The sequence below is a fragment of the Bubalus kerabau genome, chromosome 13 (assembly GCF_029407905.1).
Source record: "Bubalus kerabau isolate K-KA32 ecotype Philippines breed swamp buffalo chromosome 13, PCC_UOA_SB_1v2, whole genome shotgun sequence".
NCBI lineage: Eukaryota > Metazoa > Chordata > Mammalia > Artiodactyla > Bovidae > Bubalus > Bubalus kerabau.
The window spans coordinates 35,955,668-36,027,756 of NC_073636.1; the positions used below are offsets into that span (position 1 = coordinate 35,955,668).

General features: G+C 44.7%; 1 long non-coding RNA gene across 1 annotated transcript; it reads left to right on the forward strand.

The window, feature by feature from the left end:
* The first annotated feature begins 36,065 nt into the window (after positions 1-36,065).
* LOC129626241 (uncharacterized) lies at positions 36,066-44,365 on the forward strand. Its single transcript, XR_008701856.1, has 3 exons — positions 36,066-36,483; positions 36,629-36,793; positions 44,085-44,365. It is a non-coding gene; the product is annotated as an uncharacterized LOC129626241 (long non-coding RNA).
* The last annotated feature ends 27,724 nt before the right edge of the window (positions 44,366-72,089 follow it).

A 72,089-nucleotide genomic window follows, 5' to 3' on the forward strand; every position in this document is an offset into this window, starting at 1 on the left:
CTCTATGTACATATCCCCCCCCACACACACACACACCCTGTCCTTGAGCCTCCTTTGTCACATACTTATGCCAAGTTTTCATTCTACAACCGATTTATTTTTGTAAGCCGTATTTATTTTTTTCAAAGACTGGCTAAGAATAAAGTAAATGATTGATAATCTCTTTTGAAAAACAAACTCAAATCCAAAACTTCTCTGCCCAAACCTGAACTCTCAGAAAGCATCAGGATCTCACTGAATATTTGTACACGTTCTGAAAATTATATAAAGCTGTCTCCTCTGAAATGGTGAAGAAACCACCGGGCACCATGGTAGCTTGTGCCCCTGGGAAGAAAAACACAAGCTAAGCAACTCAAGCCACCTAACAGATGCCAGGTCATTGGTAGCAGAATCACCAAAGCAGAGTGGTTCATCATCAGACACCAGTATGGGATCCTCATCCGAGTACAAGCAGGAGCTGGCCTCCTGGTCAGCACCCATCAAAGTCTGGGGACTGATCATGGCACCCTCTCAGCTTAAAACCACTGCCCTTAGGATGAAGATCACCCACCCACCCGCCCAGTATATCTGCAAAACCCCTAATGATTGATACCCCACCTACCTCTGCAGTGTCTCAGTCCCCCTCTTTTCCCTGCCCTTTACCTTCTATGACTTTCTCACACCACACATCTCTTAGCTCTGAGCTTTGCACATGACATTCCTTTTTCTTCATGCTGTTCCCTGTCTTCAAAGCATTCTTTGAAAGTCACTCAAAGTGTTCCCTGGTTGCTCACACTGTCAAGAATCTGCCTGCAATACAGGAGACCCAGGTTCAATCCCTGGTCAGGAAGATCCCCTGGAGAAGGGAATGGCAACCTACTCCAGTATTCTTGCCTGGAGAATTCCATGGACAGAAGAGCCTGGCAGGCTACAGTCCATGGGGTCGCAAAGAGTTGGGCACAACTGAGCAACTGACACTTTTCAGTTTTGCACTTTCAAAGTGTACATCCTCCACAAAGAATTCTTAGAATTTCATGCTGAAGCAACTTCTCCACTGAACACTCTCAGTGTTGGCTTTATCTTCTCTTTGTGGCATTTACTATTATCTGCCATCATATATCTGTGTGCTCAAGGTCAGTTTATTTGCTCATAGTTGTGTTCCCAGCATGTATATGCCTGACAAAGAGAATTCATCTAAGAGAACCATGGAAAGGCAAGATGACTTATCTGGGCCTGGGGATAAGGCCCTTATTGTCTAAGTTGTCTCCTTGGATCAAGTCAGACACCTCCAGACTGCTCCTGGAGGATGCTCTCCTTGACTTCCATCGGCAGTCTCCATTAAAGGTTTCATACAGATGGTGCCTCTGCTCTCACATGAGGACAGAACTTCACTGGCAAGATATCCTGTTTTTGCAGGGAAGGAGGTGGAGCTTGTTTCACTGCAAGTTTAGGATGATGAACTGGTTATGTGTACCCCAGACCTTTCTCTGCCCTTTCTCCCAGATATGACCCTGCCTACAGAAAGCAGCCATTCCACACAGCCCCTGGGAGTGTCTCACAGGGACAGGTCCCCACACACATGAGGTCAATGGTGGACCTTACCTATGATTGGTTAGATAAACCTCTCAAGTTTTGGAGTTCAGTACTAGAAGCCCCACGTTTCTGTGGATAAGAGCCACATTCTCCAATATGATATTTATCAGTAATAAAATAATGTTTTGATCTTTCTGCTTCACTCTTTATGCCAGAATTCAACCATTTTTTTGGGCCACATCATACCCATCAGAAACAATTTTAAGGAAACCTCTTCCACATTTATTATAAAACAGGATGGAATCTTAATACAATTCCCATTCTACCACCTTTCTGTATATAAAATTGTAGTTTAAAAGTTCTTCTCACAGTTTGGTGTCAGGAAAATTTGTCTTGAGCTAAGGAGCTAGTATTCTTTTTACTTTCCAATAAAGAGAGTTATGAAACTCTGGAATCTGGGATACCAGCAAGTCCAGAGTCTAATTAGAAGCTCAATCAAAATAATCCAATCGACCACCTCAAAGTATTTGAACCTCCTCTTACTCTGATGTTGCTTTCCAGCTTCTCTTAAGTCATGCAGCTTTATAGCCAGCCACAGCTACCCAAGTCCTATTTGGAAAAGAACAGGTAAGGCCATGTTTTAACAACATGAAATGATGTGAGTTAGCAACTGAAGAAAACAAGGGAGATTGATTGAGTGATAACCAAGAGCCATGCTAATGACTTTATCCCCATTATCTCATTTAATTCTTGTGATAACACAGTGAGTTTAGGACTATTATTATCACTGCACATGAAGGGATGAAGAACGTGAGGTGTGGATGGGTCTGTTTGTCCAACCTGCCTTTGCTCCATGGAGTAGAATGAGGATTGAACTCTTTCGACTCCAGAGTCTGAACTCTGAACAGCTATTCCACACCTTCGTGAGCTGGAAAGATTAGGCTTTAATAAAACAAACTCTACTTATTTATTTTTCCAAGAATAAAAAAAAAAGTTTATTGAGTTTTAAACAAAAGAGATTCAGCTTGCTATTGAATAAAAACTTAGATTTTTATTAATAAAATAATAATTACTTTAGCAATGTCTAAGGCTATGGTTTTTCCTGTGGTCATGTATGCATGTGAGAGTTGGACTGTGAAGAAAGCTGAGCGCCGAAGAATCGATGCTTTTGAACTGTGGTGTTGGAGAAGACTCTTGAGAGTCCCTTGGACTGCAAGGAGATCCAACCAGTCCATTCTGAAGGAGATCAGCCCTGGGTGTTCTTTGGAAGGAATGATGCTAAGGCTGAAACTCCAGTACTTTGGCCACCTCATGCGAAGAGTTGACTCATTGGAAAAGACTCTGATGCTGGGAGGGATTGGGGGCAGGAGGAGAAGGGGACGACAGAGGATGAGATGGCTGGATGGCATCACCGACTCGATGGACGTGAGTCTGAGTGAACTCCGGGAGTTGGTGATGGACAGGGAGGCCTGGCGTGCTGCGATTCATGGGGTCACAAAGAGTCGGACATGACTGAGTGACTGATCTGATCTGAACTGTATAAAAAGCCACTATTATCCTGGTCATTGTTTTGTGCCCACATCACCTTTATGATTAAGGTAGATTAAGTTTAGGGTAGACACTTGGAAGATGAAGGAGCAAAGTGTTACGTTATTTTACTAGACTTTGTCATTTTTTTTAAATGTCAAACAGTCTCTGAGAAAAGGATGCTCCCAAATTAGCAGAATCTAAAATTGAATTTGCTATGAATGAAGCAAAAGATAAAAAACCAGACACATCTCATCAGTTCAGTTCAGTTCAGTCTCTCAGTCATGTCTGACTCTTTGAGGCCCCATGGACTGCAGCACACGCGCAGGCTTCCCCCTCCATCACCAACTCCCAAGGCCTGACCCATCTCATGCACTTCATCAAAGCAGAACTTTGAGTTCTGGACATGTGAAGGGTCAGCCAGGCTCTATTTTCTGATCCCGGGAAAGGGCAGTATAGCTGATGTGTTACGTCCTTCGTAGATGTGGGAGACAGAGCACAGACGAAACAGAGACCCTGCCCTATATTCAGGTCAGGGCATGGGGGAGGGGCGGGTAAGGTAGACAGACAACATGTAAAGAAACAAGGAAACACACTGTGTATCAGTGTATAAAGCTCTATGAGAGAAAAATAAACTAGAATAAGGGTGATTGGTCATAGCAGGCTAGTTGTGAAAAATGGTCATAGCAGGCTAGGAGTGGGGGTTAGGGGGCTCTTTCTATGGGTTAACTAGGGAAGGTCTGATTAGTGGGGTGACATTTAAGCAAGTGCTGAGGAAGAAAGTGAGCAAGGTGCTCATCCCTGGAAGGAATATTCCAGACAGAGGGAACCGTGAACCGAGGGGCCGGGGGTTGGGTTTGGTGTTTCTTAGAAGCAGCAAGGAGACCAAGCGAGAAAAAGGGGGAGAGGCAAGAGATGGCACACGATGGGGATGAGGGGACCAGACCTTGCAGGGACACAGGAACACTGAAAGGTCATTGGAGGGAGATTGGTTTTTATTTTAGGTGAGACAGGAGGGCAAGGAGCAGATGAGTCTTGGAAGGCTCACTCTAGCTGCTGCAAATGGGAGCAGCGTGTTGGGGGTGGGGCAAGAAGGCACAGGGACACCTGTCAGGATGGCTGACAACCAACCTCCACCTTGGGAAGAGGCTTCCAGCCCTGGGCGGGGTCCTGAATCCTCACAGGGCAGATTTGTTATTTAACATGATGGACAAAATCGAGGGGAGGAATGGAAACTTACGGTGAGAGGAGTAACTCTGTTCCGGGCATGGAAACCAAGGGAGGATGCCAGGCAGGCACAAGATATGTGAGTCTGGAGCTTCGGGTGGACCGTCAGGTTAATGAGTGTTTAAGTCGTGAATGGTGACTGACATCCTGGACTGTATAAAGATGACTGCATACCTTGGCAAGAGTTCATGCTAATCGGGGTGAGAAAAATTTCCAGTAGTAAATCGAAAGTTCTAGAAGCTGCTGACATGTGAGCACCTGAGGGTGAGGACTCAGTCCTTCTTAGCTCTGTTCTTCACTGAGACTGCATCATTCCTGCACACAGAATGGACTATATATCTATTGAAGTAAACCCACTGAAGTAGAATTAACATTCACACCCCGAATCATAGTCAATGCAGGCAAGCAAATCACCAAGATTTTTTTTCAAGCTTACCTAAAATTAGTCTAGCCCAGGCCAGTTCATTTTTCTCCACAAATATTTCCAGATTTCAAAAATGATATTGTAACTTGGAAAAACAAACTTCACTAAAAGAGGGAAGGGAACACATGTATTAGCTTAAGAAAAACTACACTGCAAGGAAGCAAGAAATAAGCTCTTTTTTTTTTTTTGCTTTAAGAAGACTTGTTTATGGGAACACTAGAAGAGATTAAACATATAAATTCTAAAAATGATCTCTACTCTCAGGAGACTGGAATCTAATAAGTGCAGTTAAATCAATTTCAGTACCACAGCACCGTTCATTCCTTAGGGTGGCTCCTTCTGTTTCCCTTCCCAGTATCCACATTTCTTTCATGGTATCTAGAAAAGGAGTCAGACAGTGAGACAGGTACCCCAGGAGGAAAAGGAAAACAGGAGGAAAGGAACCATCCCCTTAGTGCTACATCAGACCTTGCCTATATGATCTTTTCCATTCCTAGAGAGAAAGCTAGTTTTTTTGATTAGGAGCATAAAATCCATTTCTTTCAATTCTATGACATTTCAGACACCACTGGCCTCTGGATATAGTTCCACTGTCCCTGTATGTAGTTTCCAAGATGCTTTTGGCCTGAAATCTTCTGAATCAAGCTTTCGTCATCCACCTCCAGCTTCTGTACTCTCTGTGCCCAGAACACATCCTGGGTAACTGATGTCCAATGCCAGGATCTTACAATAGGCAATCATTTCTAAATTGTGTGAACCTTTTCTCTGAAAGATAAAATTCTTCTTCTTTTAATGTGGACCATTTTTAAAGTCTGTATTGAATTTGTTACAATATTGTGTGTATTTAGTGGTTTTGTTTTGTTTTATTGGCCATGAGGCATTTGGGATCTTAGTTCCCCGAACAGGGATCAAAGTCTTAGCCACTGGACCACGAGGGAAGTCTCAAGAAAAATTCTTCTTAAAGTGATGCAATTGATGGTACTTCAAATTTCAGGAGCTATTTACATACTCAGTCAAATCTTCCTATTTGTGAGAGATGTGGCAAGTAGCTCAACTTACTTCTAACTGCACAAGATTAGCTCAGGGCAGTGACACCCTCTCCAGAGAGGCTTCTGTGGATAAGAAGCCATCGCGGGAGAACTAGAGCCCAGACCATGCAGACCTCATGTTGGTTGATCCCTTTCTGTCTGCAGCCAGGAAGCACATTGCTCCTGCAGCCTGAAGAAACGAGATTCCTGTCAGGAGCCAGAATCACTCACAACTATATCTGGAACCATCAAGAAGTGGCCTCTTTTAGTTTAATTCTTTGGGGACCAGACACTTTTGCATCTTTTCAGTCATGTCTGTCCTCTGGAACAGAAATCACAGTCAAACCTTCATTGAAATAAGAGTTCTCTACCTTGAGCTTTGGAAATGATTCTTCCAGATTTGAAGATAGCTGCAAAGAGAAACAAAGAGAGGTCTCAATGAAGAACCCAGGGACCAGAGGTCATAGCTTGTGTTTCGCCAGGCTCTCTGCCTGACGTTGATAAGTCACCTACAGTTCTGGGTCAGATGAGATAACAGCCTTTCAAAGTGCATTGCCTGTGGTCACAGGAGGGCTGGACATCAGGTGTAGGTCAAGGGGCAGAGTCCAATTGAAACAGGAGACTCAGAGCTCAGTATCCAGTCATAGGGAACCCTTTTGCTTTGTCATGGTTACTTTTACCTTTAAAAAAGTAGCATGTGTCCACTGTGAAACATTTGGAAAATATAGGAATGTGTAAAGATGCAAACAAACACCTGAAAAGTCATGATCTCAAAGCAGCTGATGATCCTATATGGGCCCATATCCACCCAGTTTTCACTCTACACTTGTGACTTCTTCCTGAGATCGTGCTGCATGTGCTGTGTGTCCAGCTTTCTAAGCTCAATACTGCATTCCTTAAATACATGGGTATCACTCGTCCACTGAGTACCTGCCCTGAGCTTGGCACTGGAGAACACGATGAACAACACGGTGACACCTGGGTGAGTTGACCATCCAGCCCTTTCCATATCATTAAGAACTTTCTATCAGACAGAGAAAGACAAAAACTATATAATATCACATATGTGAAGTTAAAAAATATTACTAGTCAATATAAGAAAAAAGAAACAGACTCACAGATGCACAGAACAAATCAGTGGTTACCAGTGGGGAAAGGGAAAGCGGGAACAAGATAGGGGGAGAAAATTAAGAGGTACCAAGCATCAGGTATAAAATAAGCTACAATGATATATTTTACATCACAGGGATTATGGCCAATATTTTACAATAGCTATATATGGAACATCATCTTTAAAATTGTGAATCACTGCTGTACGCCTGAAGCACATAATGTTGTACCTCAACTAAAAAAACCAGAAAACTTCCCATAGACATAATTTCTAACGGCGGCATCTCACTCTTCAGACAGTTTGCTGTTATTTCGCTCTGTGTGGCGCTGCAGGAAATAATACAGCTCAAGAAGCAGCAGAAGAGAAAAACCCAGGAGACATGGAGAGCGAAGTTACAGAGTAGAGAGCAAGAGAGCGTGATGGGAGGGACTTCCCTGGTGGTCCAGTGGTTAAGAATCCACCTTTCAATGTGGGGGACATGAGTTCGATCACTGGTTGAGAAACTAAGAAAGATCTCACATGCTCTGGAGCAACTAGCCCACATACCCACAACTACTGAGTCAGAGTGCCAAAACTAGAGAGAAGCCTTTGCAGTCAAATATATATATGTGTGTGTGTGTGTGTGTGTGTACATATGTGTGTGTATATATATGTATATATATATATATATATGTATATATATGGGCTCAGATAGTAAAGAGTCTGCTTGCAATGTGGGAGACCCAGGTTCAATCCCTAGGTTGGGAAGATCCCCTGGAAAAGGAAATGGCAACTCACTCCAGTATTCTTGCCTGGAAAAATCCAATGGATGAAGGGATATATATATATATTTAAAAAGATAAAATGCAGTGGGAGACAGAGAAGGAAATCCAGAAAGCGAGAAACAGAGTGGAAGCAAGGAAGGTGAGCAGATTTAACAACAGCTGCTCTGAGCCAATGGCACCAGTACTCTTGCCTGGAAAATCCCATGGACAGAGGAGCCTGGTGGGCTGCAGTCCATGGGGTCGCAAAGAGTTGGACACGACTGAGACTTCACTTTGACTTTTCACTTTCATGCATTGGAGAAGGAAATGGCAACCAACTCCAGTATTCTTGCCTGGAGAATCCCAGGGACGGAGGAGCCTGGTGAGCTGCCATCTATGGGGTCGCACAGAGTCGGACACGACTGAAGCGACTTAGCAGCAGCAGCAGCTCTGAGCCCAGGAACTCCCTGGGTGATTTGGCACATGGAGAAGAGAACGCCTGGCAGATGACCAGTTGGGGCATCTTGGACAAGTTTCTTAACAATTCTGTGCCCTGGTTTCCTGGTGTGGAAGATGGGGATGATAACACTCACTTTTTAGAGTGCTAATAAGGATTAAGTGAAATCATATATGTAAAACATTGAGCACCTAAGTACTCATATAGGAATATTATTAGCCTTTATTAATCACTCATATTTCAGTATTGTACAATACATTGTACCAAGGGATTGGGGAACAGGGACTATCAATTAAAATTTTTCTGTTCTTACTAGATGATAAATATATATATATATATATGTGTGTGTGTGTGTGTATTTTTAAGTACAGTTATCTTTCTTAACCTATACATCTACATGTATGTGCCAGTAAAAGAAGACATTGGAAAGTGGTAACTACAAAGGGTTTAATGAAAGTCCCTTATCCAAAGATGTGGGCAGAGAACCCAACAAAGGGCAGTAAAGCATCTTTGGGGCATCAACGGGAACCCTCAGCTACTTCTGAACCTAAATCTAGCAGGCACTCTAGGGTCTCCTTATGGAAGCCAGGGAGGAACTCAGCCCTCTTCAGATCCGCTGCCAGGAGCTGCCATGGGCTGAAGCCCCAAGAAAGTCAAAGGGCAGTAAATGCCCCAGACAAAGCCACCTGCAGAGATCACCTTCCAGGACATAGAAAGCACAGAAATGCAGAGAGGCTGTGGACAAGCAACAGAGGAAGCGCTGCACACGGGAGCTTCTGGCACATCGAATTCTGGTTATCCCTGGGCATCTGTGAATGCACCCATCAAAGACCATTTGTAAATGTGCTGACCTTGCCTATGGAGACCACGTCCCCACAGGTCCTGCTACCCAGACATCACTATCTGCCCAGTGCATGCAATTTTGTGAGCACAGCTGTGCACACACACACAGGCTATGAGCCCATGGGATCCAGGACCACAGTGTTAAGAGCTATCAAATCCCAGTAAAACCACACATCCTCAAAATCAATGAAACGTAATATTCAGCACAAACTGTGAGGCTTGTGTGTTTATTAGCATTGTGTGCCTTTGTTTATAATAAAATGGATTGTATTTTTGTTAAGCACGTCTTTTCGGTCTAAGGATGAAAAGGATGTGTTTTGCGATTAACATCATTTAGGGAAAAAAGGCCTAAGAGACTAACACAGAAAGAAGTGGCAGATTTAGTGTCTGTTGTGTGTGTGTGGGTGTGTTTAGTCACTAAGCATTTGTTAGTACTTAATAATAAATGAACACAAACTAGGACCTGGCAATTCACTGTTCTTCCCAGCTCCTCTTTGGTTAGAGAGGGCATGGAGGGGCAGAAGGACAGACAGTCAAGTGAAACCCATTTGGGGCATATAAAGTGGTCATTTCTGTCCCTCCTTGTGCCCAGGGACAAGCTTTCCACCCTTTTCCTAACAGCAGAGAAATCTTCGCTATGCTGCTGCTGCTGCTAAGTTGCTTCAGTCATGTCCAACCCTGTGCGACCCCATAGATGGCAGCCCACCAGGCTCCCCCATCCCTGGGATTCTCCAGGCAAGAATACTGGAGTGGGTTGCCATTTCCTTCTCCAATGCATGAAAGTGAAAAGTGAAAGTGAAGTCGCTCAGTCATGTCTGACTCCTCGCGACCCCATGGACTGCAGCCCATCAGGCTCCTCTGTCCATGGGATTTTCCAGGCGAGAGTACTGGAGTGGGCTATAGGTCACAATAATAGCACAGTAGGCGGTAAAGTTTTTGTTTGGTTTGTGGATTTAGTATGATCGTAACAAGTAGTTGTGTTTGAAAATTACTTTGTTCAAGGATATATTATACAACATGGGGAACATAGCCAATATTTCATAATAACTATAAATGGAGTATAACCTTAAAGAAAGTACTCATTAGAAACAGTTTTTCTTTCAGAGATGAATTCCTCTTCTATAATAATAGATTAGATTTTTTAAGTAAACAAAAATCCATTATTTTAGAATATGGGTTCGCTTTTTAGGATTTGAAAGTACTAGTTTTTGTCTAAAGCAATTGTTGAATGTTTTTAAAATAGAGGAAATGTTTGGCTTTTGCTCTTTTTCCTTATTCAGATCGGAATAAACTGATATGTATAGGTAGGAAAAAAAGAGAAAATTAGTTTGTTTACATATTTAAATATTTTTTGCTGTAGACCAAATGGTCTTAAAATAGGCATTAATTTATATTTAGGTTTTTTAAAGGAAACTCAAACTTTGGGCAGGTTACCTTTGCATTAATAAGCCTGTTGTCAAATTAGAGAGGGTGGTTGGAAGCTGTGCATTTGGGGAGCTTGTTTTAATTTCTGTTTTTATTTCACTTATATATTTATTGCCAACATCCATAGCTCCTGCCATCTGGGAAGACTTGCTCCTTAATTTCCAGTGCGGATGGAAGTAAAAGATGACAGCTTTGCTGGAGAGCACAAATTGTAAAGATAAGGCACTTGGGAAATTTCTCCCTTCTTACTGCCGGCTGCCTTCCAGGGCAGGCAGATCCCGGCAGAGATTTAAAGTGTTCAGTGTTGTGTTCCCAGATAAGACCTCATCGTCAGCTCCAGGCGGAGGCAGGAATGAATGGAATTTAACCACTTTATTTATTACTGGGGATTTCAAATAACTTTGCTCCAGGTTTATTAAGTTTTCAAAGATCGTTAGGTCAGACTGAATGGAAACTCTCTATCTCAGGCTTTCTGATTGGTTACCAATTCCACAAATTCCTGTGTGCCTTCCTTAATTTTTTCCCAGGCTCTTTGTTATAAAGAATGATTCACTGACTACATATCTTTTTAAAGGAAGTGTTGGGCTACAGCATCAGGTTCTAGTCACAATTCATAAAGTCTTTTAAAAGCTACAAAATAACAAAGAGTTGAAGAACTCTACCAGTAGGAGCCACTGGTCTAAGAATGTGCTTTGAGGTGGGCAAACTGGCTTCATTTCGATGCTTCTGCAGATTCTTCTCCTCTTTCCCAGGCCTTTACCCTAATTGAAGTGTCAATGTTTATTTTTAAAGCTTTAGAGTGATTTGGTTGGCTTTTTGGACTGTATATTGCAGTGCTTTGGAATTTGTCGTATCAGGTATTAGAATACTAATGTCATCAAGTCAGATTCAATGCCATTTTGTACCTTGTCAGAGCCAGGGAGAACAAGTTTCTCTCTCTCTCTTTTTAATTGAAGTATAGTTAATTACAATGTTGTGTTAATTTAAAGCACAAGCATAATAAGCCCTATGCTAGTATTAACTGAAAAAAGTACACAGCGTGACAGCTACAAGTTAAGTTTTATTGGGGGCAAAATGAGGACTGCAGCCCAGGAGATAGCACCTCAGGTAGCTCTGAGAATTCTGCAGGCCAGAATACTGGAGTGGGTAGCATTTCCCTTCTCCAGGGGATCTTCCCAACCCAGGAATCGAACCCATGTCTCCCGCACTGCAGGCGGATTCTTTACCAGCTGAGCCACAAGGGAAACAACTTCTCTATTGCTGTCCTGCAAATAGATTCATCGGTACCATCCTTCTAGTTCCATATATATGCGTTAGTATATGATATTTATCTTTCTCTTGTACCCCAATGTTCATTGCAGCACTGTTTACAACAGTTAGAACATGGAAGCAACCTAGATGTCCATCGACAGATGAATGGATAAAGAAGCTGTGGTATATATACACAGGGGAGTATTATTCAATTTGCCATTTTTGTGCAGAAGGACACAGGGAAAGTATGGAGCCCATTCGCCCAAGTGACTAAGGATTTGTAATTGACCAGAGGGTTTTCATTCAAAAGAACCCATCCATTCCAAAGGAATTTGAATTGTGTTTTGTTGTGAAAGAACAAACTTTTATTCTTCCTTCTCCCAGAAAATATTTTAGGCAGGTTTCAATAAAGTGTGTGTTCACAATCAGGTGGTTAAAATAGAAAATCAGAAAGCATGTCAATAGGGAGATTTAAAATAGTTACTGTAACTTAACATTAGATTTAATTCTGGGCTTCCTGGCAGTTTAGGGAGAGAGGAAACACAATGGAGTACATTGTTTTCAGATTCTGATGAAAGGGAGAATTTCATTGTTTCAGAAGATACTTGCTTTTCCTGTGACTAAATTTTTAGAGGGCTGAATCCAATGGTCCCTTATATGCTTCTGGAGCAGGAAACAGCAACCTACTCCAGTATTCTTGCCTAGAAAATCCCATGGACAGAGGAGCCTGGTGGGCCCCAGTTCATGGGGTCACAAAGAGTTGGACACGACTGAGCACATCCAGTGATCTCTTATGTGCTCTACAGAAAACACCCCCCCCCAAAAGTATTTTTTCAACCCTAAACAAAACTTGGGAATGCACAGCTGAAAATACACCCAAAGAAAGGAAAGCACTGCCTGTGGTCAGTGTGTTCTTAACATCGTCTCAAGGCACCAGGCAGCACGTTTTCCAAATTTAGATTTCCCACAAGATAAAACATCCCTACCACCACTTTCTAAATGTATGCGCTGGCTTCCATCTGCTGTGAATAAAAAATAATGGCATTCTCTTTCTGAACTGGTATATCTTAGAAGCTCCAGAAAGATGAAGAATTCTAGAATAAAGCTACACAAATGTAATCATGACAGCGTATGATAAGCCAAGAATCTCTCAGATGTGCTTAATTTAACATGGAAATAAGTTGTCGCGTATTATTCTAGCTTGTCCCTGGAAACTATTTTTTGTTTGGCCTCCTTTGCTCTTAAGAATGCAGTGAAATAATGATAATCAAAATCTGGGATTCGTTGACGTAAAAAAGGGGAAGTGCTAAATTTACCTTCTTGTAAATTTAGCAGGTCCCTGCTGAGTGAAGGACCTCAACAGGACTCCATGTTATGGGAGAACCATCGTTTCTGTTCAACAGGGAAGCACCCTACCCAGGGATCAAGACTGCTCCCAGTGAGCCTCAGGTCCTAGGGGGTAAAGTGACTGGGCCCTCCAAATTTAACTAAATTGGCACTGTGGGAAAGCTTCTTTTCCACATACCAGCCCACGCTGCGGACTTCGTGTAGACCGACGTCTGTTATTTAGAGAGCTGAAGACGGGGTGTGGTTTTGCACCACAATTTCCAAGATCCTCCATCTTCTGCAGCAAAGTCCCTCAGCAAAAGTTAACACAGCAACACTGCAGCAGGACTGAGCTCCAAGGAACACACGACCTCGAGCTCTGAAAAAGAGGGCTGTGTTGGCTTTCAATTGCACACATACTTCACTGATTCCAGGGTTTTCCTCCTTGGGTGGCTCTGTCTGCATTCAGAGCTGCCTTATTTTCATATTTCTCTGTCTGTCCCAAGCATAGTCATATTTCTGGGTCTTTAGGAGATCTCTTGCTTCATTATGATTTCCTGGCATTCACAACACCTTGCAAATTATCGAATGGTTTATTAAAACATTTATTCTCCCAAGTATCTATTGTTTTTGTTTTGTTTTTAGTCACTAAGTTGTATCTGACTCTTTTGCCACCACATGGACTCTATCTCTGTCCATGGGATTTCCCAAGCAAGAATACTGGAGTGGTTTGCCAATATTGAAGTAGTTTTCCTTCTCCAGGAAATATTCCTAGCCCAGGGATCTAGAACCTGCATCTCCTGCACTGGCAGGCAGGTTCTTTACCACTGAGCCACCAGAGAAGCTAAGTATCTATTGTGTGCGTGTGTGCTGAGTCGCTTCAGTCATGTCCGACTCTGAGTGACCCCGTGGACTGTAGTCCACCAGGCTCCTCTGTCCATGGGATTCTCCAGGCAAGAACACTGGAGTGGGTGCTGTGCTCTCCTCCAGGGGATCTTCCTGATCTAGTGATCAAACCCAAGACTCTTATGTCTCCAACATTGGCAGGCAGGCTCTTTATCACTAGCGCTACCTGGGAAGCCCCTGCTACTGCTGCTAAGTCACTTCAGTCGTGTCCGACTCTGTGCGACCCCATAGATGGTAGCCACCAGGCTCCCCTGTCCCTGGGATTCTCCAGGCAAGAACACTGGAGTGGATTGCCATTTCCTTCTCCAATGCATGAAAGTGAGAAGTGAAAGTGAAGTCGCTCAGTCATGTCTGACTCTAGCGACCCCATGGACTGCAGCCCACAAGGCTCCTCCATCCATGGGATTTTCCAGGCAAGAGTACTGGAGTGGGGTGCCATTGCCTTCTCCGTGGGAAGCCCCAAGTATCTATTAAATAAACGTAAAAAAAGAATCCAACCGATGCTAACATCTATAGACTTTGCTAGCTTTTCTTCCACGTCATTCTATGACCATATGTTATTCTTCCTTGGTCTCCCTTGATTGTGGTCGGTGTGCTCTACTGCAATTTCATGGGGTTGTTTTGCGTTGAATTTCACTCATTATTTTGCTAGTTTAGTTATCAAACTGTGAAACTAACTACTGAGGCTTTTTCTATCACTGAACACTAAGGTTCCTCTTTTATCAGTGTTCATTTATTCACTCTTCATGTACTTAATAAACATATCTATTACACATGGAGCATGTTTATTTGCCAAATGAATTTTAGATTTTGAAAATATTTATTTGAACTGAAGCTAGACCCAGAGCATATCCATCACATGAGAACCCTTGCCCTTGTGCCTGCACTGTGGCATCAGGCCATTGCTCCAATTTTCCAAAGCAGCAGGAGAGAGAGAAAGGATCAAGGTTAGAGAAGCTCCTACTAGCTTGTGGTTAATTGTAGTGCAGTAAGAGAGGGGAAGACCCCTGTTTTTGTAAAAGATAAGAAGAGAATTATTAGGAAAAAGGAGTGTTGTCGTGCATGAAAATGTTCTGATAACCTCTCTGGACATGAAGGGAGAAACCACCAGGTCAGGACAAGGCTGCAGAGCACCAAGGTAAGCTCCTGGTGCTGTATAGCAGCTTCTGTAAGCTATCTATCTTATGTATGGTAATTGATACGTTTCAATGCGACTCTCTCAGTTCTCCCCACCTTCTCCTTCCCCTGCTGTGTCTTCAAGCCTGTGTTAATCCACTACAGTTTAGCGTGATTCGCTTTGCAGCAATGGTAACCAGAACATCAGTGTTTCAAGTTTACTTCCCAACACTGTTTTTAGGTAGATTCAGGATCAGGTGGTTCCTAAGTCTAATTGTAACACATATTTCAATTTTTAGAAATTCATGCATAGTAACTCCATTTCAAGAATTTCGGGCAGCAAGTGCAGCTGAGGGAACATGAGAGAACTCTGGAAGCAGATCCTCTTGGTATTAAACCGTAGCTCAGCTAATTAATGATGTAAACTTGTGTGCTTAGTCACTCAGTCGTGTCTGATTTCTTTGCGACCCTATAGGCTGTAGCCTGCCAGGCTCCTCCATCCATGGGGATTCTCCAGGCAAGAATACTGGAGGGAGTTGCTATGCCTTCCTCCAGGGCATCTTCCCAAGCCAGGGATCGAACCCAGGTCTCCGGCATTGCGGGTGGATTCTTTACTGTCTGAGCCACCAGGGAAACTCAAGAATACCGAAGTGGATAGCCTATCCCTTCTCCAGGGAATCTTCCCAACCCAGGAATCAAACCGGGGTCCCCTACATTGCAGGTGGATTCTTTGCCAGCTGAGCCACCAGGGAAGCCCAGTGTAAACTTGGACCTGTGTATAGTGTCTAATGTGGACCAGATGTTGCCCAGATACCCATCCCCGTATCCCTGCATCTTCTGTTTCTTTCTCTTCATAAGTCATTAGTGTTTTAGAGGCAGGAGATGTAGATTCATCTGGATTTTGAAGTCAAAGAGACACAGAATTCAAATCTATGCATTTTGTATATACAAAATACAAAAAAAAAAAAAAAAACCCTCAGAAAAATCACTTAAAATCTGAGTCTCAATTTTCCTCAGTAGGAAAACTGAGAAGACTCAATGAAATATTTTATGTTTCAGGACCAGCACGGTTCCTGGCACAGAATAAGTGCTCAGTAAATAGAAGTTACAATTGTCATCATTATTATAATTTATGTCAAGTACAAGTGTTAATAAGATTAGGAGGTCAGTCTTATGTTTAATCATGCTTTGTGGGAGTAAAACAAGATATTTCAATCATTTAATATCTTTTCTGTGATGTACTTCTCTTCCTCCTGAAATAAAAAAAAGGTATTAATATATGTTCCAGTAGATTCAGTTAAATGGAAACTATTATCTTTTGGGAAGCAAAGTTGTATAATGTCCATAAAATAAACATGGCTATGGGATTTATCTCCCTTGTGTCAACTGTCTTTTTTTCTTTTTAAAGCCTTTTGCTTTTATCAGATGTAACAGTGGAAACAGTGGCTGACTTTATTTTTCTGGGCTCTAAAATCACTGCATATGGCGACTGCAGCCATGAAATTAAAAGACACTTACTCCTTGGAAGGAAAGTTATGACCAACCTAGATAGCATATTCAAAAGCAGAGACATTACTTTGCCAACAAAGGCCCGTCTAGTCAAGGCTATGGTTTTTCCAGTAGTCATGTATGGATTTGACAGTTGGACTGTGAAGAAAGCTGAGTGCCAAAGAATTGATGCTTTTGAACTGTGGTGTTGGAGAAGCCTCTTGAGAGTCCCTTGGACTGCAAGGAGATCCAACCAGTCCATTCTGAAGGAGATCAGCCCTGGGATTTCTTTGGAAGAAATGATGCTAAGGCTGAAACTCCAGTACTTTGGCCACCTCATGTGAAGAGTTGACTCATTGGAAAAGACTGATGCTGGGAGGGACTGGGGGCAGGAGGGGAAGGGGACGACAGAGGATGAGATGGCTGGATGGCATCACTGACTCGATGGACGTGAGTCTGGGTGAACTCCGGGAGTTGGTGATGGACAGGGAGGCCTGGCGTGCTGCGATTCATGGGGTCGCAAAAAGTTGGACACGACTGAGTGACTGAACTGAACTGAACCACACTGTTCATTCTTATCACAACATCTTAGTTCACTCTTGCAAATATGGTGTATTTCTGTTTTTATCAGGGTAATCAAGGGACATAGACTTCTACAAAGAGCTACTTTTGCTGAATCAGGATGACAGAATACAGACCATGAGGGATTCTGGGATCTTTTGGTGGGGGTGGGGAGTGGGCAGTCAAAACATCTACTTACTATCAGCCTTTTTGAATAGAGTTAGCCACTATGTTTTTGAAAAGTTTTAGAAACTTTGTCATTGGCACAAATAATTCCTTGAACAGAAAAATCTTTCTCCTTCTGAGTTTTTTAAATTTAATGTTGGTGCTGAACAAGGGCCCAGTTAAATCTGTTTGGGAAGAGTGTAGGGTCCAGAGGAGACAGCTTTTGCCCCATTTAATTTAAGGATTTCCCAGATCCTTGACTCTTCCCTCATTTATCATCCCAAATGCATCCTTTTCAACTTGTTGGGAAGAGAACAACCTCTGCCAGGGGAATTGGGGAACTTTTCTTTAGTTCAAATATGCAAGTGAAAGTCTCTCAGTCATGTCCAACATTTCATGATCCCATGGACTATACAGTCCGTGGAATACTCCAGGCCAGAATACTGGAGTGGGTTGCCTTTCCCTTCTCCAGGGGAATCTTCCCAACCCAGGGACTGAACCCAGGTCTCCGGCATTGCAGGCGGATTCTTTACCAGCTAAGCCACAAGGGAAGCCCAAGAATACTGGAGTGAGTAACCTAACCCTTCTTCGGGGGATCTTCCCAACCCAGGAATCGAACCAGGGTCTCCTGCATTGCAGGTGGATTCTTTACCAACTGAGCTACCAGGGAAGCCCCATCCTTTGCTAGAGCTTTCAGATAAATTTCAAAAACCTCTATACACATAAGCCTTAGAAAGTGAAGTATGTGCAAGGCTGGCACACAGTAGGTCAGTTTCTAGTAAATATTGGTTCTCTTCTCTACCCTCTATGAACCCCACCCTATGTGTCTTTCATCTCAGTTAGAATTTACAACAATAAGATGAGAACTCTGGAGAAAGAAAGCCGTGTTTGTGTCCCAGCTCCAGGATCACAGTAAGTGCCAATTCTCCCATCTGGAGAATAAGAATATTAGAAAAGTAGAATAAAGTAATGCATGTAAAGTCATTAGCACAATATCGGGCACATAGAAAGCACTTAATAGGGGCTTCCCTGGTGGCTCAGACGGTAAAGAATCTGCCTGCAGTGCAGGAGACCCAAATTCAATCCCTGGGTTGGGAAGATCCTCTGGAGAAGGGAATGGCAACCCACTCCAGTATTTTTGCCTGGATAATTCCATAAACAGAGGAGCCTGGCGAGCTATAGTTCATTTGGTTGCAAAGAGTCTGACATGACTGAGCGACTAACACAGCACTTAATAAACATTAACTAGGAAAGTTACAAGTTAAATATTATGACGTCCACTTGAAAAATGAGGAAATAGGTGTTCGGAGGGTTCCAGTAACTCACCCAGGTTGTGCATCTAGTTGTGAAAGGGGTGAGGGGGGAACAGAGCTTTGAGTCAAGCCCAAGCTTTTATGACTCCGAAACCTCACACTGAACCTTGGCTGTGTTTTGGGATCTGTTACCTCATGCTGCTGTTGTTTAGTCGCTAAGTTGCGTCTGACTCTTTTGTGACCCCATGGACTGTGGCCTGCTAGTCTGCTTTGTCCCTGGAATTTCCCAAGCAAGAACACGGGAGTGGATTGCCATTTCCTTCTCCAGGGGATCTTCCTGACCCAGGCGTCGAATCCATGTCTCCTGCATTGGCAGGTGGATTCTTTACTGCTGAGACACCTAGGAAGCCCAGGCAGCAAGGATGCAAGGTGATAAGTCACTAACACACTCACTACCTATTCTGGCGGGGCATATTCCAGGGGACTAGCAACTGTCAGTTCCGCTAGAACACTACTACTTCGAAAATGTAAATTTGTTTGAGCCCTATTGATTTATTAGGAAACTATCTGAGCATAACTCAAATTTCCCACCTACTTACAAATGATTTCTGAGAAACACAACTGCACCCAGTTCGTATCTCCTGCTTGCTTGCTTGTATGTGTTCAGTCATGTTGGACTCTTTGTGACCCTATGGACTAAAGCCTGCCAGACTCCTCTGTCCATTTTCCAGTCAAGAAGACGAGTGGGTTGCTGTTTCCTCCTCCAGGGGTTCTTCCTGACCCAGGGATCAAACCCATGTCTCCTGCATTGACAGGCAGATTCTTTACCGCTGAGTCACTGAGGAAGCCAGTTACCTCCTGACATAACAATAAAACTAGGCTGTCTCTCCATCTACCAGTTGGAGAGACAAGTACTTCCTACAATGCAGCAAGAACCTAAGAATCAATATTTATTTTTGTTTTATTTTTTCACTCCCTTTCCTAAGCTGACTTGCTGGAAACGTCACTATTACCACACTGTTTACTGGTGGGATCCCAGTTTGCCAGTTCAGAGGCAGGAGGCTTCACCCTATGGCACGGGATAGTACCTTTCTTTCCTGTCTTTTTTTGGGCAACTTAACAAGACTATTAAGAAAAAAGTAAGCAAACAGACAAAAGTGGTCAGACTTCACTTCAACCTGTGTTGACTTTTATGAGTCTCATTTGCAGCAGTCCTTGATTGGGTAAAAACAAAAGGCTCACTCTGAATTTCCATCAAATGCCTTTTGAAAACAACAAGGGGATGGACTTAAATATACATGAGTCAGAAACATCCGGATTACATTTCCAGGGAATTATCCGGGGATTTAAAAATTTAGAGGACGAGAGGTTTGGCAACCTGCATTCTGGGGTTCTTAAAAAAGCTTTTCAGCCAATTAGACCATGGGCCTTGCTTTGTCCTGAGATAGTCCACTAAACAGTACCTCTTAGAACCTGGCGATGGGACCAGCATGGGTCCCATGGGTTTAAAGTCACAATGACTGTTGAGAGCTTCGACCCCGCTCTAGGTCAGTGAGAGGTGATGGGAAGAGGACCATGTTGGAGCCATGTTCCTCCCTGTTGCAGAGAGGGAGCCCAGAATCTCATTAGATTTGAGTGCAGGACCACCAGTTCCCTGAAGGCATCTTTTGTTGATCTTGCTGTTTAAAGACAGAATTATCCCGGAACAAAACTTTTTCTATTTTTAGGTACATTGTTGATTGTGAAACTGGAGTCTCCAATGCTCATTTCGTGAACATACCAGAGACTGTCTCCAGAGACAAATGGACTGGAGTTCTGGCCAAGGGCAGTTTGATGGGGAGTTCAAAGGGACCTTGAAGTCCCAGACATCTAAGGGATTGGGGGTTTGTAGGCACAGAGTCGGACATGACTGAAGCGACTTAGCAGCAACAGCAGCAGGGGGAGAGGAGGGCTATGTAGAACTAAGCTGGGAACCTGTGGGCTCTTGGGTGTTCCTGCTTTATACTTTCAGCTCTTTAGGGAAATGATGGGCTGCTGTCAGGACAAATTGTGAACACCTTCTTTATACAGATGGAGAGGGCCAATAGACGGGGCTCTGGTGTCATGGCCAACCCCCTGCCCCCATCCACACCACTGGATCCAGGTCCTCTCTGCACTTCCTGCCTCCAGGCGTCCTGGTGGAGGCCAAAACTGCCAGACCAGCTACCCTGGTCTCCCTGCCAAAAGGAGAGGCCGGCAAGATGATACTTTGAAATAAAAGAGAACAGGACAGACACAATCGGCCTCTCCAGCTCTCTAATTCGTGTCTCTCTTAAAATTGTCTTTAATCTTCAGCTTCATTTATTCCATCCTGGCCCAGCCTGTTTGTTTCCATGATTCAGGAGAAGCAGCAAAGAGTTTGTCTGCCGTCCAAGCACGGGCCGGGCTGCGGTGGCTCTGGGAAGAAGCCCCAGCTAGTCGCCTGCTCTGCGGGGGCCCTGGCTCTGAGCCCAAGCTGGTCGTGGCCACTCTGTCCCCTTGCCAGCCCCTGCAAGTTCAGACTTTGTTGTAGTTTACAGGCAAATCTCCGGCCTCCTTCTCCACATCTTAAAACTCAAACTTGATCTCCCCGAAAGTCCATGTACCAGGATAAGGGGGCTGAAACCACAGAAAGACTCCAACCTGGAATATTCAGCCCTCACCCAGACATCCCAACACCACATGCATGAGGAGAAGAAGCAGAAACGTCCACTGGTCCTGAAATCCTCTCTCTTTAGCCACCACCCTATGTGGCAGGAATGGGTTAAGCTATCCAGACGACCAGGACTGCATCGAGAAAACAGTACTCTAACTGGCTAAAGAACAAACAAGGACTTACTGTCTAGCACAGGGAACTCAGTATTTTTTAATAACCTATAAGGGAAAAGCAAAGAAGGCAATGTCACCCCACTCCACTACTCTTGCCTGGAAAATCCCATGGATGGAGGAGACTGGTAGGCTGCAGTCCATGGGATTGCCAAGAGTCGGACACGACTGAGCGACTTCACTTTCACTTTTCACTTTCATGCATTGGAGAAGGACATGGCAACCCACTCCAGTGTTCTTGCCTGGAGAATCCCAGGGACGGGGAAGCCTGGTGGGCTGCCGTCTCTGGGGTCGCACAGAATTGGACACGACTGAAGCGACTTAGCAGCAGCAGCAGCAGCATAAGGGAAAAGAGGGCTTCCTAGGTGGCGCTAGCGGTGAAGAACCTGCCTGTCAACATAAGAGACATGAAAGACGTGGGTTGGATGCCTGGGTTGGGAAGATCCCCTGAAGGAGGGCATGGCAACCCACTTCAGTATTCTTGCCTGGAGAATCCCTTGGACAGAGGATCCTGGTGGGCTACAGTCCATGGAGTCACAGAGAGTTGGACAAGACTGAGTGACTAAGCACAGAAGATATGAATGTATCACTTTGCTGTAGACCTGAAAGCAACACAATATTGTAAATTAACTATACTTCAGTTAAAAAGAAAGAAGATCACAGGGCTTTGTGGAGGAAAATTCCAACCTGCTTCTGAATTCCCTGTTACACTCCCACAGCCAGTTGCCTTTTGAGATGAAACAGGGAAGCTTTAAGGCAAACTGCGAGTTGGAGCATGAATAAAACTTTGAATGAAACCTGGAGACGACAGCTGTAATTATAAGGAGGATGCGTCACTTTTATATTCCATTCAACAGTGCTTAAACCCAATTACAACACACCAGTTTGCTGTGCTTTCCTTTAAAGCTGTTTCTACACGCTAACAATGAACCATCTTGTAACCTCATCAGGAAGAAGGGGTGGCCTCCCTGCTGTCAGCTGAGCCAGGGTCCCGCTCCCTGAGCCCCACACAGACACCTGGGTGTCCCAGGCCTGCGTGGTTACCTGGGTGTGTCCAAGACTGTTTTCTAGAGTTCAATATTGGTAAAACCAGGAAGACGATGTCTTTGAAACTCAGCTAATTACTTTCAAAAAGACCTCAGTTCCTGATGCACCTGGTCTGGAATAGTACTACTTAATAAATGATCTCAGGCAGGGAAAGAGAAAGAAAACAGCACTTCCCAGCCCTCCACCGCATCCCCATAGCGGGTGAGCAGTAGTGACTGTAGGGACTTAAGCTACATTTCTTTCTTAGGGTAAGGAGCAGTCTAGTCCAGCAATCTGACTACAACAGATAATCGTAAAAGGGCATCAGCTTTCTCATCTTCACTCTACCCCACTTTTGCAGATGATAAACAAGCCAGAACAATCTCTCTCTCTCTCTTTTTTTTTTTTTTTTTTTGTATTTTATTTCATTGTTTTGGCTCCACTGGGTCTTTGTCGCTTTTCGAGGGCTTTCTCTAGTTGTGGCGAGCAGGGCCTATTCTCTAGTAACAGTGCTCGGCTTCTCATTGTAGTGGCTTCTCTTGTTGCGGAGCACAGGCTCTAAGGCATGCAGGTTCAATAATTGTGGCACCCGGGCTTAGTTCCCCTGCAGGATGTGGGATCTTCCCAGACCAGGGATCAAACCAGTGTCACCTGCATTGGTAAGCAGATTCTTAACTACTGGATCACCAGGAAAGTCCCAGAGCAATCTCTTTGTAGATGCATCTCTACTGTAGAGCAATTGGTTATAGAATCAGTATGGAGAGAATACACATACTTTTTCCCTTTTAAAGAGATTTTGAACAACAATCAAATTAGAGAAGTCCTGATGATTGAGTATGATGAGCCTGATCCATACACCTAAGAACATCCCACTTTGGAGTGGGACCAGGTCCTGCTTTTGGCCCTAGGGGTCCACTGTGGGGGACGGGGGCGATGAACGCTATTCCTGGATCAGGAGAGGGAATTTACTCAAATGGCCCCTAGTGGCCTGAAGGCGTTACTGCAGTTTTGTTAAAATACACACGTGTATCCATTATTGTTCTCTGAAGACACAGTGGATTTTCCTTCCGTGTTTAAGGATAATGAACCTGTTACACCACAAATAAAACAAATGTACCTGGAATGAGTACACTGCATTGGTTTAGCAAGATCACTAGGAGGAGCCCTTGCTTTTTAATAATAGTTGCAAAGTCATTGGTTACTGAACTCAAGAATACTTTTCAGGTTTTTTTTTTTTTTTTTAAAGGTAATGATTAATTTTGAACAGAAAATTATCAAAATGAGAAATTTATATTCTTGCTTGTTCTAGAAAGATTGTAGGCCCATTATAGAAATATGTAAATTTCAGAAAGATGTAAGAAGGGGATATAGAAGGAAAAGATATAAACCGGGATTTTGAATGAGGCTAATACTTTTCTCTCTCTCTCCTTCTGAAGGCTAGTAGATAATATATCCCCTGTTTTAAAATTTTCCCTCTGTGTTATACTTTTACTAACCCAGTGTATTTTTTGAGTGTTAGTAAATTTCCCTTAGTCACTCAGTCATGTCTGACTCTTTGCGACCCCATGGACTGTACCCCACCAGGCTCCTCTGTCCATGGGATTTTCCAGGCGAGAATACTGGAGTGCGTTGCCATTTCCTTCTCCAGGGGATATTCCTGAACCAGGAATCAAACCCAGGTCTCCTGCATTGCAGGCAGATTCTTTACCAGCTGAGCCACCAGGGAAGCCCCAGATTTTTCTCAGAAAACAGGCATATGGTTATGAATATTATTCACTAGTCTCCATGAAATTTTATGGTACTACTTACATTTAAAAACAAACAAGATGTAGTAACAAAACCCAATCTATCCCTAGCTTATACTTTGTATTACAAACAGTGTAAGAATTTCTAAGCTTGTCCTTGGTTGAAGTCAGGCTACAAGAGGAAATAAACTCACTTTTTCACCTCCTATTTCCAGAGATTCATGTACTGAGCAAGTGCACAAACCCATATTTTTCAGAACTCACATAAACAATACTCCAATCCAGAAGAACAAGACAGGAAGAATGAAAGTGAAATTACAGGGTTTAAGACTTTGTGAACCCAAATTCATAGGCTTCCCATAATTTTCCTTTTAGGCAGGGAGAGGCACCCCACCCACTCTTTATTCTGACCCCAGGTTCTTTCTTTTAGGATCGTAGGCGGGCTTTCTGACTGCTGTGATTTTTGCTCTCTTAAAAACTTTAGTCATTCACAATGACTAGGAGGCTGGTTGGATTTTCTGTGTCTAAAACAACTGTAAACTGTAAAGCTGGCATTTCTGTCAACTTTACAGGGCCTCATTAGCGTGCTCGTTTCAACTTGAAATGGTCAGGCCAAGGAGTGTTTTGTCATTTATGTTTTCTCTTCCCATCCCCTCTTCCATATTTTCTTGAGATGCACAGCACATTAGATATGAATCCAAAGCATGCTGAGTTTAGCTTTAAGCCCTGGGGAGAGTGAAGAGGCTGAGGGGGGTTCTCTGGCCAGGAGTCTTCAGGACAATGCCCTCCACCCACCTCTTCAGCCAGAGGCAGGGCCACCAATGTCTCAAAGCGTTTGGGAGGAGCTAGCTTTCTTCTATTAATTTGCTGTGAATATGTCATGGTTTTCGAAAGAAATATATTTTTTAAAAGACAGTCAGCCTAATGCACTTTAACTGTTCTTACCTTACTAAAGAGAATGACAAACTGGAGAGAAAAAAAAAAATGCTAACACGCAAAGGTCATGTGACATACATAGAAACATTTGCTCCAGGGTCTAAAAATGTTACCTCTTGGTTAGAATTCAAACTCTGGTGTCTCTCTAAGTTCATCTGAAAGGCAGACAAAATCAATTAGCAAGCCTTTCACCCTCTGGCAAAAAAAGGAATTTCTACAAGAATGCCTTCCAGAAGCTCTTCGTTGCTTGACTCTTGGCTGTGTTTGGCTGATGTGAAGGCAGAGACACAACTTTGGGGCTTCCCCAGGGGACAGGCGCTGGCTCCATCCTGTCTCTCCTCTACCTTTGTCGGCTCAGCTCTCCGCCCCCAGGGGGAGGACCATGAGCACGTCCTGATCCGGGGTCAGCTGTCAGGAGACAGATCTGTTTAATATTTAGCTTTGAAGGGAACTGGCTGAAAAAAAGATGAAAGGGATCAGCTCCAAGGGATGGGGAAAAACAAAAACAAGCCTCGATTATTTCAGTATTTCCAGAGAAAAATAAAAAGATAAAGTCAATGCAGGTAAGAGAGAAAGAATGAGACAGTGAAAGAGATGGAAGGATGGGGAGGGAGGGAGAAAGAAAGAGAGGAAGAGAGGCAGAAAAGAGGAAGGAAGGAGGGAGAGCACTCCAAAAGCCCCCGCGAAGTAGTTCCCTAACCCATGTGCATTGGCCAGTTTTGCTCTGGTGCACACATACCATCCAGAAATACAGGTAACTGTCCACTCTCAATGACAGTTCTAGAATAAAGAATAAAATCTGCAAAATGCGGATTCTGAGTTAGTAGATCTGGGGTGAAACCTGCCATTCTGCATTTCTGCACAAGACCTACAGTTCTACTGACTGGCACTCTGTCCCCAGGATATAGAGTCTAGAACACATCAGCTTGCTTGCACAGGGAGGGCACTCAGCAACCACAGCTTGTGGACCACTGCCTGTTCTAGAGCCGTCCCTATAAAGAGAGGAGGAAGTATCATATAAAGCTGCATATGCCTGTGTGCTAAGTCAGTTCAGTCGTATCCGACTCTTTGTGACCCTATGGACCGTAGCCCGCCAGCTCCTCTGTCCATGGGATTCTCCAGGCAAGACTACTGGAGTGGGTTGCCATGCCCTCCTCCAAGGGATCTTCCCAACTAGGGATTGAACCCACATCTCCTCTGTCGCTTGCATTGGCAGTTGGGTTCTCTAACACTAGCATCACCTGGAAAGTCCCATAAAGCTGCATATATGGGAACAATTAAATGAGAAAGAAAAGGTTAAAGAAGATATTCACATTTTTTTTAAAAAAATAGAAGCTTAGTGGAAGGAATAGGAACAAATTCAGCATGATTTTGACTCATCCCAAATACCCATTTTTCAGGTTGGGGCATTTCTGTTATAAAATGAAGTTGGTACAGATTTTACGGGGATGCTCACCATCCCCCACCATGACAAGAGCAAAGCATGAGCATTTTAAATAAAGTAGGTTGGCTTTTCAGGATAAGTAGTAAATGGCACCCCACTCCAGTACTCTTGCCTGGAAAATCCCATGGACAGAGGAGCCTGGTGGGCTGCAGTCCACGGGGTCGCGAAGAGTCGGACACGACTGAGCGACTTCACTTTCACTTTTCACTTTCATGCATCGGAGAAGGACATGGCAACCCACTCCAGTGTTCTTGCCTGGAGAATCTCAGGGGCGGGGAAGTCTGGTGGGCTGATGTCTATGGGATCGCACAGAGTCAGACACGACTGAAGCAACTTAGCAGCAGCAGCAGTAATACTTGCACATTTTTAAGGAGGAGAAAAATATGAATATCAGAGGAAAAAAGACACGACCACATAGACTGAAAGAAGGTACAGTCATGTATAGTCTTCCAAGGGAAAACAAATTTAAGTCCCAGTCTTTGTCTTGAAATACACAGGGAAAGCTGATGGAAATTTCAAAATCACTTCAGTCATTCTTGGCTAATATGCAATGAAATTATGCATGCTGGCCTCTGAGACTTTAGAATTAAATGCATTCCCTGAGCTCACCCCTTTCCTTCTGTTTTTTTTTTTAAATTAATTTTATTGAAGAATAGTTGATTTATAATGTTGTATTAATTTCTTCTGTACAGCAAAATGATTCAGTTATACACACACACACACACACATATGCTCTTTTGCATCTTGTTTTCATTTATGGTTTATCACAAGATAGTGAATATAATCCTATATTGAATATAATACACAGCAGGATTTTGCTGTTTATCCATCCCATATGTAATAGCTTGTATCTCCACCCTTTTCCTTCTTAACCCAGACATCCTATAATTCTGTGAAGGCCAGGAGGCCATTTTGGATACTATGGAAGCTTCTAGAACATAAGGTCCCACTGGCTTTCCATCTCCCTCTTTCCATCATTTCCAGTTATAGTCCTTAAACACACAATCCTTAGGAAATGGAAAGCTGACCAGGATCCCGAGATAACCTAGCCTAACCTTTTCATTTCATTTACTAGTTAAAACTTGATTAACACTTCACTACATGTGAATGAGAACCACAGTTTCTTTATTTTATGTTGGCTATATTTTGCCCTGCCTTGTCATTAGGCACACTCTGACTCATTTGCCCCAAGAGAACACCAGCGGGGACAGGCACACAGCTGTCTTTCTCTGCAGTCCACATGGTGACCAGCTCAGAGCCAGGCACACGGTGGCCCCTGGACAGAGAGCTGTTTGTGTAGGTGTGAGCAGAGTGCCTCCCCAGCTCACCTCCAACACTGCGATGCAGATGCAATAGGATGGAGGTAAACACTGAGAGGAGACTTGAAAGGAACACCAGGGGAAAAGCTTTTCACACAAGGATGGCTGCAGTGAGTAGCCTTGAAAATGGTCCTGGAGTAGCCCACACCCCATTTGTACCAGGTGGGTCAAACAGAATAACACAGCAGCAGGGGCTGCAAATCACACAGCCGAGGTGAAGCGATAAAAAAAAAAAATCTCTCCAAAGCCCTCTCTCACTCTTGCTCTTGTCCTCTCCCTCCTAGACTACTTGCTCTGTGCGAAGCAGGCTACTGTGCTGTGAGGTTCCCTGTGGAAAGGCCCATCTGCCCAGGGACACAAGCTTGGGGTGACCAGCCAGAGAGGAACTGAAGTCGTCTTCCTCCTCCCATTCGAGTGATCTTGGAAGAAGATGCCCCTCTCACATCCTCAGACAAGACTGTAATCCCAGCCAACAGCCCGACTGCCACCTCCTGCAGGACCTTGACCCAGAAGCCCCCAGCGAAGCCCATCCTAAATTCCTGACCCACAGAAACTACAGGATACTATTTGTAGTTTTAAGCTACTAAGTTTAGAGTCAATTTTCTCTACAGTGAGACTAACAAATACAATGGCTTTGAGGTATTTTGAGGTATGAGGGAAAAAAGGCCGGTTACTAGACAACCTTCCCTTGTTTCAGAGACATCTGGTGGCGACAGAAGTTTCTGTGTCTGGGGCCCTGGGAGTGTCGCCTGTCTTCTGAGGTCCTCCTTGTCCAGCCACTGTTACCTTGATCAATGGTGCATCTCCTGGCATCTCAACCCTATGACAACTTGGTGCCCAGAAAGATTCTATGACATTTGAGCCACAGTTTCAGCTATTCTGACTCTCAGTTCTATTAATATTATTTCCAACAGGTCATTTGCCTGGTAAAGAACCACATCCTAGAAGAACAGGGGGATCTAAAATCCGTATCTTATGGGATAAATTCATTCATTTTCCAAATGCTTATTTGCCGGCTACTAGACAGGCTACTTGGAGAAGGCAATGGCAACCCACTCCAGTACTCTTGCCTGGAAACCCCATGGACGGAGGAGCCTGGTAGGCTGCAGTCCATGGGGTCGCAGGGAGTTGGACGTGACTGAGCTACTTCACTTTCACTTTTCACTTTCATGCATTGGAGAAGGAGATGGCAACCCACTCCAGTGTTCTTGCCTGGAGAATCCCAGGGACCGGGGAGCCTGGTGGGCTGCCATCTATGGGGTCGCACAGAGTCGGACACGACTGAAGCGACTTAGCAGCAGCAGCAGCAGCAGGCAGGCTACTAGGTCTTTAACTTATATGCAGAGTACATCATGCTAAATGAGAGGCTGGATGAAGCACAAGCTGTAATCAAGATTGCCGGGAGAGATGTCAATAACCTCAGATATGCAGAAGACACAACCCTTATGGCACAAAATGAAGAGGAACTAAAGAGCCTCTTGATGAAGGTAAAAGAGGAGAGTGAAAAAGCTGGCTTAAAACTCAGCATTCAAAAAGCTAGGATCATGGTATCCAGTCCCATCACTTCATGGCAAATAGATAGGGAAACAATGGAAACAGTGAGAGACTATTTTCTTGGGTTCCAAAATCACTGCAGCCATAAACTTAAAAGACAATTACTCCTTGGAAGGAAATCTGTGACAAACCTAGATAGCATATTAAAAAGCAGAGACATTACTTTGCTGACAAAGGTCAGCATAGTCAAATCTCTGGTTTTTCCAGTAGTCATGTACAGATGTGAGAGTTGGACTATAAAGAAGGCTGAATGCCAAAAAAGTGATGCTTTTGAACTGTGGTGTTGGAGAAGACTCTTGAGAGTCCCTTGGACTGCCAGGAGATCCAACCAGTCCATCCTAAAGGAACTGATGCTGAAGCTGAAGCTCCAATCCTTTGGCCACCTGATGCAAAGAGTCAACTCATTAGAAAAGACCCTGATGCTGGGAAAGATTGAGGTCAGGAGGAGAAGGGGACGACAGAGGAGGAGATGGTTGGATGGCATCACTGATTTGATGGACATGAGTTTGAGCAAGCTCCAGGAGATGGTGAAGGACAGGGAAGTCTGGCATGCTGCAGAACACAGGGTGGCAAAGAGTTGGACACGACCAAGCAACTGAACAGCAACAACAAGGTCTTTGGTGATAACAAAGATGATTGGCTAAGGTCATTCATTAAGGGAAAGAGATTTGAAACACACCCAGGTATCTAGACTCTAATGTCCGACTTGAAAATAATAAATGATTCATGATAAGAACAAATAATGCATTTAAATTAAATAAATATTAATGAATTTAGTCTAGCTGAAATGATAGAATTAAAACTAGTAAAACTCATTTTAAGTTTTAAAAAAGTCATCATTTGGATGATGACTAAATTAAATTGCTGCACGTCAGATACATGAAATCTGGGACAATTACACTGCACGTTTAAAGGAATTCTGGATTGCCTCTTAATGTCCTCTTTGGTCATGCCATCCACCTTCACCTATTTCTTCAATCAAATACTCATATAACACTTATAATAGTCAGGCTATTTTCTAAGTGCTTTGCATATAATAACTTATCTAATTCTTATTAAAACTCTGTGAAGTGGATACAGTTACTGTTCTTATTTTATATACAGAGATACAGAATTACAAAGAAGTTAATTAGCTCATTTCCTTATCAGTGATCTATTGCTACACAAAAAACCTCCCTGATTTAGTGACTTAGAGCAACGCAGTGATTCATTTTTCTCACTTCTTTACATTTTTGTCAAGGGTCTGTAGGAATGCCTTGACCCTGTGCCTTGACCCTGCTCTATGTGGTACCAAGTGGACTGCTCAGCTGGGGGCTGGGGACCTGTTCTTGCCAATGGCTTCCATGGCAGGATGCTGGTCACCAGCAGGTCAGCAGGGGCCCCTGTTTGCCTGTGTCAGCTGCTTGGGCTTCCTCGCAGCATCGTGGCTGGATTCCCAGAGCAAGTGTCCACAGAGGACCAGATAGAAGCACAAGGCACTTTATGACTTTGTCTCAGGAGTCACAACACGTTACTTCAGCCATCGGTACATTCAACTGGCTGAAGCTGTCACAAAGGCCCGCCAGATTCAGTATGGGGAAAAATGACTTCCATTTCTTGATGGGGGTGGGGAAGGTCAAGATTTTAAAAGCTTCTATAAGACCATGTGGGCTGGAAAATATTGTTGTGGCCACCTTTGGGAAAATACAGTCTGATACCCATGCTAATCGAGATAGAATGCATTCAAACTCTAGCCTCAGAGGTTAAGCTCTTCACACCATAGTTTTGTATTTCTTCTTCCTTTGGTGCCCCTCGTGTGGAATGAAGAACGACATTTCTTACCTGTCTTGCCCACAGCAGAAGACCTTTCTATGCAGAATTACAGAGATTTTGACCTCTGACAGAAAGAACCATTTATCTTTTTCCTATTCAGTTCTAAAGGTCAATTAACTACAGTTTTCAAAGTGCTTTTGAAAATATAAACTGTGTGGGCATTCCCCCTTTGTAGCATTCATCCTAGTCACCCAAGGACCCTGTGGAAAATGCAAGCCTCTGATTTCCCTGAAGGGATTCTAGTTTATAATATCTAGGGGAAGGGCTCAGAAGTCTTCATTTTCCTTCAGCACCCAGAGTTATCACCATGCAGAGACTAAGTATCACACTTTGAGCAATGACTTACACCTTTTCCGTTGCTTTTCGCTGGCTGGGACCTTTAAATATCCCCTCTTGTGTTTGGGATTCCTTATCTTATGTGTCAGTGGGCTTTCCAGGTAGATCAGTGGTAAAGAATCAGCCTGCCAGTGCAGAAGCTTCAGGAGATGTTAGTTCAATCCCTGGGTGGGGAAGATGCCCTGGAGAAGAAAATGGCACCCTGCTCCAGTATGGACAGAGGAGCCTGGTAGGCTACAGTCTATTTGATTGCAAAGAGTTGGACACGACTGTGCGACTGAGCATGCACGGGAGCATCTCATGTGTCAATGCCTCCAGACCTGCTCCTCCAGGCTTCCATGTGGGCAGAAGCATGCTCATTCCATCTCACAGGCAGCCAGGGCGCAGGGGGTGGATCTAGTCTTCAACCAACGAGATGCAGCCACGTAGAGCTGTATCAGAAGGCAATGCCGGGCAGGACTCCACAGTGGAAGCAGATACCTCAGGCTTCTGGAGATAGCAGGGGCAGCCTTTCTAGGATGAGGGGCCCAAACTCACATCAAAGAGACACTGTTCAATGCCCATGACCTGCATTCTTAATTTTTTTTTCACAATGTTGTTGAGTTTTTGTAAGAACACTTAACATGACATCTACCCTCTCAACAGTTTTTTGAGCATAGCACACTACTGTTGGGCATAGGTACAAGGTCGCACAGATGTCTCTAGAGATTATCCATCTTGTTCCACTGAAACATTATGACTATTCTTTAGTGTGGCCATGGCATCTTTCACAGGTCTGCTTCTAGAGTTTGATGTGGACACTGTTCCTGGAGGCACTGGGCTTCCCAGGCAGTGCTAGTGGTAAAATAACCCACCTGCCAATGCAGGAGACATAAAGAGAAGCGGGTTCAATCCCTGGGTCAGGAAGACCCCCTGGAGGAGGACGTGGCAGCCCACTCTAGTATTCTTGCCTGGAGAATCCCATGGACAGAGAAGCCTGGCAGGATTGCTTCTAAAACTGTGCCTCTGGTGCTTCCAGAGACTCTATGAACTGTTAAATATTTTTCAATAAACTTTGTGTCTAGTTATACATGCTGCACGCATGCTAACTTGCTTCAGTGGTTTCCGACTCTTTGCAACCCTATGAACTGTAGCCCACCAGGCTCCTCTGTCCTTGGGATTCTTTAGGCAAGAATACTGGAGTGGGTTGCCATGCCCTCCTCCAGGGGATCCTCCCAACCCAGGAATCGACTCTGTGTCTCTTATGCCTCCTGTATTGGTAGGCGGGTTCTTTATCACTAGTGCCACTGAGGAGTGTTTCTACGGTTTGCACCGGAAGAAGCCTGATTGACAACTGTCAGTATAAAGCATTTCATGCGTTGAAGTCCTTATTATTATTCCTGCTGCTAAGTTGCTTCAGTTGTGTCCGACTCTGTGCGACCCCATAGACGGCAGCCCACCAGGCTCCACCGTCCCTGGGATTCTCCAGGCAAGAACACTGGAGTGGGTTGCCATTTCCTTCTCCAACGCATGAAAGTGAAAAGTGAAAGTGAAGTCGCTCAGTTGCGTCTAACTCTTAGCGACCCCACTTACTGCAGTCTACCAGGCTCCTCCGTCCATGGGATTTTCCAGGCAAGAGTACTGGAGTGGGGTGCCATTGCCTTCTCGATTATTATTCCTAAGAGACAGCAAAGTCTATGCTTAATTGACATCATGCTTCTGCTTTGGTCTTGGTTTACACTGGTTGCTCTATATTGGCAAATGTATAAGAAAGTTTAACTGCATAGATGGCAGTGCCTGTGCTTCTTATTTTAGTGTAAATTTTTAGCACAGAGGACTCTCATCTCTTTGGCTGGTTTTGAACAACCCTAACCACTCCACCATATATAAATAACTCATTTATCATAAAACAAACCTCACTGATTCAATTGGTTCTCATTATACCATGAGGATTCTGAAATCCAAATAAAAGCTTGATTAACAATAAACCTCATTAGATATAACAGACTGCACAATAATAAAAATAATTTATACACCACAGCAGAGTTCATTGTAATGGAATTTGACTTGTGATGAAATTTGTAATGAAATTTGAAACACAATTTGAGCCCGTCCTTATATAGTGGTAAAGAAAGGCAGAGACAGAGAAATGAAGCAAACTAAAACTAGAGGGAATATTTGTTTGCAAGTAACCAGATTAACCACAGGTCACTTGATGAAAATCGCCCTGGGAGTCTGTCTGAATTTAGACAGAGGGTCGTGTTGGAGTGTGTGAATCGCAGACAGCCTTCAGAGCCTCTGTACAGTAGACTGATGCTCCAGTGATGCTAGTTTGGGATCTAGGGACAGGAATGCTTGTCTGATGATATAGGAAAGTAGAATGGGCTTTTAAACAAGCTAAGATAAGGCAGTTCCTCAAGTAGTAAAACATAGGGTGAAAACGGGAATAAAAGAAATAAGTTTTTGCTTCTCTAAGTGACTCTCTTTTCTATGATTCCTCTGAGGGTTAATTTTCCTTTGCTATCAATATACCCATATTTCTTTCACAGACATAACCTGCAGGGGTCAAACAAGATAAACACTTGAGGCCTCAGCATAGCTCATTTCCCTAAAACTCCAATAATTCACAATGACAGCATAATAAAATACACCCGACCTCGTGCATACGGCAGAGATGGTGCGCTGATGGTTAAGGTGCTGTCTGTCAAGTTTAAACCCATCCTTTTATAATTGGCTCTGTGATGCCTGGACTGCATTTCGCTTTTGCCGGCAGGAGATATGTGAAGCTCTACCAGCAGGGGGCAGGAGAGAGGCTGTGAGGCTGCCGGAGGGAGAAGAGGCTGGCTGCCTGGTTTGCGTCTGGACAGGGTGGCTGTTTCGGTCGCAGCCCTGGACTCCACTGGCAGATATTCCCCGCACTGCTAGACCCAGCCTCACTGTATCCCCGTAGGACACCTGACCAAAGTTACTGAGGGGAATCCCCTCAAAGTTCCTGAGGCAGCAGCACGAAGGGGGGCCTCTTCCCCGAGGTTCAAGTTTTGGCCCCACAAGCCTTCCTCCAAGCTTCTGTTGTTCAGTCGCTCAGTCCAGTCTGACTCTTTGTGACCCCGTGGACTGCAGCCCACCAGGCTTCCCGGTCCTTCACCACTCTCCCAGAACTTGCTCAAATTCATGTCCATAGAGTCAGTGATACCGTCCAACCATCACATCCTCAGTCACCCCCTTCTCCTCCTGCCCTCAATCTTTCCCAGCATCAGGGTCTTTTCCAAGAAGTCAGTTCTTCGCATCAGGTGGCCAAAGGATTGGAGCTTCAGCTTCAGCATCAGTCCTTCTAGTGAATATTCAGGACTGATTTCCTTTAGAATGGACTGGTTTGACCTCCTTGCTGTCCAAAGGACTCTCAAGAGTCTTCTCCAACACCACAGTTCGAAGGTATCAATTCTTCGGCACTAAGCCTTTTTTATTGTCCAGCTCTGACATCCATACATGACTACTGGAAAAACCATAGCTTTGAGTTTAGGGACTTTTGTAGGCAAAGTAATGTCCCTGTTTTTTAATAGGCTGTCTAGGTTTGTCATTGCTTTTCTTCCAAGGAGGAAGCATCTTTTAATTTCATGGCTGCAGTCACTATCTGCAGTGATTTTGAAGCCCGAGAAAATAAGCTTCCACACTTTAGTAATTTCATCCTTTTTCCTTTGATCCTCCGGCTCTAGGGCTACTAGCTGCATCAAAGCTGTTGGTGCCTTAGGGTTCCTTTTTTTGCCATTAAAAATCCCCAATATCTGGCACACAATTTCCAATACATAGTTCACTCTTCTGGGGAAAAAAAAAAAAGCCATTGTGGTTCTTTCCACTTGAGTGGAATTTGATGACACAGATGGGCTTCAATTTTCCTCCCTCCTCAGATAATGTTGTTTTTTAGTCGCTGAGTCGTGTCTGACTCTCTGCGGCCCCATGGGCTGTAGCATGCAGGCTCCTCTGTCCATAAGATTATCCCAGGGAAGAATACTGGAGTGGCTTACCATTTCTTTCTCCTCTCCTCAGATATATGAACACTGAACACTGACATCTGTTACTGGAGTGAACCTCAGGAAACATATCCTGATAAACACACTGGAATTAGAGTAAGGCAGACATGTTTGATACATTTAGTCAATTTAAATTATCACAAATCTAGAGAATTTTATTCTCAGTGTATTGTAATTTTCTGATTGGGAAGTCCTGAGCCTAGAAATGAAAAAATTTTGGACATTAAAGATCATCTAATTGAATTACTGATATAGAAAAAGAATGAACTCCCGAAAGCTGAAGTTATTCACCAACATTCATTATTAGCAGTAAAGACTGGACTTGTGCACAGATCTTTTAGCCGAACCACTAACAGAATCCCCCCAAAACATGTCTCAGTGGAAGGAGTAGCAATGATGGTATCCTCAAGACAATCTGTACAAATTCTCTTACTACAATCGGAATGTCTGTTAAGACTATTTTAAAAACTCCTTGAAGGGATCAAAAAGCTAATCAGGAAAAGATTTAATCAAGCCAAATCAGGATAATACAGAAGCCCCATGAGGTTTGGAGAACTAAAGGAACTGTGCAAGGCTCACCCAGTGGAAGTCTCTCTGCGGTGAACCCTTAAATATTTGGTTCAGACTTGGAAGGGATGGACTCTAGGAGAAAGATGAATCAGCCCTCAGAGAGATTTCAGATCAGCTTCAGACAACCTGGATGGCACAGAAAATCCCAGTCCCTGAAGTTCAATTAAGATGACCCAGCCTATGACCCAGATCATGTAGACACTCTGGATGGCAGCTATCTTCCTCTTTGTTCACCCGCCTTGTCTCGACAGCCTCACAATGGAAACTGCATATACTTCAGAGCCAGTCACAGTTTAATAAGCCCACCCTCCTCTGTGGGACCCTAGGAAAGTGTCTACATGTGTGGGTGCTAAGGTGCTTTGGTCGTGTCTGACTCTTCGTGACCCTATGGACCGCAGCCCGGCAAGCTCCTCTGTCCATGGGATTCTCCAGGCAAGAATACCGGAGTGGGTTGCCATTTCCTTCTCCAGGGGATCTTCTCTACCCAGGGATCAAACCCACATCTCTTACGTCTCCTGCATTGGCAGGTGAGTTCTTTACCACTGGTGCCACCTGGGAAGCAAAGTGTCTACACTAGGGCAGAAAGGCTGTGTGTTACCCTCAGTGATAGGGGAAAGGAGTGAAAAAATACTAAGCCATTTTATTATCTTCTTTTTGTTCCTGTTTCTCCAGGCACCCTTGGGCAATCTCAGCTGAAGTCTGTCCTCAGAGCTACATAAGCCAGGCTCCATTTCTCTTCTGTGACACGTTCCTGAGGGTCCTGCCCTGTGGCCCAGACTTGGAGAGGCAGGGGCATCGCTCATCTGGGCCATGTGATTTCCATGTCAAAGGTTTACTGTGAGTCTGGCCTTTACATTTCTGTGCTCTCTCCCTCCTGCTTTCCTTTCTGGCTTTCTCTTTTCAGGCACAGAGAAGAGAGAGAAAAGAACTACTTTATAAACATTGCAAAATATAATTTAACTTCATGCTCAACATTTTCCCCCCAACCCCTCTTTCTTTTCCATTCCTTCCTTCTCTCCTTCCATGGATTTGTTCCAATGGGTGTGCATCCACTCAGGCACAGTGAATGTTCTATATTCTTGGCTGTGTCCATTCTTAGTGATGTAACTGTGAACCCCCACCTCCCTGGTATCAATTGCATCCACATCCTTCCTATTATTTTGTGATTCTGGACACTTTACCTGCCTCGTCTTCTAAGATGTAAGGTCCCTGAAGGTAGAAATGGGATTTTATTCATTTTTATTGTTGTTATTTATTGATACTTAAATTTTTAAAGTATTTTTAAAGTTTGGTGGGGAATGAGATTTTTATCTCTTTTTCATCAAATTATAGTTGATGTACAATAATATATAAGTTACAAGTGTGAAATATTGTGATTCACAAGTTTTAAAGGATGGGCTTTCCTGGCTTAGATGGTAAAGAATCTGCCTGCAAAGCAAGAGACTCAGGTTCGATCCCTGGGTCAGGAAGATTCCCTGGAGAAGGGAATGGCAACCCACTCCAGATTCTTGCCTAGAGCATCCCATGGACAGAGGAACCTGATGGGCTACAGTTCATAGGGTCACAAAGAGTCGGACACAACTGAACGACATGACTTGTGAATATAGTGATTCACAAGTTTTAAAAGTTATTCTCCATTTATAGTTATTCTAAAATACCAGCTGTATTGCCTGTGTTATACAGCATATCCTTATAGCTTATTTTATACATGACAGTTTGTACCTCTTGATCCTCTATGCCTCCCACCTTCCCTCTCCCCACAGATAACCACTGGTTTGCTCTCTATATCTGCAAGGCCTTTTCTTTGCTGTTATATTCATTAGTTTGTTGTCTTTTAGGTTCTACATATAAGTGATGTCATACAATATTAGTCTTTCTCTGTCAGACTTATTTCACTTAGCAAATACCCTCTCAAAGAATCGGACATGACTTAGTGACTTAGCAACACCCTCCAAGTCCATCCATGCTGCTGCAAATGGCAAATTTTCATCCCTTTTCTTGGCTGCATAGTATTCCATTGTGTGTGTGTATTTATGTGTATATTACTTCTTCTTTGTCCATTCATCCATTAATGAACACTTAGGTTACTTCTGTACCTTGATAATTGTAAATAGTGCTGTTATGATCGTTGGATGCATATATGTTTTCAAATTAGTGTTTTTGCTTTTTTTGGATGTATGCCCAGGAGTAGAATTGCTGGGTCACATGGTAGTTCTATTTCTACTTTTTGAGAAACCTTTGTACTGTTTTCCACAGTGGCTGCACCAACTTACATTCCCAGCAACAGTGTAAGGAGGGTTCCTTTTTCTCTGCATCTTCACCAACCTTTGTTATTCCCTTGGCTAAACTTCCTACTGATATTCAGACCATTGTTTTTGTGTCCTGCAAGGTAAGGTCAGGATCAAGACTCCCTCTCCATTTCCCACCAAAGGGCAGGACTCTGACTGATCCAAGGCATGAGAGAATAAAAAAGGAAAGAGAACAGAATGGAAAACAGGAATAAAGGGGGAATGGATGCAGATGACATCACCCTTATGGCAGAAAGTGAAGAGGAACTAAAAAGCCCCTTGATGAAAGTGAAAGAGGAGAGTGAAAAAGTTGGCTTAAAGCTCAACATTCAGAAAACTAAAATCATGGCATCTGGTCCCATCACTTCATGGGAAATAGATGGGGAAACAGTGGAAACAGTGTCAGACTTTATTTTGGGGGGCTCCAAAATCACTGCAGATGGTGACTGCAGCCATGAAATTAAAAGACGCTTACTCCTTGGAAGGAAAGTTATGACCAACCTAGATAGCATATTCAAAAGCAGAGACATTACTTTGCCAACAAAGGTTCATCTAGTCAAGGCTATGGTTTTTCCAGTAGTCATGTATGGATGTGAGAGTTGGACTGTGAATAAAGCTGAGGGCCGAAGAATTGATGCTTATGAACTGTGGTGTTGGAGAAGACTCTTGAGAGTCCCATGGACTGCAAGGAGATCCAACCAGTCCATTCTGAAGGAGAACAGCCCTGGAATTTCTTTGGAAGGAATGATGCTAAAGCTGAAACTCCAGTACTTTGGCCACCTCATGCGAAGAGTTGACTCATTGGAAAAGACTGTGATCCTGGGAGGGATTGGGGGCAGGAGGAGAAGGGGACGACAGAGGATGAGATGGCTGGATGGCATCACTGACTCGATGGACATGAGTCTGAGTGAACTCCGGGAGTTGGTGATGGACAGGGAGGCCAGGCGTGCTGCAATTCATGGGGTCGCAAAGAGTTGGATGCAACTGAGAGACTGAACTGAACTGGATGTAACTTCTTTTTTCAAACATTTATTAATATTAAGTACCTACTATGTGTTAGGACTTCTCTGGGAATAGAAAAATGAAGAAAACTTGGCATCAAAGAAAACCAAGGAAAGGAAGGATTGTTAACTTTGTCAAATGCCAGTGAGGAGACAAGGTCAGTTGAAAAGTAGCCTTTGGGTTTGAGGATGAGATGGCCATTGCTATTCTTGGAAAGAGGTTTGATGGAACGGTGGACGCCGAGAGAAAACTGTGGTTGGATGAAAGAGGAGCAAGTGAAAAATGAGGGAACAGAGACAGTCAGTTCAACAGCCCTTTAAGACTCTTAACCAAGAAGAAAATTGGAGTCAAAAGGCCGGAGGGAAACATGGGCTCAAGGCATGGGCTTGTTTGTTCTTCAGGTTTTCAGATGAGAGGCTCTGAACATGTACAGATGCAGGTAAGAAAGAGCCATTTGATTGATGGGCAATTGCAGGTCCAGGAGAAAGAGAGATGATCCAAGATGTCTAAGAAGCTAGAAGAGGGTAGAGTTCCAGGAAGCTGGAGTAGGGTGGGCCAAGGGCAAGGGGAAGGATTGTGTCCTCTCGGAACCTGAGAGAGGGAACATGGACAGGCAGAGGGTGGGGAAGTCTACATATGGGAGGGGGTGAAGTGGATTAGAAATGAGGGGAGCTTCTGCCCAATGGCTTTTGTTTTCACAGTGACAAGGAAGCAAGGTAATTAGTCGAGAGTGATGGGAGAGGTGATGAATAGGGATCTTAAGAAGAGAGAAAAGGTTTTAAAGGTGGAGAATGGCAGAGAGCCAGTTCTGTGGCTTCCTGAGCAGCATTTAGCAGACAAGTGGCAGGATTTACCCCACAACGGAGTGTGGGATTTGAGAGAGTGGTGTATGGATTCAGGGGATGGCATTTTATTGAGTGAATATGACCCAAGCTCAATAGCACTGACGTTTTGTAAAAGAACAGGTAGGGAGGGCAAGGAGACAAAAAGTTTTCTGGAAAAATCTAAGCTGCAATCAGGACATCTGTTTAGATCTCCTACCTTCTCCTGCCATCATCCTAGGAAACGTCCCCCAGGTCACTGCACGGGAGCAGGACACTCCGTGCTAATCAACAGTTTCGGTCAGAACACCACTAGGCAGAGCTTACACACTCCAGGAGTCCCTTCAGCGCCAGGCTCAGACCATAAGTAAAACAATTTCCCTCCAGGGCTAAACCCACCACGGCACCAATGAACCGCAGAGTGACCCGTTGCTAAAATATTTTTCCATCAAAAGCACATTTTCCACTTAAAGCACTCAACCTCATGGTGTCTTAATTTTTTCCTTTCTCAAAGTGTTGAAAGTCTGTCCTTCACTTAGAAGAGAACTGCCATTACAAGCTTCAGGACTTCCTTGATGTTGGCACAGCAGAAGGAATTAACACAAGTTGAAGGAAAAGCAAGAACAAGAGAGGGAGAGGCGGGAAGAGCTATTTGTGGCCAGGCAGGTAGCACATGAAGATTGTCGCAGACTTTGATTATTTAGTGCTTCTGTGATGTGTGAATGAGGCCCTACAGGCTGGGGACGGCCCTCTTGCTCCGGGTTTTGATCTCTGTCAGTAATGAGATGCCAGCAGTCCCTACTTCAAAGCCTTAACTGATACAGATAATCTCCTGAAAGGCTCCCAGAATCTCAAGTGATCTCTCGGACTAAAGTGTGGAGGATTATGTAGACACCAGAATAGATGATGGCAGATGTCTTTCTTGTTTCATACTTGCTCTTTGATTTCTTTTAAATGCCCTCATTTTCAGTTTCCAAAGGGGCAGACCGCAGCTTCCACACCATTAACACTGAAGATCATCATTGTCAGATTACAGCGAGGACCCTGGGACATCCATACATTTTATCTTTCCTTTTTTTTTTTTTTTTTCAAATCCCGACTATCTGTAAAAACACTGCCAGTCCAGATTCGGTGATTAAAGTGGTGCAGGGTGACAGGATCCAGCCTGCTGTGGAGACAGGGTTTTTTTCCTGACAAATCCATAGCTGCTCAGAGATTACACTTGGATTCTTTTGAGGTTTAATCTCTCTGTGCATTCAAGGATGGGGGTGGGGGGGGGGGCTGGGACAAAGGGCCACAGGGTATGAGAAACATGCTGTAAAACAGCATGAACATCAGTTTCCTATATCCAATTATGCTTTGAGTTGAAAGCATATAATTTTTAAAGTATGTTGTACCAGGAAATATATCTGGACTATTTTATACCGGACAACCTCGGACTCTGGAAGCAAAAGAGCAGGGGAGGGTCATTCCTCACAACTTGGTCTTTTGTAATCCCCAGGCATGAAAGAGGAGTAACAAACACTTCAGTGCTCCAAGAAAACACATGAGATCCAAAGGTTAAAGGAAGTCATGGATGAATCTGCTTAAAAATTACCTGACACCCTCTTAATATACATACAGTTTACTCTAAAGGATTTCTCACAATTAGAAAACCAAGAAAATCATATACTACATTACACTCTCTTGTGTGGGTGCAACATGTGTCAATGTCTGTCAGGACAGAGACCACAGCTGCATTCCCAGAGGGGCTCAGGACTGGCAATATGCTGATTGACCAGTTGACTGAGTGACTGTGACAGCCGATGATTAAAATGCTCTCAGGTAACAAAGAAGCAGACTTCCCCGGTGGCTTATTGGTAAAGAATCCACCTGCCAATGCAAAAGATGTGGGTTCAGTCCCTGGGTCAGGAAGATCCCCTGGAGAAGGAAATGGCAACCCACTCCAGTATTCTTGTCTGGGAAATCCCATGGACAGCGGAGCCTGGCAGGTTGCCGTCCATGGGGTTGCAAAGAGTCGGGCATGACTTAGCAACTGAACAACAAGGTCTCTGTTGGCCTTCTGCTGCAGAGGACTTAAGGTTTTGATTTTAAGTTGAGAAAAGAAGGCGATCTTTAAGAAAAACTTGAGATTGATTGATACGTCAGCTTGTGCTGTCCTAACAGAAATGTTAGAAGGGAGAAATGGTCTTTAACAAATGTTCTCTCTCTGTCTTTTCTCTCGTCTCTTGGTGATCCCATGCCTCTCCAGTGAACAAGCCAGTTGATACCGTGTCCTGAAATCTGATGAGAGGTGTGCCCCTGGGCGGGGAACAGGGCTTTGTGTGCTTTCACTAGTGACTGTGAGCCACAGGATGGCTCCTGGAAATGCTGCTTTCCAACATCTGTCGGTAGAAGTGTGGGACCTGGCTCTCAGAGTCTTTTCACCTTTCTGGCTCTGTGATTTGTGAGAGGTGCATGTGTTTCCAAGCAGATTTTTTTTATTTTATGTCTTATTTTATTTTTGGAGTATTATTGCTTTACAGTGTTATGTTAGTTTCTGCTGTACAACAAAGTGAATCAGCTATATGTATACATATATCCCCTCCCTCTTGAGCCCCCCACTCCCCTCCCCCATCCCATCCCTCTAGGTCATCACAGAGCACAGAGCTGAGCTCCCTGTGCTATACAACAGCTTCCCACTAGCTATCTATTTTACACATGGTAGTGTATATGTCAATCCCAATATCCCATGTCATCCCACCCTCCCCTTCTCCCCCTGTGGCTACCCGTTTGTTCTCTAAGTCTGTGCCTCTAATCCTGCCCTGCAGATGGGTTCATTGTTGTTGTTGTTCAGTCGCCCAGTCATGTCTGACTCTTTGCGACCCCATAGACTGCAGCATGCCAGGCCTCCCTTGTCCCTCACCATTTCCCGAAGTTTGCCCAAGTTTATGTCCATTGCACTGGTGATACCATCCAGCCATCTCATCCTCTGACGCCCTCATGGATCACTGCCTTGTCGTGGCAAAGGGGCTTGTGTAACTCAATGAAGTTATGAGCCATACCGTGTAGGGCCTCCCAAGACAGACAGGTCATAGGGGAGAATTCTGACCAAACATGATCCACTGGAGGAGGGGATGGCAAACCACCCCTGTATACTTGTCGTGAGAACCTCATGAACTCTATAAGAGGACAAACAGGTACCTACAATAGAATACTGCTCGGTCATAAAATGGAATGAAATTGGGTCATTTGTAGTGATGTGGATGGACCTAGAGACTACCATACAGAGTGAAGTCAGAAAGAGAAAAACAAGTATCGTACACTAACACATCAATGTGGAATCTAGAAAAACGGTACTGATGAATCCATGCAGGCTCTATTTACCTGGCAGATCCTCAATCTTCCTACCTCACCTCTACTTTCCACTACTCATGGGATAGATGAAATAAATTGATGCATGTAAAACAGTTTGAACAGCAAGTACTACTTATCTAAGTATTTGCTGCGAATGCTATTACTGGTATTATTCTGAATGGAGTGAAAATTCTTGGTAAGTAGTCCTGGGACAATGAATGGTGGGTTACATTTAATTTCAAAACACTCATCATCATGTGTGAAAGGGGCACTTCCTGGGCAAACTTGGGAAGGTAGGAAAGATCTTCTGGTCCCCCTGACACCCCTCCCTTCTTCTTCTCAGACTTTCTTCTCCATCCCCACCTGCAGTATGCCTCTCTCTGCTCCCAATGCCCCCTAAATCACCCTTCACCAGACTGGCACCCACCCGGGCTCTAGGATCCAGAGTGCCTACTTCTAATTCCAAGCCAACAGCAACCACACACTCCTGCACAGCTAACTCCAGCCAGTTCCTATAACCAACACAAATAAACTTACACTGCAGGTTGGCACAGTTTATGGATCCAAAGTGTGGGCCTTTTCAGGGTGGGGCTGGGGGGGTTGCAGCATTGTGAAAAGTGTATGCTGGAACTGCTATTCAGTTTGGCATCAAATCTCACCATCATTTTTTCTTTTTTTCAGAAATAGTCACTGACTGCCTGCTGCGTCTGTGTCATCAGTCACTGAGGATGTCCTGATAACTCAAGACAGAGAAAATCAGACTTTCTGCAAGTTGCATTCTGTAAATGTGTGTGTGTGCTAAGTTACTTCAGTCATGTCTGACCCTTTGCGACCTCAAGGACTGTAGCCCACCAGGCTCCTCTGTCCATGGGATTCTCCAGGCAAGAATACTGGAGTGGGTTGCCATTTCCTCCTCCAGGGGATCTTCCCTATCCAGGGATCAAACCTGCATCTCCTATGTCTCCTGCATTGGCAGGCAGATTCTTTACCACTAGCACCATGTGGGAAGCCCATTCTGTAGATTAAACAAACAATAAACAAATCAACAGTCATTTTGGCTCGTGGATTAGGTTTACCTGCTGCTCCCAGCCCTGTTCTCTTTCCTCGCAGGCTAGGGGAGTTGGTCCTGTGTTGCAGTGGGTAATTCATCTGAGGACAGGTTGCCCATCCAGATAGAGGGAGAACAGGAGCTGTGTTCTGATGGGCCATGAACAGGCCCTGTTCTGATTTCCTTTGACCCCGACCTTGCCTACTTTCCATCCTGAGTGAAACTCCGAGCATCCCAGATTCCCTGCTGGCTAGCAGTTCTACTATAGTCTATAAAAAGTTACACTGACATTTCAAATAAATACATTATTTACTTTAGAGTCTATAAAATATTTACCTGTCATGCTAAATATACACAATATTTGTATTGCACATGACAGGAAACTTGTTTGGAACATTCCCCAAATCATGGAAGGTATTATCTTGAGGAGAGAGTACAGGGTGGGCGCCTCAGGAGACAGAGCGTGATCCCTACATCTGGAAAGGTGCCGCTCAGGAAGAAGCAGGACACTGGAGACTCTGATAGACAAAAATCACTGTGACCTCAGTGTACTCCATGGGGCTCAAATGGTATAGAATCTTCCCGCAATGTGGGAGACCCAGGTTCAATCCCTAGGTCTGGAAGACCCCCTGAAGAAGTGCATGGCTTCCTACTCCAGTATTCTTGCCTGGAGAATCCCATGGACAGAGGAACCTGGTGTGTTACAGTTCGTGGGGTCACAAAGATCGGACATGACTGAGCAACTAACACTTTCACGTTCAGTGTCCTCCAGGGTTCCCGCTTGTTAGGGACTGAATTGTGCCCCCCACTAAAATTCACGCATTGAAGCCCTAACCCCCAGGACCTCAGGAAGTGACTGTGTTTGGAAATGGGCCTTTAAAGAGACAATTAAGTTAAAGGGAGGGCAGTAATGTGGCTCTAATCCAGTCTGACCACTGTCCTCATGAAGAAGAGATTAGGACACGTAGAAACATAGCAAGAGTTCAGGCGCACAGGGGAGGAAAGACCCTGTGAGGACTCAGCGAGAAGGCGGCCATCTGCCAGCCAAGGACGGAGGCCTCAAGAGAAACGGAATTGCCGACACCTTGATCTTGCACTTCCAACCAACCACAATTGTGAGAAGATAAATTTCTGTTGTTTAAGTCTGTGATATTTTGTCATGGGCGCCCTAACAAACTAAAACATATACTTTTAGTTATTGAATCACAATAACCACCCAGACAGAGGCTTCTCTGTGTTCAAATGGACAGAAACTCTCACTCAACTCTGAGATCAGACATACCCCTCAACTGGGTTCATTCACTCCGCCATGCAGCAGGACGTGGAGCTCACCTGGTACTTTCATGGTCCAGAATATGCTATAGAAATCCTGGCACCTTCGCCCAGATGTCCAGCCACCTCCCTGTGCTGCTCCCCAAGAGAAGCCACCCAAGATAGACCACCCATCTCATCACCCACCTCATCCAACAGGTGAAGAAGTCTCCTCATGGTGAATCTGACTCCCCAGAAATGCACATCTTTGAATTGCACTGTGACAATGGGCCATGCATCTCTGCACTAAACCACCTCTCAGCCTGACCTTGCCCCTTCTCTGCCACTTCCTCCCAACCTCAGGATCTGATAGACTACCCTCTCCAAGCCTTGTTCATGCCTGCCCTTCTCTGTGTGTCCATCACCAGCCTAAGTTTCTCTGTGGAATCTAAATACTGTATCCTGGTTGTCTTATCTTGTGGAAAGACTCTCCTGGAAATCAAAGAATGCACCTGTTATAACAGTGGCAGAACCTTTGCATTTTATCCACGTTGAAAAACAGGTGGGCAGCTTGGGGAGCAGCAGCTTCACTCTTCCCGCAGACCTCGGGTGTCCTCACACAAACCACTGAGGGCGGGACTGCTACACGGTTCCTGCCCACCCAAGTCAACGCCCTCCTGTCTCCTCAACTTGTCTTTTCACCTCCCTTTCCTGAGTCCCCACTCCCGGCTTCAGGCGGCACAGCCCCTTCTGTTGCTGTGATGTAGCCAGGTCCTGACTCTCTCTGCTAAGGTGTCAAGCTGAGATGTTATTACATCTCTCTGGGGATTGAGTGCTGGATGGAAAACTCGGAACGACCAAAACACTGAAGATCAAAACCAGGCTCAAGAGAACAAATGTTTGACTGCCGGAGTGAACAGACAAGGGGAGGCCATATCTGGGGGCAACTGCCCCGCTGGGTACCCCACACCTTCTGGGAGGAGGTGCTCCTGCCCTGGGAAGGCCATGGCTAGGGCATCAATGGGAAAGCAGACCTCAGTAACCCTGGCCCTCAGTTACCTCCAGGCCCTCGGATTTGCTAAAGAATGAATGACACCATTAGCGAGTGACAGAGGCTGTCTGCCTCCAGCGTGGGGCCGGGAGCGGCCGTGTCTGGGCTTTTAAATGGGGGCTGGGATTGGAGAGAGGCAAGAATAAAAGAAGCAGATGCTGTCAAAATAGTTTACTGGCTTGATTCACTGGGTTCGGCAGCTGCCACAAAGAAAACAGATTCCTAGAGAAAGATCAGCCAGACAGCAAGTGCTTTCAAGGGGGCCTGATGGAGAGCAGAGATAAGGCTTTGCTTTTAAAGTATCATGCTTACCTTGACTGGGATTCCATTTACAAACGGGCCTGTGTATGTGTGTGTGTGTGTGTGTGTGTGTGTTGGGAAGGACACAGGGATGTCACAATACCAGGACACTGGAACACTGGTGTATAATGACACAGTGGGTGTGTTATTCCCCTTTTCCAAAAGTAAACCCCCTGTCCCCAGGGACTCGACGGGGGAATTGTGATTTAACAGCTTTTTTGTGTCTGTCTCCTGTGTGCCAGCACTTGGATTCCGGAGATAAGGGTACAGAGTGCACAGCACGAAGCTTCTGGAAGCTGCCTGCCCTCCCCCTCGCCAGCGGCTCCCGCCCCAGCCCGGGGTCACAGGGCTGCACATTCCAACTGCAGGGTTAAAAGGGTTTAAATGTCCACCTAGGAGACGCCAAGTAAATTAACTCTTTGTCGAGCTGCTCCACTTTTGAACTCTGGCAGAATACACACATACCCTGGTGGGGTGAAGTCTGAAATGATTTTTGTTGGTGTGAAGGGGTGAACATTTTTAATTTGAAATGTTTTCCACATTAATGCATATGAGAGGATAAGAGCACCTCAAAGCAGTGAGGTTTTACAGATAATAGGCTAAAGAGGATCTTTAAAAAAAAAGCTGGATAATATAAAGAAAAACATGAAGCTATTCAGTCCATGGAATGTATATAAATATGGCAAAATTGTGAAGATGATGTCCAAGGACCTCCCTTGGGAAGCCCTGTGTGAATACGCCTAAGCAGTACCCACCAGAGTCAGCTAAACCAGGGTTTCCAGGCTTTCCTAATAGGAGACATTGGTTGTCCACAAAGCCCAGGCTCCCCCACTGACCCACCAAACCCAAATCCCCAGGAGTAGGGCCCTGGGACTGAGTGATAACTTGTGATGGGTGGAGATGAAGTTGCTGAGGCTGGATCCAGCTCCCACATCCTCAGAGCAGGTCCAGACGCTTGTTCACAGGTGGGTAGGAGTGAGTGTCTGAGTCTGCGTTGGACCCAGGACCAACTCCTGTGTCTCCTGAGCCCCAAACCTATGTCTTCCCTTTGTGCCAGTTACAGGGAGTTTCTGCCCCTAGCCCTCTCCCTCTAGAAAGCTGGGGCGGGAAAAGGAAGGGAGGGGGTCGAATGCAGAAACCACTGTACCTGAGCTGGGGAGGGGGAGAGTATTTGCCCCTGATTTTGAGAAGCAGGGACCACAAGAGGGGTGAGCAGGGACAGTGCCCTGAAGGCAGAGAGCACAGATCCTTGGCAGAACGGGCAGGCCTCCGTCCTCCACCCTTGACCATGGCAGTGGGGAGGCTGGTAAGGGGGTTCCAAGAGCTTCAGCTCTCTCACTGACTAGCTGGGGTGACTTCCCAGCAGGAGAGCAGGCCTCAGAGAGATGACCTTCTGCCTTAACAATAGGACTAAGTCAACGGGTGCAATTAATCCATCAACAAATTTTAATTAAATTCCTACCATGTTTGGTGCAGAGTGCTAGGCATGTGTGTGTGTGGAAGTCGCTCAGTCACGTCTGACTCTTTGCGACCTCACGGACTATAACAGTCCATGGGATTCTCCAGGCCAGAATACTGGATTGGGTAGCCTTTCTCTTCTCCAGGGGATCTTCCCAACCCAGGGATCAAACCCAGGTCTCTTGCTAGGCATAGAAAGTAGAAAGCAGAGGGCATGGGCCTTCCCTCAAAGGGCTCGCTGTTTGTCTGGGTGCAGAATAATAAGCATGACACATGACCATCACCCTGACCTGGGGGCCTCCTTCCCATGCTGTGATTTTAAAGCAAGAGAAGTGCAGGCTGGGTGTCTGGGCAAGATTTTAAGGGTGGTGTTGGGGGGGGGGCACTCCTGAGTAAGATTTCAAAAAGGGAGGGAGGGCTATGTCATCTTTAGGGGCAGCTGAGAGCAGTCTGACCACAGAAGGCTGGTTTCTGGGTTTGCCCTCCTTCCCACCTGTTTACACACACACCCACACACACACACGTGTGTGTGTGGAGGTGGAAACAGTGATTTCAAAAAGCAGCCTGATGGTGCAGACTGCAATGGGGATTTGGAGACTAAGAGGTGGAGGAGTGTGAGTGTAAGTGTGAGTGCGTGTGTGTGTGTGTGTGTGTGTGTGTGCATGATGTCTGTGAATCTGTCTCCTTTATAAGACATCAGTAGTTTCTAGGCTTCTCCATCAAGGTAACTATCATCGCATGGGAGGAGATTCCTCTGCTTCCAGGGAAGAATCAACTAAGTGGTGAACACGTTACTCACAGATGGTGTATTAGTAATCTTCTAGTTAGTGGCCATGGTAGGGAAAACCTGGAGAATTCATCAACTAGTAGTGGGTTCCAACAGGGCTCAACCAAAGGACTGTCTTCCTTCATCAGGAAGCTTCTGTTACAACCTCTCAGAAAACTCACTGCTGGCACAGTGAGGTGAAAATTTAAACATGCAATCAACTCACACAGCCATGCTGAGTAATCCTTTCACTTACCCCTTTGGTTGTCTGAGTCATTGTAGACCCAACTCCGTCACAACCACAAGTACTCCAGGAGATGCTCGGTAATACCAGGACCAAGCAGACCCCAAGAGGGAAAGTGAGGCTTGAAGTTCACCCTGGGATGGACCAGGTGGCCGCCTCCTAGGATTGCATCACACCCATAAAGAGTTCTTTCAGTTTTCCATGGGACTCACGCCCCTCGCTCTGATATTTGAGTGAAAAGATGTCGGCTTCTCCAACGTCAAACTTTCACTGCTTCTCTGTGCCTGGGCTCCTCTTCTGACTAGGACAAAAAACACTTACTGCTTTCAATTTATGATTGACAGTCTGGATTGCTAGATGGGGAGTGAGAAAACTGATCTCCATAAAGTCAGACCTGCGTTATTGATTACCTTTCAAGATTATTTTCAAAATAATTTCACCAGTCCATTTAGATTGGCATAATAAAGTTTCTGCCAATAAAAATGGCACTGTAAAATAGCCTTGCTGTAGAAGACACAGCCAGAATCCCATAGCCATACCCCAAAACAAACTGAGAAGGCAGAGAAGCCTATCCTTTGGTGGACACATTACATAAACGGATATAGCCAATTTGAATCAAATTTTCCTTGTGGAGTTTAAACATCCTGGGATTGAGTTTATGAGCACTGAATAGGGTTTTTGAAGCCACAGAAAGTTGATTCTAGAATTGTGGGGAATAATTTGGAAGCCTATTTCTTGTCTAGAATGTAATTTCAAAGATAGAAGGAGACAAAGGGATCATAGTTTGATTCACAAGAAGAGTCTAAACAGGAGTCATATACTTACTAATCTGAAGTCTGGGAAGATTTTAAGACCCAAAGAATCAGAAGGCACAAGAAAGGAAGCCTGTATCTTCCCAGATGAATATATTGCAAAAGAGTTCAGTTACTTCCTAATTTTTTTAAAGATTAAGTTAAGAAAAAGTCCATTAGCTGACTTGATTTTTCTTAGGTTCTCCCAATATGCGAACAGCTGTGATAACAAATATTCTGTCTTTAGATTTTAACAAAGATCTTCTTTATTTGATTTCATAAAACCTATGTAAGATAGTCAAATATTTTACATTCTTGGAGACAGACAGTAAAGATAAACATGTCACTATATAAAATACATAGCATATTAGATGGAACTCAGTATTAAATAAAAAGTAAAACACGAAGGGAATAGGAAATGTTGGGAGAGGGGGTTTTGATTTTGGACAGGTGGCCCGACTAAGGACTGCCTCACTGAGAAGGTGTCATTCAAGCAGCTGACAGTGAAGGAGAAACATGTGCTACCTGCAGAAGAACAGAAGAGTAAGTGCAAAGGCCTTAAGGTGGGCATATGCCTGCAATGTTCACCAGCAAAGAAGAAGCCAAGAAAGAAAGAGGAAAACCAAGAGAATCGTGTTCTAGAAGCCAAGTGCAAAAACTCACAGTTATGTATGGAGGAGGGAGATGCTAGCAGCGCCTGTGCTGTCATGGATTAAGGGATGTGAGGACAAGAATGACCAGTGGACTTGACAATGTGGAGACTCAGAAGATGGAGAAAACAGCAGTTTTGGTGGAAAGATAGTGTTGTTGAACTCAGGTTCGGTTGCTTGTTGCTTAAGAATCCAATACTGAGAGACAAGTATTGGATAGAAGGAAAGATAATTTTATTGAGAAAGGGGACAATCCTGGGAAGAAGGTGGACTCATGTCCCAAAGAAACAACTCTCCATTGTCAACAGGGGACAAGAGATTTTAAAGAGGTGTTTCAGGGGTGTGTAGGGGGAGAGAGGAGACTACATGCAGAAACAGCACAGTCAGCTCTGACAGTCATCTTGAAACTGGTCATCAGTGGTCTGATCAGTGTCATTTTGATTGTTTTAAGTATGGTCGATCTTCAGTTCCAGGGTTGGTTTGTACCCATTTCCCTGAGGCCAACTTTCACAATTTTGGCAGCTTATGTCATGGCTACAGTCTGGTTATCATGTAGTTAATTTCTTCCACTTGGTGGGGGTTTCAATATCTATAAGACAACTCTTAGGATATGATTCAGAATATTATCTATAGCCCTTGAAGAGGAACTAAAGGTCTTTGACTTTATTTAATAACTAAACCATTATTATTCGGTCTTGACTATTTTTCTTTGCTTGCATTTTCTCATTTATCTGATTAAATTTATTCTTTGGCTAAAGTTTTTCCACATACAAGTTGCACAGGTGGAGGACATAGGTGGGAGGTCTGTCTTAGGAAGGGCCCATAGTGTCCTTCTCTGTTACAGTAGGAAAAATCAGTTTTTTGTCAACCAAAAAGTGATTTGACAGCAGGAGGACAGAAATCAGAGGCAATATAACATACGACTCCAAGGATTTTTACTGAAAAGGAAGGGAGAGAAATGAGTCATTAGCTGGAAGAAGAAGGGAAATCAAGAAGTCGAGAAATATCCATTTTTTCTTCCAATTTCACTAGTGTACAGTACTGTTTATGGTGTACAACATAATGATTTGATTTTCATAAATCATGGAATGGTTGTCACAATAAATTTAGTGAACATCTATCATCTCCTACAAATACAAAATTAAAGATAAATATTGTTCCTTGTGATGAGAACTCTTAGGATTTACTTTCTTAAAAATTTTTATATAACATCAGATCAGATCAGTCGCTCAGTCGTGTCCAACTCTTTGTGACCCCATGAATCGCAGCACACCAGGCCTCCCTGTCCATCACCAACTCCCGGAGTTCACTCAGACTCATGTCCATCAAGTCAGTGATGCCATCCAGCCATCTCATCCTCTGTCGTCCCCTTCTCCTCTTGCCCCCAATCCCTCCTAGCATCAGAGTCTTTTCCAACGAGTCAACTCTTCGCATGAGGTGGCCAAAGTACTGGAGTTTCAGCTTTAGCATCATTTCTTCCAAAGAAATCCCAGGGCTGATCTCCTTCAGAATGGACTGGTTGGATCTCCTTGCACTCCAAGGGACTCTCAAGAGTCTTCTCCAACACCACAGTTCAAAAGCATCAATTCTTCAGCGCTCAGCTTTTTTTATAGTCCAACTCTCACATCCATACATGACCACTGGAAAAACCACAGCCTTGACTAGATGGACCTTTGTTGGCAAAGTAATGTCTCTGCTTTTGAATATGCTGTCTAGGTTGGTCATAACTTTCCTTCCAAGGAGTAAGCGTCTTTTAATTTCATGGCTGCAGTCACCATCTGCAGTGATTTTGGAGCCCCCAAAAATAAAGTCTGACACTGTTTCCACTGTTTCCCCATCTATTTCCCATGAAGTGATGGGACCAGATGCCATGATCTTCGTTTTCTGAATGTTGAGCTTTAAGCCAACTTTTTCACTCTCCACTTTCACCTTCATCAAGAGGCTTTTTAGTTCCTCTTCACTTTCTGCCATAAGGGTGGTGTTATCTGCATATCTGAGGTGATTGATATTTCTCCTGGCAATCTTGATTCCAACTTGTGTTTCTTCTAGTCCAGCGTTTCTCATGATGTACTCTGCATATAAGTTAAATAAACAGGATGACAATATACAGCCTTGATGAACTCCTTTTCCTATTTGGAACCAGTCTGTTGTTCCATGTCCAGTTCTAACTGTTGCTTCCTGACCTGCATACAAATTTCTCAAGAGGCAGATCAGGTGGTCTGGTATTCCCATCTCTTGAAGAATTTTCCACAGTTTATTGTGATCCACACAGTCAAAGGCTTTGGCATAGTCAATAAAGCAGAAATAGATGTTTTTCTGGAACTCTCTTGCTTTTTCCATGATTCAGCAGATGTTGGCAATTTGATCTCTGGTTCCCCTGCCTTTTCTAAAACCAGCTTAAACATCAGGAAGTTCACGGTTCGCATATTGCTGAAGCCTGGCTTGGAGAATTTTAAGCATTACTTTACTAGCATGTGAGATGAGTGCAATTGTGTGGTAGTTTGAGCAGTCTTTGGCATTGCCTTTCTTTGGGACTGGAATGAAAACTGACCTTTTCCAGTCCTGTGGCCACTGCTGAGTTTTCCAAATTTGCTGGCATATTGAGTGCAGCATTTTCACAGCATCATCTTTCAGGATTTGGAATAGGTCAACTGGAATTCCATCACCTCCACTAGCTTTGTTCGTAGTGATGCTTTCTAAGGCCCACCTGACTTCACATTCCAGGATGTCTGGCTCTAGGTCAGTGATCACACCATCGCGTTAATTGCATTTATCATGTTGAACATTGTATCCCAATACTTGTTTATCTTATAACTGGAAATGTGTACCTTTTGACCACCTTCATCCAAATCCCCCTCCCCACCCAACTCTAGGAACCATATATCTGATCTCTTTTTCTATGATTTTGTTTGTTTTTAAAGTATAACTGACCTATAACATTATGTTAACTTTTGATGCACAATATAGTGATTGGATATTTCTATGCAGGTGGCTCAGTGGGTAAAGAACCCATCTGCCAATGCAGGAGACTTTAGAGATGTGGGTTTGATCCCTGGGTCAAGATGATCCCCTGGAGGAGGGCATAGCAACCACTCCAGTATTTTTGCCTGGAGAATCCCTATGGACAGAGGAGCCTGGCAGGCTACAGTCCCTAGGGTCACAGAAGAGTCAGACATAACTGAGATGACTTAGCACACATGCAGAGAAATATCACTGTATTTGTATATTGACTGAGACAACCCAGCAAGGAGTGAAAACAGCTGATGCAGAGAAAACCGAGGGCGGGCCCTTGAGTCCTGGAAGAGGAGGGTTGGCCTCACCAGAAACAAAAGCAGTGTATCCACAGAACCCGGAAAGTAGGCTTGTAGACACGGGTCCTCATGAGTAGTTTGTGGACGTTGTTTCCTGTTTGCTTCTAGTTTCTCAGTCCTATTTCAATAAGAATTCAGCTGAAAGTAAGAATAGGGGAGGAAGCATGGGAAATCTGAGGTGAGAGAAGAAATCATGTAGGGCTCTGGGCACAGGGATTGGTTTTCCAGACTGCAAAGTTGAGTGGTTGTTGTACAGAGGTGATGGCCTTCAAAGCCAAAAATATTTAGTATTCATCACTTCACCGAAAAGGTCACTGATCCCAGATTTGGGAGAATGGGAGAGAGGATGGACATGGGACATGCAGTTTGATTATCTGGGAATGCTGAGAACCCCCACAGGGTCAGTGATTGTGAGTTTCAGTGAGAGAGATCACTATGTCCATGACTGTCACCAGCAACGTTCAGCTGTGTGGGGCTAGGGACAAGTAGAAGAGTTACCACTGGGTGTGGCTTAGCCAGGGGAGGGGGCACAGTGAGAGCCAAGCAGGTGACTGGATGGTATCTGAAAGGGGGTGCTTATAAGGACTGGCCACAGGATTTAAGCTAGGGGAAAGGGATTTGAAGACAAGAGATGATAATGTTACTGACCAGGGCTCTTGCCTCCTTAATCAATAGAAATTGATAAGAGGCCAGACAAGACATTCAGGCAAAGTTTTATTGGGGCCCCTGCTACAGCAGAAGGAAGTCAAAACAAGTAACAGTTTCCCTTGTTTGCTCCTCAAGGAGGAATGAGCTGGTGCCTCGTATGGGGTGAGGGCAGGGGCAGGTTCAGGGGTCTGTCTGGAGGGGCGGCTTAGGTGGTCTGCCCACCCACTTGGTGGTACTGAGTGCAAGGGACCTGTGCAGTACCCTGCATTTGCTCACTGCTCTTCAGAAGTGGAAGTTGGGTTTGGGGGCTTTTTGTATCTCATTTTTCCATAATTGACCCCAGTCCCTTTTAGTTTCTTGGTATTTTGTGGCTTGAGGAGATGTTTGTCCAGGTGCAAGCCCTGCAGCAAAGGGTCCCGGCTCTCAGGTCTCAGGAAGAGACGTCGAAAGGTGATGGGATTGGTGGATTAAAGCTCTTGTTGTAGCTGAAAAATTGTGGGGATTAGGAAATGAGGAGAAGTGAGCTGGAAAAATAGGAAATGGTGGATGGAAACTGGGAGGCAGGAGGCTGCTGTGATTGGCTGGTCTGGGAGCCAAAGACAGGGGAAGATACAGAGCAGGGGTAAAACAGAGAACCAGGTCCTCAGGAGACAAAGACGGGAAATGGAGGGGCCTCTGTGTTGGAAGGAATCACCCAGAAACATTATAGAAAACTTGGGAATAAGGCACACGTGGTGACGTGTCTCTTCAATGTCACGGTGGAACACGTCTTACAAGCCTACCTCAGATCACCAGATTATCTAGGAGAATGTACCTGTGTTTGACTTCACTATTTGCTATTTGATTAGAACCCAGACACTGTAAAGTTACACATTAACTTGTACATTTCTGTGCAAGAGATAATCCCACAGATTATTAGCACTATGGCCTGTGGAACAGGAACCAGTCTTGTATCTACCCTAGCAATGCTACCTCACCTTGTTTTCAAAATGTTTATAAACAGTCAGATCCTCAAAGTGCCCTTGCAATCAGCTTTATCATATTGGTTTCTTCATTTTTGATGTGTTTATTCTGTATTTTCATGAGAGCAGTGTTTTTCACTCTATAAAAAATTATAATTGAAAGGATATTAAAATCATCAACAATTTCATTGGGAGCCATGATGGAGAGAGTAACTATTCAGAGGTAGGAGTCTTTAACTAAGTAATCAAGTTGAAATGAGGTCATTAGGGTGGGCCCTAACCCAACATGACTGGTGTTCTTACAAGAAGAGGAAATTCAGACACAGACATAGGGAGAACCCAGCCATCTACAAGCCAAGGAGAGACCACAGAGGAAACCCACCCTACTAACACCTTGACCTCAAACTCTACCTTCCAGAACCACAAGGAAATACATTTCCTCTTGTTTAAGCCATTCATCCTTTGGGGCTTTGCTATAGCAGTCCCAGTAAACCAGGGACTCCCTGGTGCAGCCGCTCCCCTCTTTCTGCGCTCTGTCAGGACAATCACCGTGAGGATTTGGGGAGGGGATTTCTTTCTTTCTTTTTTTTTAACGTTCTGTTTTGTAAAGGATATAGCTGATTAACACTGTTGTGATAGTTTCAGGTGAACAGTGAAGGGATTCAGCCATACATACACATGTATCCATTCTCCCCCAAACACCCCTGAGGAGGGGACTCCTATTTATGGTGTATTTTATCGAATGAGCTAAATTTCATAGGTATAAAAGGAAAAGATACAGTCTTCTTTCCCATTTTTCACCATGAAAGTCATCTTGAGGATTACTTCCTACATGTCCCTACATGAAATCTGAAGCAGACCTCAAAGCTTTTCCAAGCCCTTCTGTCCCATAAACAATCTCAGTTCAGCAGGTAAAAGAGTACTAGTGGTATAAATCAGAACAAACTTCATTGACAGGCAGAGTCTTTCCCCTTGTAAAGCCAGCAGTGAGGGAGGGGTGGGCAGTGGGCTTTCTTTCCGCCTCTGCTCCTGACTTTTCATCCCTCCTCCTTCCCCCAGGCCCTGGCTCTGATCATTTCCAGGGCTAGGCTGGTAGTGAAAGGATGTGAGTATGGACCATTTCATATGCAGTTATACTATGGCACTGGGCTCCCCAGGTAGCAGGCATGTGGGGTCCCCCCTTTCCTGGCTGGGAGCCCTACCCTACAGTGCTTCATGCAAGCCACCTGCTGTGCTTCTGGATCCCACTGCTCCCTGGAGCCCTTCACCCTTCCAGGAGAACTCCCTCTGAAAGAAGCTTCTTTTCAAGATGTCCCCACACCATCTCCTTCCTACAGATCCAGTGGACTCATGGGAAAAACACAGGTGTGTTTGTCATGCTGTTGATGGAAATAAATACATTCCAGGGAAACCATCTTTCCGGCCCTGTTGGGCTTAGACTATGGCTCCTTGTGATTAACTAATGGAGAGAGTCAAATACCAAGCCTCCAAACCCCAGGGGCCACGTCAAGGCCTCCTCCTGAAGACTCCCTCTATCACTCGCCTTGATTTGAGGGGTCGTGTTCCCTCCCATCCCCACGCTGGGGACCTGCCTCAGCACCACTCTTCTCTGTAAAGACCCCTCTCAGCTCTGTGTTCCTTGTCTTTCCTAAGCTGGTGTCTGTTTTTCCCTCATGCAGTTTGCAGGGATGCTTGGCATCAATTCCACCATCACAGGCCTCTAAGGCAGGAGAGTCCAATTTTAATGTCCTTGCACCATAAAGTCTGTGCCATGGGCCTGAATGTAAGTGTCCAATCCATTGATCCAATTTGCATCGTGGCTCCTCAGAGCCCACTGGCAGGGCCATCCTCTTGGGATACAATTTTTGTAACTGCCATTTCTCCAGGTTTCGAGTCTGTGAATTTGAGTGGACAAACATCACCAGGAATAACCCTGGTCTCATTGACTCATGTCTCCACTTGAGAAACATCTCTATCTCCGAAGAATCCCCTCAGATATTTGCGAGGGCTTCCCAGGTGGTGCTAACGGTAAAGAATCTGCCTGCCAGTGCAGGAGACTTAAGAGACATGGGTTCGAGACACGGGTTCAATCCCTGGGTCAGGAAGATCCTTTGGAGGAAGAAATGGCAACTCACTTTAGTATCCTTGCCTGGAAAATTCCATGGACAGAGGAGCCTGGCGGGCTACAGTCCATGGGGTCAGAAAGAGTCAGACACAACTGACTGTCTGAGCTTATCATAGCATAGAAAGTTCATGCTGGGGAAGGAAAATTCCTGTGGGCATTTACCTGGTGGGGTGTTTTACACCCAGCACACCTGCTAACCACACAGACAGGGATGCCACACCCTGTCCTGTGAACTCCAGCAGTGTGGCTTGTGTCCAGGGTCTCTGTGACCTTTTTGCCCACACATCCCCTCTCACACACTTGTAGAATGTGGTCACGAGTTTGAAACCTCCCTCAATTTGCAGAGGGAAAAGTTTGGTGGAACCCTGATATTTTCTCACCACTCTCTGCTTAGGTTCTTGGTCACTCTGGATCAACCTGGCCCAACCACAGCAGGGAGGTGTTGTGGAAGGAGCAGAGACTGAAGCAGAAAACATTCAAGGGACACTTAGGACCAGCAGGGGACCTCCATGTGCGCCCTCGAGGCTGTGCCCCAGGGCTCACCTCAACCATCCTCACCTTAGCTCTGCCCTGGGACAGTCTCATGAAGGTGCTGCGGGAGCCGTCCTGAATGAGGAACTCAGAGAGATGGGAGATGCAGCCTGGTGGCGGGAGTGGGAGGCAGGCAGTCAGGTCCCCACTAGGGACTCTGAATCCAGCTCTGTGCCAGGCGGCCAGTGTGACTCTCCCCAAACATCCAATCTCAGTGTCCTGCCATCCTGGACCTGTCACAGCATGTAGGCGCGAGGAAACCACATGAAAAGAAATTCCCTTTGCCCAGGCTGGGCTGGGCTGACTTGTTTGTTTGTTTTGTGTGTTGTTTTCTTTTCATGCTTTTCAGGATCAAAGCCCTGGGCTGGACTTCTTTTTTTCTTGGTGCAGTGGTGAGAAATATAGTCTCCAAGCAAAGGTCACTGGACCAGACTTTTGGATTTAGTGAGAGGAGAGGCTATAATTTTTCTTTCTGGCAGCCTCGGGCCCCTGGAGGAAATTACCAAAGACACATTGTGCTTCCCTGGTGCCCAGGCCAACAGCAAGGAGATAGAACGAATAGAGAGTGAGACTGCACCGACTGAGAGGCAGAGCTGTTTTGCCCAAACGAGGGCAAAACAACTTCCAGGGCCAAGCAGAATCATCAGGGCACAGAATCAATGGGGCTGGAATTTCTAACCTTATTCATAGACTATTCTCTTGTAACCAAATGCTAATAATTGCCTCTATGTGAAAGTTCTCCATGGAAATGTGCTTCAGCAAATTGATCAGGGCCATGTTGCCATCTCGTGCAGCCTTGAGCAGGGACCCAGCCCCTGCCATGGGGATCTTGGTCCCCAGACCATCCCCAGGCTCCTGGGCTAGTCTAGATATAGCTGGGGTGGCCTGGGCTGAGATTTGAGTAGCTGTTCCCTGGTGAGAAGTCAGGGCCTAGGCAGTGAACTGAAGAAATATCGCCCGGGCTCCCACAGCTGAGCCTCCCGGGCAGGAACACCTGTGGAGAGCAGCACAGGGTCCATGGAGGCCTGCTGCCCTCCTGCAGTGGGCACTGGTGTGGGCACAGGTGGAAACAGACAGCCTCGGAAACAAAGAGTAGTCATGGTACATCTTTGCGGGGGAAGATACCAGGCCACCTGGGCCCCCAAGATCCAGTGACAGCATCTGCTACCATGAGAAGATGATGCCCAGGGTCCGCTTTTACCTGATTTACAGGCTAGAAACAGATCCGATGCCATCAGGATGGTTGAGATGGTTTTCACAATGACTTCCCAGCCCCCAGCATCTGCACAGGCTGGGAATATTCTCACGCCAGCAGCTGGGAAGGACTTTCAGAGGCTCCCAGCCATCCCTGGAGGCCTCTCCCAGGTGCCAGGGAGCAGAAAACTGTCGTCTTTCCTGACAGGACACTGCTTTCCTTCCCATTACCCATCCAGTGTTGATGCCAGCTTCCCAGTGATGAAACCCAGGCCATGGGGACTTCACGCCCTCCTGGCAGTGGCTCCCATGAAGCTGTGTGTTGGACTGGAAAGAGCAAAAGCCTGGAAGCTGGGATCTCAAGGTCTTGACCATAAGCCAGCACTCCGTGCCTCAGAGCCTTGGGTGTGTCCCCCAGCCCTGAGCAGCTGGGGGATGTCACTTGCAGTTTCATATCTGATAATGAAAGTAAAGGGAAGGGCTCAGGTTGACAGCCCAGGTGTCTGCATACACCCTTTACACTGGAAGCACTGAGCCCACCTGCGGCAGTTTGCTTGCTTTGGCCCAAGGGCCATGATTTGGGACATGAGTTACCACATCTTAACAGTTCTTCAATTCCAAAGGGAAATCCTCCTGATATAGTTGTCATTGGTAATAGTAGGGCTTCCCTGGTGGCCCAGTGGTAAAGAATCCACCTGCAATGCAGGAGACGAGGGCTTGATCCCTGGGGTGGGAAGATCCCCTAGAGAAAGAAATGGCAACCCACTCCCAAGTACTCTTGCCTGGGAAATCCCATGGACAGAGGAGCCTGGCAGGCTACCGTCCATGGGGTTGCAAAAGAGTCAGACATGACTTAGCAACTAAACAACAGCAATATTCACTGTGGACCATGGGTCCTGGGAAGCCAGGGCTTCTGTGAATGCCTAGGAGTTTCCCATTTTCACAGCTTGCCACTCCCACTGTTGGATTGGATGGTCACAGCTCCCACTCCCCAACCCAGGGTCCTGGGGCTTATTCAACAAGAAGGGTGATAAAAATAGCTGGACAACTTGACTCTTGAAAGAAAGTGCTCTGTTATCCCCTGTTGCTCTCTCAGTGATGCGGAGCATCTGGATGGAGGGCATTTGTATAATCCAATCAGCCCCATGTAACAGATACAAAAATACCACCCTGAGATTTGTTCAAGATCATGGGCCAAGCTCCTGGGAACCCCTGGCCGAATGTCAACTGCCCATCTTCTGGTTCACAGCTCTTTCTCCTCCCTACCCCCACACCCGTCCATCAACCAGAGGCTTTGCCTTCAGAACATTAAATATACAGACCTCCCCAAACACCCAGAAGATGGAAGAGATTTTTTGCTTTTTTTCCACTCATGTCTAACATGCTGGGAAGTCACAGCCAGAGAATGAGTATCATGAAATGCTGTTTCTCTTCTCAAACAAACATGTATATTTGTGCACATGTGATGAGAAATTGAAGTTCAGAACTGAAGCATCTCCTGGACTATATTAATGTCTTGCTGCTGCTGCTGCTAAGTTGCTTCAGTCATGTCCGACTCTGTGCGACCCCATAGACGGCAGCCCACCAGGCTCCCCCGTCCCTGGGATTCTCCAGGCAAGAATACTGGAGTGGGTTGCCATTTCCTCCTCCATTGCATGAAAGTGAAAAGTGAAAGTGAAGTCGCTCAGTCGTGTCCGACTCCTAGCGACCCCATGGACTGTAGCCTACCAGGCTCCTCCGTCCATGGAATTTGCCAGGCAAGAGTACTGGAGGGGGTTGCCATTGCCTTCTCCAATATTAATGTCTTAGAGCCTGATATTCTGCTCTTATCACTACAAGCCTCTTTCTCCCCTAATTAGAGACCTTTAAAAGTCAAAGAGTTAAAAAAAAGTGAGGGGTGGGGAGGAGTCTCTTAGTGATCAAGAATGAATAAAGCCTGGACTTCCCTGGTGGTCCAGTGGATAAGAATCCACCTGCCAATGCAGGGGACACGGGTTCCATCCCCAGTCCCGGAAGATTCCACATGCCTCGGAGCAACAAAGCCTGTGTGCCATGATTACTGAAGTCCATGCACCCAAGAGCCAGTGCTCTGCAACAGGAGAAGCCACCACAATGAGAAGCCCATGCACCACAACTAGAGAGTAGCCCCTGCTCAACACAAATAGAGAAAGCCCACATAGCAACAAAGACTTGGAAGCAGCCAAAAAAAAAAGAATAAATAAAGTTGAAGGGGAAGAATAATAAAGAATGTGTATGGGGGGTGTTGATGTCACGACCTTCAGATATATGAGGGTCCCAGTAGTACAGGATGGGGAACCAGAGACCGTCTACCCGTATCACATGATGGTAACTGCAGGCCTGGCAGGTCAGGCCTCCAGGGGCTACAGCTCTTCCCTGAAGCTCTCCCAGACTTCAGGAGTACAAGTGTCCCTAGGATTCTCCCTATATCCCAGTTTTTTGCGGGGGACATCCAATGGACCATTCACGCATAGGTGATCATTTCCAGAGCATTAGGTAGAGAAAAACAAATGAACTCCTTGCAGAAATTGCTTTTCATATCTCTGGAGTCTAGCCTAATAGATGCAGTTGGATGTGTCTCACTTTTCTTTTCATCTGCAGTTAAAATTCCTCACTGTCTCCCAAGCAGGACACACAAAGAGATGCGAGAGTTTATCTCACCCTCTATGAAGACCGGCACTCCTAGCGCTTCTCTTCAGCCTGTCACAACTCAATCCTGTTTTCCTGAATGGCTTGTTTAACTTTCAGAGGGTATCAGATGTGCTGTGGTGTAAATAATATTTGAACAAGAGGGAGATTATTAAGTTGCCAACTAAAAAGGCACTTTACAGATACCCCATTACCCTGTTTAAATACCCTGAGCATTAGTGCGCTGGAAACCTCTTCATATTAAGTAATCATTTTAAAACAACACACATTGTTCCAAGGGAGGCACCCGATTCCAGCTCAACATTTAGCACTTAAAAGAGTTTAGAGACTCCAGACAGCCTTATCAGCTCTCAGACGGGGGCACTAAGCCTCAGGTGGGCTTCTGCCTGCAAACCACAGGGTAGAGCTCTGATGAACACAGGCTCCAGTTAAGTGCTTAAAGTATTAAGAGAATCTAAAAACAAAGTGCGCACCATTAGCCAAATTGGTGCTGGCTTTTGATGATCTACAACTGGGTATTTGTGGCTTGGTCTTTGTCAAAAGTTTTTAAAAGCGAAGTGGGTGGGGGTGGAAATGACATGCTTGTAACTCTTCTGCCAGGATACAATAGAGTGAGAAGGAACCGTTAATGAGTCTGAACCAGTGAGTGTTTCTGAACACCTGATTTTCCCCCTTAAACCCAATTAACTATAAGAGACCACCAGAAAGGGGGGAGCGGGGAGAAACAGTTCTAATGTGAAGAAATTGCTGGCCGGTATTCATCAGACAGTCAGAAAAGGCAACTTGAAAAAGCACTAGATGAGAAAGTGGCTTTTTTCCCATTTAAAACTGTAAAAGCCAAACTTTGATCTCCTGTGAGAAGAGTGGATGGAAATTTAAATATTTTTACCTTCACTTGACTTTAGAAAATTATTTAGATGGAAGAAAAAGTAGTTCTCCATTAGACCCAATTCTTTTGAAAGTACTTTTGCTACTTTTGCTCCTACTGGCTTAATTTTAGCCTCATAAGAGCCCCATGGTGAACTGGGTACAACTGTGTCCATTTTACAGATTGGAAAATAAAGAGAAAGCAGTTCTGCAAATGCTTTCTGAAGGCTCAGTTTCAAACTTATTTTGGGCAGTAGCTCCAGGAATAAGTAGCTCTAGGATGAAAACTCAGGCCACCTGGATCCTTGAAGAACTTCAAAAATTCATATCCAAACCAAAACCAACATTGGAGCCTATCTATGGAGAGATACGCTTTTCCTTGGTGATCATGTGGAGCCCCACCACCCCCTCACTCACCCAGGAAAGAAGGTCACTCTTGATGCCTTTGTTCAGATCTCAAATCAAAGTTCTGGAATCAGAGAACCTTCCCTTAATCCCTGAGACCTTCAGCAAATGGAACTGATCTTCAGTGCTTCCCTTGAGAAAACCTCTGTGCAGAATGAAGATTAATTATGACATGAGTACAAATGGCACACATTGTGGGCTTGATTAAGAACTGTTTGTCCTCAGGCCATTTGGGATGTGCTTGGTTGCCCTTGGATTGTGTGTATTCTAGGAGAGAGACCCTAGAGCGGCAGTCACCAACACTTCTGGCACCAGGGACCTGTTCCGTGGAAGACAGTTTTTTCATGGACAGGGGACTGGGATGCTTTAGGAGCATGATTATTGTACACTTTATGTCTGTTATTACTACCTCAGCTCCACCTCAGATCATCAGATTCCAGACGTTGAGGACCCTTGCCTTAGAAGGTAAGGCATGGTTACCTTGTGCTCCGAAACTATTATTGACAGAAACTCCATCTCTTTTTTTTTAATTGAAGTACAATTGATTAACAATATTGTGTTAGTTTCAGGTGTACAGCAAAGTGATTTGATTATACATATGTATGTAGAGATCTTTTTTTTTTAATTCTTTTCCATTATAGGTTATTACAAGATATTGCACCTAGTTCTCTGCACTATACAATAAATCCTTGTTGCTTATCTTATTTTTACATATGGTAGTGTACATCTGTTAATCCCATAGTCCTAATTTATCTTCTGTCTCTCCTTTCCCCTTTGGTAACCATAAGTTTGTTTTCTATGTTTGTGAGTTTGTTTCTGTTTTGTAAATAAGTTCAATCATACTATTTTTTAAATTTCACATACAAGTCATAACATAGAGTATTTGTCATTCTGTGTATGACTTATTTCACTAAACACAATAACCTCCAGGTCCTTTCTTGCTGTTAAAAAATAAATGACAGAATTTCATTCTTTATCATGGCCAAGTAGTATTCCATTGTGTATATATGTACCACATCTTCTTTATCCATTCACCTGTTGATGGGCACTTAGGATGTTTCCATGTCTTGGCTACTGTAAATAGGGCTGCTATGAACATTGGGATGCATGTGTCTTTTTTAATTAGAGCAATATAAACCCCATCTCTTATTTGGAGGGGCAGTCATGATACACCCCCTCTTTTCTGACTGGCCCATGTGGGATGGGTTCAGTCAACATCTTCCAGATATTCCTGTGATTTTTCCACAACACTGTACTTCCATCACAAGAGATAATATGAGGATTTTTCCTCTCAAGTCTGGCCCTATATTCAGTTCAGTTCAGTTGCTCAGTCATGTCCGAGTCTTTGTGACCCCATGAATCACAGCACGCCTGGCCTCCCTGTCCATCACCAACTCCCGGAGTTCACTCAAACTCATGTCCATCGAGTCGGTGATGCCATCCAGCCATCTCATTCTGTCATCCCCTTTTCCTCCTGCCCCCAATCCCTCCCAGCATCAGAGTCTTTTCCAATGAGTCAACTCTTCACATGAGGTGGCCAAAGCATTGGAGTTTCAGCTTTAGCACCATTCCTTCCGAAGAACACCCAGGACTGATCTCCTTCAGAATGGACTGGTTGGATCTCCTTGCAGTCCATGGGACTCTGTCTTCTTCAACACCACAGTTCAAAAGCATCAATTCTTCAGTGCTCAGCCTTCTTCACAGTCCAACTCTCACATCCATACATGACTACTGGAAAAACCATAGCCTTGACTAGACGGACCTTTGTTGGCAAAGTAATGTCTCTGCTTTTGAATATGCTATCTAGGTTGGTCATAACTTTCCTTATATTACAAACAATCAAATTTAAATCAATATGCTATACTTAGGTTTTACCCTTTATTGCTGAGTTGATCTAGTCTTCAATGTAGAAGTTAGTTTATCTAATATCTTTTCATTTTCATTTCTCAAGCCATGCCATGATAAAAATATACTCTTGTAAGTGCTGCCCCAAAGACTCAGCTCCATTTTGACCACTAACCCAACAAATATTTCCTGAGTGCCTATTAATGTAATGTTTCAGCAGGTATTCTGCTCAGTACTGGGAAGAAAACTGTGAACAAGACTGTAGTTCCTGCTTTCGGAGGGACTCCTTGCATTCTAGAGTGGGAAACAATTAAAGGGACAAAATAAATACAGGCTCTGATCTGTCATGAAGAAAAAAATATAGAATTGAGTGGGGACTAATTAAGATTCTGGGCTTCCCTGGTGGCCCAGATTGTGAAGAATCTGCCTGTGATTCTGGAGACTTGGGTTCAATACCAGAATTTGGAAGATCCCTTGGAGAAGAGAATGGCAGCCCTCTCCAGTGTTCTTGCCTGGAGGAATCCATGCACAGAGGGCTCTGGCCATGGGCTATAGTCCATGGGGTTGCAAAGAGTTGGACACAACTAAGCGATTAACACTTTTCTTTTTTTTTTTTCAGTTAAGATTTCACAAGCAATAAATGCCTCTGTGATGGGAGACACTCAAGGCGAATCCCTAAAAGAGATCCAGCAAAGCTCCCTTGTCCAACCAAGCCCGGGTCTGATATATATCTCAAGCAATTGGCTTCAAATAGAGTCGCCTTAATCCAGCAAGGATTTGGCTATTATTTCAACTTTTTGCACACACACCCACAGAACTTTTAAATACACATGATTCTCTGTGAAGTCATGAAATGGTGTTCCTCCGAGATGATATTTTATAACGCGAGACAAATGTCAGTGAGAGCCCAGGGCTGCTGAAGTTCAGATCTTTCCAAAAAGCCATTTCTGGAAAACATAAATCACCCATTCACTTTCATGATGGATGTTAACATGGCAAAGGTCCATTCTTTACCTCACGCTCAATAATTCTCAGCCGCGTCTTCACCGCCCTTAGGTTTTCTGTAACTCCGGGCAGGTTTCAGAGACTCTGGAAAGCGCCCTAAATCACTGGGATACTCCTTCCATGCTTAGAAATGATTTGTCAGGGACTTCCCCCCAGGTGGACAGGCCGTGGGAGCAGGGATCTCCCAGCTCCCTGTGGCTCTGAGAAAGAAGCCAGAAAGAAATCCCCCCGAAGCGGTTTTCCTGAATTGGATTCTATCTGATAGACTCGCTGGCTTGGGGAGGGGGTGTCCTCAGATTACAGATAAGACTGCAGAGCTGAATCTGACAAGCAGGGGTTTCCAAGAGCTCTCCAAGGGCTCTGCTGTGAGACAAGGCAGCTATTTGTCCATCCAGACAGTGAGTGAAGGAAAGAGCCAATAAAAATTATATTACTAGGGCGTCTTCTTGTCTTCTTTCATTGCTATTAGTCCATTTATTCCATGGAAATTGTTACCTTTGGGGTGATTATGCACACACCCTGACATAATGATGGCCACACCTACCCATGAAATATTATCCCTTTGTATGTGTACTCTGAAAAGACCAGCCAAGTCTGTGGAAGGTCTTTGCGTATGAAGAAGCCGATATCTTTGGGAATTTTAAAATTATTTGACTTTTCCATGGAGAGAAGAGAAACTTGTCTTCTGTGCTTTGACGTCGTATAAAACGAAAAGATACAGCTAATTTTGTTACCATATTAGATTATCCGGGGATTGTTTATTTTCCATTGCCTCTCCAGACAAGTCAAAAAGAATCTGGAATCCTGGTTTGCATTGAGTGTGTCCGTTTTCAATTTCTAAACTCCCCACAGCCTATGAATGATGTCTTTGCAGAGTGCACGGGAAGTGGTCAGTGGATTTTGCCCTAAATGGACTTACAACATTCCAAACAAGGATTGCAATCTTTCCCAGGGCTGTTCTTCTTATTCAGTGTTTGTGACATCATCAAAGACCTGGGCTTGTGACTGGATTCTCAGCTCACTGGCCCCAAAACGATACCAACCCCAGTTCTTACAACACATGTAGAGTTAAGTTTTAATGAGCTTGTCCTGGTGCCATATCTAAGCCTGGAATCAAGTTTGACATTCAAAACAAAGTTTAAGTCACCACAACCCCCTATAGCATGACTAAGACCATTAAAAGTTGCACCAGGATTTCTGTCACCACAAAGGGCAGACAAGTTCTCTAGATCTCATTTTTTCAGACAATATACTGGTAGCATGGTAACTGGAACATGGTTTATTTGGCCAGAGGTGGTGAAGGACTGAGTCATATCTTCAGCAAAAAAAAAAAAAAAGAAACAACCCTCAGGAAAAGCTGGTTCAAGGAACCTGACACTTAACAGCCTTTCAACTCTGGGGTCATGTCTGCTGAGACCTCAGAGGCAAATGGGGGCATGAACAGATCCACATCTCCAGTGATGTCAAAACACTGCAGGGCTACATGGTAGCAGGATTTAATCAAAGCCGGGATTACCCCTTGAGGAACTAGAGGGAGCCCGAGGTTTCAAAGCTGAGGAATGTGTTTCTCTTTTTCCCTGGTTCTTAGCAACCTCATCTGTACATTCTAGATGATAAAAAATGCCTGCCCTACAGAGGAGTTGGAATCATAAGATCAGATTTTCCCTGTTATTAGATCCTCTCCTCCCTCTCCCCTTTGCTCCTTCCTTCTTCCCTTCCTTCCTTCTTTCCATCCCCATCACCATTTGGAGAACAGTGTTTTGGAAATAGATTCTTTTAAAGCATCTTCTAAGGCTAGAAAGCAGATGAATTCTTTAGAAAATGTTATTAAATAACACATCTGTATTACATATATGCATATATTTATAACAGGTATGAATAACTTTGCTAACAGTTTTTCATTTCCCCTTCCTGACGTTTCTGCCATGTGGATATTATAATCATCACATTTTACAGATGAGAAAACTGAGGTTCAAACAAGTGCATCCACTTGCCAGAAGTCTTACCTGGGGTCACTGCTGGATCTGGGACATGAAGCCAGGCTCATCTCATTTTCAACTTTATATCCTCTCTAGAGGGCTTCCCTGGTAGCTTAGCTGGTAAAGAATCCACCTGCAATGCAGGAGGCCCCAGTTCAATCCCTGGGTCAGGAAGATCCCTAGAGAAGGGATAGGCTACCCATTCCAGTATTCTTGGGTTTCCCTGGTAGCTCAGATGGTAGAGAATCCACCTTCAATACAGGAGACTGAGGTCTGATCCCTGGGTTAGAAAGATTCTCTGGAGGAGGGCATGGCAACCCACTCCAGTATCCTTGCCTGGAGAATTCCCATGGACAGAGAAGCCTGGCAGGCTACAGTCCATGAGGTCGCAAAGAGTCAGACATGACTGAGCAACTAAGCACAGTATAGCATCCTCTTTAGAGGCCCAAATTCCAGCTAGTGGCAGTAGACTGTGTATTCTCATCAAAATCTAAAAGAGAAGGAAAGTCAGATGGCACAGGTCAGTGGTTGCCACAGGTACCTGCATCTAAGAGAAACCTGAAGTGAAGTGTTAGTCCCTCAGTTCTGTCTGACTCTTTGTGACCCCATGGACTCCAGCCCACCAGGCTCCTCTGTCCATGGGATTTTCCAGGCAAGAATAATGGAGAGGGTTGCTGCTCCCTTCTCCAGGGGATCTTCCCAACCCAGGGATCAAACCCAGGTCTCCTGCATTGCAGGCAGATTCTTTACCATCTAAGACACCAGGGAAGCCCTGGGTACCTACTGAATGAAGAGTCTGGAGAGTCTGACTCAGCAGTTCTAAGGCAGTGCCTGGGGATCTGCTTGTTGACAAACACCCCAGAGGGTTTAAGTGGTCCAAGGTTCACAACTAGGGAAATGGAATTGGAGTCTGTCTGTTGAAGTTTCCTTTCATCTTGCCTCCATGACACAAAACCTGGACCCACCAGGTAACAGCTTGCTCCCTGGGAATGATGCTGAGCTGAGCAAAGACAGGAGCCCGGGAGCTGAGTTCTCTAAATGTCTGAGCACTCGTGCGTCACGGGTACCGCTGAAGCCACGGGGCCGCCTCTGTGTCCCTGCAGGCATCTTGTTCAGGGCACAACCACTATGCAGAGCTGTACGTATCTACTCACCCACCGTCAGCATCAGTAACTGAGGACGAACTGAAGAGTATAACCAGATTCAGTCTATCTTCAACTTTGGTCTTTTCTTTTTTTCCTAGAAAATGTTGGGGGAGATGTTGATTCACTCACTTGAACTCCCAAAGCTCTGGTTGAGAACAAGGCTCTCATCGATTTCAGAAAATCTGGAACCTTATTGACTTCACCTCTGAATCCAAGTTATCAAGGGACCTTTCTGGAGAGGGGGGTTCGGCTGATTTACCTACACTCAACTGACAGCTCAGACCATTCTCTCAGAATCTGTTTTAAATCTCACGTGCGGACTTCCCTGGTGGTCCAGCAGTGAAGTATCTGCCTGCCAATGCAGTGGACATGGGCTTACTTCATGGTCTGGGAAGATTCCACATGCTACGGGACAACTAAGCCTGTACCACAAGTCCTGAGCCTGCGTGCCTAGAGTCTGTGCTCCACACCGAGAAGCCACTGCAATGAGAAGCCCATGCACCACAACCAGAGGGAAGCCCCTGCATGCAATAACTAGAGAAAGCCCTCGCACAGCAATGAAGACCCAGCACAGCCATAAATAAAGAAATCTTTTAAAAATTAAAAATAAATCTCAGGTGTTTTCTGGAGGAGGAGCTGACCTCAGGCTGTGAGGACAGTGGTCCTCCAAATGTGGCCACATCAGGATCCCTTGGGTGCCCTTTCAAACACACACTGCAGAGTCAGACTCAGTAGGTCTGGAGGGGAGCCCAGGAACATACATTTTTCACAGTTTCCCAGATAAGGCTGATGCCACTGGTTGGAGCACAGAACTCTGAGAACCACTGCCTTGGGCATTGATTCTGCACCAAAGTCAAGACTTTAAAATTTCACAGCTGTAAGGAAATATAACTTCTTTGCCTCAGTTCCACCCTAGGGAGAAAGGGATTACCCCAGATGCTGACTGCAGCCTTGAAATGAAAATACACTTGCTCCTCAGAAGAAAAGCTATGACAAACCTAGACAGCATATTATAAAGCAGAGACATTACTTTGCCAACAAAGATCCTTCTAGTCAAAGCTATGGTTTTTCCAGTAGTCATGTATGGATATGAGAATTGGACTATAAAGAAAACTGAGTGCCGAAGAATTGATGCTTTTGAACTATGGTGCTGGGGAAGACTCTCGAGAGTCCCTTGGACTGCAAGGAGATCCAACCAGTCCACCCTAAAGGAAATCAGTCCTGACTGTTCATTGGAAGGACTATTGCTGAAGCTGAAGAAGCTCCAATGCTTCAGCCAGCTGATGTGAAAACTGACTCGTTTGAAAAGACCCTGATGCTGGGAAAGATTGAAGACAGGAAAAGGTGACAGCAGAGGATGAGATGGTCGGATGGCATCACCAACCTGATGAAAATGAGTTTGAGCAAATGAGTTTGAGCAAGCTCCAGGAGTTAGGGATGGACAGTGAAGCCTGGCATGCTGCAGTCCATGGAGTCACAAAGAGTCAGATATGACTGAGGGACTAAACTGAACTGAAGTGAGTTCACTTCTGTTAACCACATTTCTACAAAAAGTTGTTGAAGGATCTACCTTATTGTTCCTAAGAGTGCTCAGATGAGAATGTTTTCAGACAATAAAAATGGGAATAAGTAAAGGGACTTCAGTTCCTAAAGGACCTTATTCATGTCACATGTTGTCCGTCACTGCAGAGATTCCAAAGACACACCAGAGATTTGTCTACATTCTGTATCTTGTTGGCAGAACAACCGTGGAAGAATTCCTTCTTTTTTAAATTGAAGTACAGTTGTTTTATAATACTGTGTTAGCATCAGGTATAAAAGTGATTCAGATATATATATAGGTATATAGATAGATAGATAGATAGATACAGAGATACATAGTTTACCAGGTGGTGCTAGTAGTAAAGAACCTGCTGCCAATGCAGGAGACGTAGGAGACACAGGTTCAATCCCTGGATTGGGAAGATCCCCTGGCAGAGAGCACAGCAACCCACACCAGTATTCTTTCCTGGAGAATCCCATGGACAGAGGAGCCTGATGGGCTACAGTCCATAGGATTGCACGGAATCGTACACAACTGAAGCAGCTTAGCACAGCACACACCAGACCATATGGGCTGAGAGTAAGCAGAGATGAATTCAAAAGTGAAAACCAGAGCCTTCACTGGAAGAGGAGAAATGGAGAGGAAAGTGCAAGAAATATGTATAGCAACAGTAAAAGAATAACACTGGATGATGAAAAAGGATGCAGAGATGGGGAAAGTTCAACAAAGACTGCACTTGAGGAACCCCAAACACCCTGGACTAGCAGGCTTCCATTCCTCTAGTATTATTGTGAGCCGAAAGGTTTAGGCTTTGGTAAATGTGAGTTATTTTTGTCCTAAAATTTCAGTGCTGAAGAGAGGTTAAGTAGGTGAGATGTGAAGGTCACATTTCATGGCCTT